This window comes from Seriola lalandi, unplaced genomic scaffold (genome assembly GCF_002814215.2).
Source record: "Seriola lalandi dorsalis isolate HSWRI2012SDOR001 ecotype SW California unplaced genomic scaffold, Sedor1 jcf7180002054972, whole genome shotgun sequence".
Taxonomy (NCBI): Eukaryota; Metazoa; Chordata; class Actinopteri; order Carangiformes; family Carangidae; genus Seriola; species Seriola lalandi.
This window is the reverse complement of record NW_019525660.1, coordinates 1,223,198-1,295,286: the sequence shown is the minus strand read 5'-3', so window position 1 is coordinate 1,295,286 and position 72,089 is coordinate 1,223,198. Positions and strand designations below refer to the sequence as shown.

At 38.1% G+C, this 72,089-nt stretch overlaps 2 protein-coding genes across 2 annotated transcripts; one reads left to right on the top strand and one right to left on the bottom strand.

The window, feature by feature from the left end:
* The first annotated feature begins 26,697 nt into the window (after positions 1-26,697).
* Positions 26,698-35,778, top strand: neil3 (nei-like DNA glycosylase 3). The gene is made up of 10 exons (XM_023398010.2): positions 26,698-26,893; positions 26,984-27,093; positions 28,599-28,733; positions 29,132-29,345; positions 30,278-30,352; positions 30,687-30,853; positions 32,521-32,684; positions 34,177-34,591; positions 34,911-35,091; positions 35,277-35,778. Exons 1-10 carry the CDS (start codon positions 26,789-26,791, stop codon positions 35,457-35,459), a joined length of 1,749 nt encoding a protein of 582 aa, XP_023253778.1. The 5' UTR covers positions 26,698-26,788; the 3' UTR covers positions 35,460-35,778.
* A 28-nt stretch (positions 35,779-35,806) lies between these two features.
* aga (aspartylglucosaminidase) lies at positions 35,807-52,003 on the bottom strand. The gene is made up of 9 exons (XM_023398179.2): positions 51,696-52,003; positions 49,201-49,354; positions 47,603-47,715; positions 45,226-45,338; positions 43,432-43,543; positions 43,014-43,089; positions 42,546-42,653; positions 40,628-40,761; positions 35,807-36,033 (listed from the first exon to the last, which is right to left on the bottom strand). The coding sequence occupies exons 1-9, from the start codon at positions 51,802-51,804 to the stop codon at positions 35,933-35,935; spliced, it is 1,020 nt and encodes a 339-aa protein (XP_023253947.1). The 5' UTR covers positions 51,805-52,003; the 3' UTR covers positions 35,807-35,932.
* Between the last annotated feature and the right edge of the window lie 20,086 nt (positions 52,004-72,089).

The window sequence follows — 72,089 nt, the reverse complement described above, 5'->3', positions numbered from 1 at the left end:
TGGGTTTGGTGATGGTTAAAAAAAGTGGAAAGCTTCACATATGCTAATTGTCAGAATGAACTGCAGGAGCCACAGCAGATATTTTAGACAGTATGTCCTAGTAGGAAAAAGAACATGTGTAATTGATAACATAATTATAGCTGTGTTTCATTTAGATCTGCCAGTTATATGCATGCCGGCTCATTTCCATGGCTCACTGGGACACTTAAAAGGCGTGGAGCCATTGTTGATGTTATTAGTTACACCTTTGATTTTACTGGTAAGTCGAAATGTCTTCTGAGGAAAAGCCCGTACAGCTAGCTGTGCTGTCAAGTTGCACGGATTAGGATAAATGTTGAAATGCAGTTTTTATCTGCCTTAATCCACAAGGCTGCGAGCGATAAGATAACTGTTCCTTATCAAACAAACGCTCTCTTGGAGACGTCAGGAATGTGACTCTGTTGTATCTGCCACAAATATATGCATATTAACTCTGAGGTGTCATTGCAGGTGACTGATATGTTGTGGTCACGTAGTTGACAGATGTGTACTCCATATGGCCCTAGGCGGTAAAGGTCACATGATCTCCCAGGGGTCCGTGGGTAATCATTCACAGTGGTAGCCGAGGGACCTGGATCCCAACACTCCGGTGACACTGACAGATAACCAGCCAGACTCCTCCTGACACATGAGGACATACATGGAGCCAATTACACACAGAGACAATTTAGTTCTATATGTTGGATATTTAACACCATATGTGTGCGTGTGATTTCTGTGTGTTACAATGAATTCTGGTGTTTAATCAAGCAAGTAGATGTTGATGAAATGATAAAGTGTGATTCATAGTTTTGTGTGAAGCACATAATTGCCCTGTGTTAGCGTTGCTAATCACCACACGCTGTGCTAGCCGCTGAAATAAGAACAAGTGATTAGGTGATTTTTTTTTCAAAACAATGCAAAGGGGACGGACGTTTTAGAGATTAATGAGAAAACCTTGAATCTTGCACAATAAAATATAAACAAGAGAGCGAATTTAACTAACCTCTGTAATCAAGCTTTAACTTTTGCATCACTCGGGCGTGTTTTTCCTCCATGAAATTATTGTGATCACTGAAAGAATGACTCATCAAACAAGATGCTTTTATCTACAATAACTCACGAAATGCTGTTGTTTTTAATTGTTTTATATTTGTGTTTATATTCCTCATGTTTGAGACTAGGGGCAGTTCTCATGGTGTAAAATTTGACACAGGTGTATTGAATAACATTGACATTTAGCTCTGCTTCACCTGTGGTTTTTCTGTAACAACAGGTTAAAAATGTCTGCTGTTTCTTCTTATAATTTGTCTGTTATTGTTAATAAATTACCGTATATTTATCTCCACTGTTGTTTACACCACAGCTGAATTCTTCCATCATGGACATGGGTCTAAACACATTTCATTTCTGCTCACTATGTGTCCAGTCATGTTCTGTAACTTGACTGTGATGTCACAACAAAGTACACACCGCTCTCAGCAATGCTCCCAAGCCCAGCCCACCTGACCCACCATCCAACCTGGCAGGATTTGGTTTCTCCAAGTGTTAACTGCAAGGAGATGTAAAACTATACAGAGATGGTATTTGGTACTTAAAACCCACCACTGTTTCTTATGGATATCAAAACTTAGAACTCAGAACATAGCTTTATCAATTGTAGTTCCCAAAAAAATGAAATCCATATTTTTGTTTTCATGATAGCTACACAAACAATTTCAACTTTTTTTTTTTTTTTTACATGAGCTAAAGGGACTGCTGCCTTTACTCAGCTAGTTAGGACATGATCCTTAGAGAGAGAGAGAGAGAGTTCACTCCATGTTAGCTTTTACATCTGAGTATTAGCAAAACACAAGGCCTCTCTGTCACACACTGGACAGAGATTGATGGTCTCTAATGCCACTTTGTGTGTCTTTCTGAGGATGAAAGAGGGACATGGTACAAATGTAAACTAGACTTTTCCAGGTTGTATTAAACAAGCTGCCTCATCGTTAAACAGAAGTGTGGAAAAAGTTTTTTAAAAATCTGCAAAATATGCACAATAGTATTATTTTAGCTTTATTTAAGTATGGGTTTCTTAAACAGCCATCTTTAAAAGTATAAAAGAGAACAGCAGAACTAATCTTTACTTTTTATCTACTAAGTTCTCGGAAGTGACAATTGCCCCAAAGGATGGTACATGGATGGCAAAGAATGTTTAATTAAGAGGAACTGTCTCTAATTCAGTATCTCCTTGTGAAATTTTGGTGTTGAGAGAAAAGTAGAGTTTCTAGATGAATATGTGATATTTACTGAAGAGCCCTGAGTTCTGTGTGATGGTTTCACAGGAAGGGCGAAATATACAGAGAGGATTGTGTGAAAGGTTGTGGTTTAAAGTTTGCTTTGCATTTCAAGAGCTGAGCATTAGATCATTGACTGAACACAGCAGGCACAGGAGTCTCTGACCATCAGTGAATTATTTTCTTTTCTAACATGTCTGGACTTGCCCCATCGCCTCACTTTTAGTCACACGCACAAATGGGCCGAGTCAAATGGTTTGGGCATCCTGTTTTCGTTTTTCGACACTGTTTGAAATGAGGGTCACAGACCACATGTGAGGCACAACACAGGTCCCAGTCAGCAGTCCTCTAAATGTCCCATTCATGTCGAGGCACTGCTGAGCCAGTTCTTAAAAATCTACTCCACTGATGTGGTCAGTGGGAAAAAAACACAACGGACGGGATCAGTTTACGCTCTAGCAGGGAAGGTGTACAAATTTAGGAAACCAGCCTTGGCTGATGACATGGGCATCTTCTTTCCTGCAGACTTTCCAGTCATTCAGCTTCTGGAAATTCTCAACACAACATCGCTGTAATTATGCGAGGCACCAGTGAACACGCAACATCAGTGCACTCAGTACTGATAGCATCAGCGTGGAACTAATCTGAAGCAAATGTTTGTCTTTACTTAAAATCAGCCGAGCACACTGCACAAACTAGGAATTAAAGGCAGCCCTTAAATATCCTGTTTTATTTAATGAGAGACACACCAATGTAGAGCCCCGAATAAGTCAGCCCTTCTCTGTTTCTGCTGCCTGTTAACAATGTCGACAAGTATTTCATATTAAGTCCTGAGTGAAGCTAAAATAAACTCTCCCATCACATAGCCTTATAAACATAGTGCAGCCGGTCTCCTTTTAAGGAAGACGGAACAATGTTTGAACATACCAACATTTCTGAAACATAATGGCGGGTAACATGCACTTTGAAGGGAAACCAAAGACAACATCAGATGCCAAATGTTTGTGTGTCCTGCCATTTTCTTAAACTAACTCAGACTCTTTTGAGTTTTTTTTTTTTTTTTTTAATTTTTAAACTCAGAACTACAACCATATTTATTTTTCTTGTTTGCTTACATTTTTCCCTGTTAAGTTTATGTTGTGCGGTAGCATTTTTATCCACAAATGCCCAGTCTGGTCCTGAGGGGTGCCCCTTGACTTTAATCACCAGCTGTGTTCCTCTAATCAGTTGAGACGAGCATACAGAAATTGCAGGAGTTGGTATGTACTGTATTTTCACTTTTACTACTTGACGGCTGTAAAGTGTGTGGTGTAAACCTATTAATCAATGTTCAGTCATTTATGAAGGTCTTTGACTAATATTTCTTCATGTGTGGATTTTATTGTTCTGTTTCATCCTTTGCTTCTGTTACCTTTCCTTGTTACAGTAGGTGTATGAAAGCTCTACTTATCTGTAGTATTTGTATAAAATGAACATCTCTGGCAGTGTGTTCATTAACAGGTCAATTAATCACCATAATGACCAGCCCGGACAGGTTCCAGAAATCGCTGTGCCATGCTGAGGACATGTCCCCAGTTAGTCATCGTGAAAGGACTTTATCCAAGTCAGTCCTTCACACACTTATGTACCTCCAATAGACTGTCATTGCTACACCCCTGCATTGTGGCAGGCAGATAGACAAAGACTGCAATCAATTATGAACCTGTTGCCTAAAGCACTTCAGTAAAGCTTAATAGGTTTTGAACTGGCAATCCTTAGTGGTGGGAAACTCCTGAGCCATCTAACTCCAACTTTAAAATTATATGAAGATCAGTGTAAAGTCATTTTGAAATCACTTCTACTCTAATAAGGAAAACGTGATTGGTTGCATTCGGATTTTAAATGGAACTGGCAAGTAAATCAAAAGTCAGAAAGACCAAAATTACATCTTTATCCAATTGTAAATCAACAGGAAGTTGCCCTTAAACAAGTCCATCCAGTAGGCCAGATTGATTTCTGTTTCAATAATTACCTTACTTAGCAAATTGGTCATTGGCCACGACAAGATGGATTCACATTAAGTACAGTTCATTATAGGCTTCAGTGTTTCCGCAATCAGTTACAACCATTCAGTCATGGCAGGCCACTGGCTGAGTTTGTACTACCATGCAATCATGCCCTGGTGTTACCTTACAAAACAGTTACTCCAATGAGGTGTGTTGTTTTTAACTGTGGGAAAGAGAGCACTGATATCGGTTCTATACTTGGTATCAGCAGATACCTTGAGCTGAGGTATCAGAGAGAGGAAGAGACTGGGAGAGAATGGTCTGGAAGTGTAAATGTACCTATTTGACTTGGACTTTCCAGCGGATTTTACAGTTTTGTAGATGAATTTAAATATTGACTGGTGATTGATAATCAGTTAGAAATACTTTGCAAATAAGAATTGATGTGGTCATGATGAGTTAAGGATGACCATCTCAAGGCTTAAGGATATCTTGAACTATGTGCCAAATTGAGGCAAAATAAGGCTGCACTGAAATGGGAAAGACCTCATCGAGCTGTTATGATGTGTTTGGTCTAGCAACGCAGACTTTGAAAGATGCAATCCCTGAGCTGGGACAGAGTTATTGTTTAAGTGCACACTTTTTCCATCAAATGCAGCTGAGCCTTCTCAGAGTGTTTGCTATTGGTATATGAAATGTCTGCAAACACCTCTCTGACAATGGATTTTGAAAATCTGCCATGTCCTGGGGCCACATTGTTCCACAGATCCTCTGGACATGCTGTGAGCATTAAGCCTGCACAATAAATAAATTACATAAAATGAATAGCTATCTTGATTACTGCAATCTCAACATCAAAAGCTGCAGTAGCTTTAACAAGGAAAGACATGACTGTCCTACAGTAAATATCAAGCTGCCTGCAGTAGAAATCCTGAATTAAATATTAACGAAGAATCTCTTCTTGCCACCTCATGTTCCTCTGAAAATATATTTTAAAAAATACTGCAACATAAATGAAATGGAAAACTGTGTGTCCACAGTTACTGCAATGCATGTGGCAATTAGTGAAACAATTGCATCATGTTTTTGTCAGTGATGTGGTGCAGCTGTGGTGGTTTTTCAGTAGAGATGATCATTTCAGTAAACTGGTGTCATCTTTTGTTGCAGGTGATCTCCCATTTCCCCTTTGGAAACATTTGTCACAACCCACTGAGAGGTTTGCAATCAGGATTTCAATATATATTATAACAGAATAACCTTTGATGTAAAAATGGCAAAACACACCCCTCAATCTGAGAGTTTTCCTTGGTTCATTTTTGTCTTTAGACTATCTGGCATTTAGTGCACTGCATGGCTTTTTTGTACTGCGTCATCTGCTGAAGTTTTTCTAATGAAAATGTCTTTGAAGTCTGTTGGAGATAAGATCAAACATTCTCAAATAAAACTGTAACCGAATTATTAAGTACAGAGCTTATAAAAACATTATCCACCTTCTCTTTGTCTGAAAAGGCATCAAAGCTTCCCGACTATCCGAGTATTGGCTTAGATAGGTTAAAGTAGCATGACAGGACTTGTGCTTCAGTGATGTACTACTGCTGTCACTTATCTCCAACCAGTAAACCTTTTACAAAACAAAAAGAGTTTCTCAGTAATGGCGGTGGGATGTTGAAATTATTCAACAAGTTTGAAGAGCTTGAGGTTAATGAAGGTCACAAAAACAGGTTACCGATCTGTTCAAGAGTAAAAAACAACTGAGGGCTTCTGATTCTGTAGCAACAGAATCTATTTTATGTGCTGAGCCATCCAGCAATCCATAGAAACATTGAATCTGAATAATGAAATGGCAAACAGATTTTTTTTTAGCCATGTATGATATAATGACATAAGCTTTTAAATAGATTCTTAACAGTGGTGAAATCACTACTTTCAACTAAGCAAATTGTGATAATTTAAGCTGTGTTTAGGCCTCCTGTAAATTATACTGACTGTTTGAAGAGTAAGTTCTGACTTCTCTTTACATTTAACTATGATTTTTTTTCCCCAGCTTGCACACTGTACATGCACAGCACTACACGAACCTGATGGGGCGTAGAGGCTGTTTTCATCTGAAAGCACAGTGTGCCAAGTAACTGCAGCTTAAATGAGGCTGTTTTTATTGGCTCTTTAGTTCTTGGCTCATGGAGAGTTTAGCTTTAGCAGGCATAGCCCACAGTGTCTTAAGTAGCTTGTGAGGTCCTGACTTTGCTTTCAACTTCACTAGTGAGTGAGGCGGTTTGTAAATATTTTAACCACGAAACAATTATTTACATTCCATCTAATTGATAAAAGCTTCACCTCCCCATGTGTTTGGGGTTTTTACAACACTTCATGATGTACGAGGTGCTGCTAACTCTTACCCATGAACCCCAGTAATAGATCTACTGAATATTACTGTGGCAAATGTGATGGGAGTTTTCATTTAAGAAGACCCCAGCTCGGCTACCTCATTTACAACTTAATGCATCTGCGGTAGGAGTCTCTGTTTAATGAGGAAACAGCTTCAGGGTAGTGTAAGTCAGATGCTGTTGCTTTATGGGTAAAAGATGTGAATGGTGCATTTACCATGCAGCACTTTCATCTCATAACACTTAAAGAAAGTCCCGTAAACCCCCTGTAGACATTTCTAATGTAAAGTTGCCCAAAGGCAAAGACTATCAAACCTTTTCACACTGTCAATATTACCTAATTATCGAGGATGAAGGCTGATGAGGCCTCTGTAGGTTCTGTTGAGGTCCCGGATGCACTTACAGAATTTTTGTGGGTTTTAAGAAAGTGCAGTTTGCCTCACAAAAGTGTCAACCAGTGTCCAGTTGACTGATTTTGTCTATAGTTTCAACCACGTAGCTGTCACCATCCCTATTGTAGAGGTGCTTGAGGGACTGTGCCTCTTGAAATCAATATGTTTATAATAAGTAACAAATTAAAAGAGAAAAGAGAAGAAAGAAGAAAATACAGGAATATAGAGATTTTGGAGAGCCACAACAACAGCACATTTCAGATCTGCAGTTCTACACAATGTCAACATGCGCATCCTATAGGCCAGGAAAGTAAGTGCAGCAACAGTTTTACTAAAGATTTGCAAATACAGGCACACAGCTTCTATTTTTACTTTTTCATTTTTAATCATCGAATCATCATGGACAGCACCATCTACAAACACTGATTTAATATGATAATAATGATAATTTACAGTTACAGTAATGTGTAGCAATGAAAAGCTTGGGAGACACCCCAGCCAATCCATATATTTTCTCATACATTTACAATTTTGTGTTAGAATATGGAAGTGCTCACAAATGTGCAAGATCTGCTAATATAATAGTCCGTCTTGAAAAACAGCCAGATCAGGGGCTCAATTCCAGAAATGTGAAATACGTTAGAGAATAGTTCACCCTGTGAAGTTTTTGTCAAAGAATTTTGATACTGTCACAACATTTTGTCAGACAAGTTGCTTCCAGTGGGTTTTGACAATTCTGAGTTGGTGATACACTACTTCCTCCAAGTGGAACAAACTGTCTGAGGGCCTGGGGCCTTTCTGTGTGGAGTTTGAATGTTCTCCCAGTGCCTGCGTGGGTTCCCTCCAGGTACTCCGGCTTCCTCCCACAATCCAAAGACATGCAGGTTCAGCTAACTGATGATTCTAAAATGCCCATAGGTGTCAACGTGAGCGTGACTGGTTGTTTGTCTGTATATATCTGCCCGGTGTACCCCGCCGTCGCTCAGTGTCAGCTGGGATTGGCTCCAGCCAATTGAGTTTATCCACTGATTGCACTCATTCATCCCTTTTACTTGATGCTATCTTAATGATATTTGAGACTGAATTCTTATGTTAACAATGTGCCCGTCTGACTGTGATAATTATTTTGTGTGACTGAATCATCTCACTTGTTTATGTAACTTGGTCCTAGTGTTTGCTGAAGAAATCTGGATTTTAATACATCTGAATAAATAACAACCTGAGGCATTAGGAAAAATAAAACTAGACCAGGATAAAATACTGATAAACATAAGCCACCGCACCAACAAAAAATAAACCAATCAATATCTAGTGCAGACAGAGAATAAAAAAAAACACTGTCCCCTTCGATTGGGCTTGATTTCAGTTTCCAACAGAGAGAGCGCAAAGGGGAAATCAAATTAGATCATGAGACCATGGTTTGCCTTCTGGGGGAAAAATAAGTCTCATACTCTACTGTAAAAACATGAACCTGAAAGGTGTTGCAGGTAATGGTTTCCTGACATAACCCAATAAAAGAAAGTGTCTGACCATCCCCATGGATACAAGGGGAGCTGCTGCTGTGAGCAGTCAAATAGAGCTCAGGAACATCAACAGAGGGCAAAGCCAGACCGACCACAGTCAGCGGCCAGAGGCTCAGTCTCTCCGAGCATCATTCAGGTCAATAGTGCACAGTAAAGGTCTGTGTGGAGTCAGAGGAACTACATTACACTTACAGTAGATGCATGTACATGCTTAGTCTGTCTATTTTGGATTTGGCAACAATACAGAGTTAGCAATTAGCAATTAGCCATTCCCAGATTAACCCTAAGAATCTGTTATACAGTATGTGTATGTACAAATGGGATTACAAATCTTTCAATTACTTATGCAGTTTGATTCTAAGATGACAGCTACACTGGCTAATTGGACTTATTTCTTTTTTATGGCCAAGATATGGGTGATGTTGCACTTTTTCTTGTAGTAAATATTCTGTCGTTTGGATGATTGTTTAGGTATTTTACAAAAGAGAATCCAGTGTGTGCTGAAACAACAGACTGATGATAGAGCAGAGCTGATATAAAAATGAACTCTGTGGGAGGAAGCATACAGGCATTGGTTGTCTGCCACTGCTGGCACCGACTCAGAGTGTTTCCACTGTAGATGCCAAATGGACGCAGGTTGTGCCAAGTGAGAGATGGATCAAGGCGACGGGCCGTGGTATTCCCATGTCTCTGATCACAGAAGGTAGACTCTGCAGGGGAACCTGGGAAAATCCGGAGGTGGGAACGGTTTCTGATTTGCTCTCTGAGCAGAGCTAGAACTCGCCCAGACTGCAAACCTCTGCGGTGCGTTTTCATTTAGATCAAAGGGCCCAACCCCAATTCCAAGCATGCAAACACAGTGAAACAGCTGCAGCAGAATCCATGATATTTCCCCTGAGGATTTTCCAAGTGGACATATTAAAACAAACTCCTCCGTGCTGTCGGCCACACCCCTGACCACTGGAGCTCTGACCACTCTATGTCCACATCTGTGCCGGTTTGAAAGGAAAATAACCAAGAACGGCCTTCTTAATCGTGAGAAAATGAGTACAAAGATTTTCAGTGTTGTATTCTTAGTTTTCTTCATCTGAAATGCGCTAGATAAAATACTGCAGCTCCGTGACATATTTACTGCAGTGACAGGATGGGAAAAAGTCTTTTCCTCCAGTGAGCACTGCAAACACTTGTTTCTCATGCATATCAAGTGGCATTTTTTTGACATACTTGAGGGATGATCTACAATGTGCTGCCATGTGTCAAAATATGAGCCAGATATTGAAACCACTGAATCCACACACACAAACATCCCTCATTCTTCTGCAGATTTCATTTCATATTTTAGGAAAAAAGATGATTTAGTCACTGAATATGAGACTGAATCATTTCAATGCACATTTGTGGTCTGTATAATCTTTTCAATACACTGTTAATACCTGCATTATCCAGTTGATACGACAGAGGAGACGCTTTTCAGTAAACACAACAGCAACACTATTAGTAGTTTTAAGAATTGAAACAAATCTGTGCAGTGAATACACTATCCTCAGACACTGCAGATGTCATGTCCTTGTGTAAGTGCATTATTAATTAATAAAGCGGCTCCTTTGTCTTTGATCAGATAGGCATAGTTGCAAATGACTGGCAGAGATGGTGCAACAGCCTGCTTGTCTGTTCAAAGCCTCACTCTAGCTTTCTTGGAAATAGCGTTGCTATGGTAATAGGCAACCTGGCTTAGTTCACAGGAGAGACTGCCTCTATAAGCAGAGTTACTATATGCAAACATCTCCCTCAGGCAGCACATAAATGAGACTGAGAAGCTGCCTGAGGGCACAGCGGTTGAAAGAGTCTTGTACTACTATCATACTTGGCAGGATTATTTGTGAATTATTGATATTCTGATGGTAAATCATGTCACTCTCTCTCACACACACACACACACAGATATTCATACCACTGACATATTCTGTGAATGAAGTGAGCAACATAAAATTGCATCCAACTATCAACAGATAAGGTGGACTAAGTTTTCTTAAAGCTGCTCAGCAGGAGCCTTTGCAGATATTTAAGGGGTATATACACATGAGAAAACACCTCATACTACAAACTGGTACTGCCAGAAAGCGGACTTTTCAGTTTGCCCTGCAGCTCTCAGAGGATTCCTTCTTGAAGCCCAGGACCTTATTCTGTCTTTCTTTGGTTATTGAAGGCTTCAGCCTCAACAGCACCGCAAAATGCTGCCACATATCATAGTTCAGTGGGTGCAGTCAGACATTTTGCATCAAATTGCTCATCAAATGTTTGCTCTTGTTTTGCTCTTCTGCAAGCATCAAATAAGCAGCACAAATCCACTTCCTGACTGCTTCTCAGTTGACAGGATACTTAAGTTTGCAAATGGGTGCAAAAATGAATAAATAGCTACTGCATTGAAAAATCTAAATTGAGGGAAACAAACAGGAAACACAAATTCGCATTTAGTGCAATTCACACATATTGCAAAAACGATTAAAAACGTCTTAATTTGTTTGTGACAAAAAAAAAAAATCAATAGTTCATTTATTTGCTTTCAGAGCTTTCAAATAGCATGTGAAAGTATTCTCCAACAAAAAGAGCTGGTTATGTTTTACCACACAGACCAAGCCCAGAGGTTAAAGGAAAAGCTTCCAATGCTTAAATGCTTTACTTTGTCATTATGCGTTATTTTTTATTTTCATTAAGGAATATAAAGCATATTTAGATGGCTCTTAAGTCAGTTTGAAGCTTATAGCTCAAGATGTATTTGTGAAAGCTTTGATATATAATTGTGTGAGGGAGGGAATTGTGCAACAAAGTTTTCTTTCATCTGAAAATTCACAGTTTGAAATGGTGACATCAGAAAGTTAACAAGACATGAAAACCATCAAAACCTATATTAAATGGTATCGTCTGCTATTTGCATTCTGCCTGGTGTCAGCTGGTTTCAGCCCTTTATCTCTTTGTTTCTCTCCTACTCTGTGTTCACATATACAGTATTTTAATACAGCCGAATTCCCAATAAAGCTGTTCTTATTCACATGTTTTTCTGTTTCTGTTGTCAGACAACGGAACAAGTTTGAAATAGTGACTGAAACGCAGTCCATTAAGATAACATGTTAACCAGCAGTCACTTCCAACACTAAGTTGGCAACACTGCTTGTTCACACCAAATCATTTTGAACTAATGTAGTACCTAGTACTAACACCAAGGTCTCCTACTGCACTCCAGCTTTAGTGATGTCCCTCACTTGTAAGTTGCTTTAGATAAAAGCATCTACCAAATGAGTCAATGTAAATGTAAATATAAATGAAAGAGCAACGACCAGTGGTCTAAACTTAGTCAGTCACTCAGTCACTCAGTCACTCAGTCAGTCAGCAACAGTATCATTTATATGGCTGGCCCCACTGTTGGTCCAGCCAAAAAAAAAAGCTGACGTAATATGAGAAATAACAAAGTGTGGTGACCCATTTAAATTCTGAATGTTGGCACGTGAAGTTTGTGTGTGAGTGTATCACTAAATATGAAGGAATTCAAATAAGGGTAAAATGCCAAAAAGCCAGAAAGAGTGAAAAGAATACGAGTGTTGCCAAAAATCATTAACTGATTTTACATTTTGAGTAAATTACAGAATATTATGTTTATGGATCTGACATGTAAAAAGCTGTATGGAAGCAAGTCAAATGAAACACTACAGGGACATTTGAATACCTTGGCAGGGAGGAAACTCCCAGTTTGGTCATTTAAAAAGAGTGGGTTCATATTTTTGAGGCTGCAGCTCTAGTCTGACACTATACAACTGGTTGCCAGGCAACAGCACTGCCAGCTCCTGGAACTGAAGTCTCTCTTCGGCGAAACCTTTTCTGCACAGCAAGCTACACAAACACAAGTCAGACGTTTAATTTAAAACACTTAGATGAACATGGTGTCAGTCTGGATTTTTAAAAGGCAATTAAAAACAGAGATACACACGTATCCATTTATATCATGCTCTTATGCTGTGTCTCGTTAAAAGGTTCAAAAAGCAGACTGAACACAAAACAATAATGATAATAAATGATTTTTGTTTTCTCTAAAAACGTAGGTCTCTAGCTTTAGATCTTGTCTTTTATTCATGTCAGTCCTGCAATGCTTGGAATTCAGCAGCACCTTGGGAACTGATTTGCTTGCTGATGCCTAGTGAAGATTAACGTTCAGTGGGTCAACGTAATGCAAAGTAATAATTCACACTTAGCACACTTTTTGTAAACCTGTGAGCTATACAGTAGCGGAATAGAAATCTGTGATTCTGATGAAATTCTGCACATTTGACTGAAGAACCTTGATGCTTTGCTGTCTGGAAATTGTGTTAAATATATTGCTGTGATATATTGGTGGGATCAGATTCCATTTAACAAGACCTTTAAGATAAGGGATGTATAGGTCATGGCTGTTTGAAAAGTTTATAGCTTAGGACTGTATCAAGTCCTAAGCTGTCAGTCAGTACATATTATATGTGATATGCATGGCAGTAATACTTATTATTAGGTCTAAAAAGAAAAAAAAAATCACATAAACAGACACTGTTTCCTCTCAGGTGTGAACTTCATTAACTGGATAGTTTCAGACATAAAGTATTTTTGCAATGATTGTTAAATGTCTGATCGAGGCCAGAGGTGCACATTTTTGATCCCAGCTCCACGTCTGAAAAGCAGGACGTCTGCTGTCTGCTTCAAAAAACTCACTGACAGCGACTGGTCACACAAAACAGTCTATTTTGAAGTTTTTACTATGACAGACGACCCCAAATTAATTTGGTCCCGGTCTCTGACTTGCAATTTTCCTTTAATTTATGAAAGTACTTTTTCTTTTGATATGAGGCAATTGCATAGAGATAATGACATCATGCTTCAAATTTAGTTTATAATATCAGGGTTATTTTTTTCCTCCTGCACTTGGCTCTGACATTATACACTATTGTGCCTCTGGGTGAGTGTTGAGACCTGGAAAATCTGCCCATTAAACTGCCTGGAGATATTTCAAGCCTCGTTAAAGACCTGCTGTCTGGTCAGAAGATGAATTCCACCCACACCTTCTTCTTCTCTTCGTAATCATGGTCTCTCAGAGGTTTCGATGTGAAAGTGGATTGATGGTTCAAAGGGGCTCGGAATGCTACATCATTTTAACTACATCAGCTCTACTTAGTGCATTCACTTTCATTTTTACTTCCAAACAAGTGGCAGAAATAATTGGGTTAAACCTGCCTTGTTGTCTGACCACTTAGCCCCTCCAACTGACTAAATATTCCCTTTCAACTAATTACACTTTCGAGCTGATGCTAAAATGCTCATTATAGCCTTCACCAGAAAATGAAATTGTTGGATGGATGAAATATTGAGTAAGAACTTTTTTTTTTTTTCTTGCCACTTGTCACAAAAAAAAAAGAAAGGTTTGTGCTGCAGGAAGATAAGGCCATAATATTGTTTATCATTTGCACCATAGCTATTTTACTTTCAGACATCTCAGACTTTGACCACATTGTTGGACTTTTTCATGTTCATAGTAGCATGTGAGCATGTTACTTTTAAGTCTCTGAAATCTCTGAACACAGATAACTTTAGGTTTTTTGGCTGCAGCCTCTGAGAAACATCTCAAGAATAAACTCCAGTTTGCACCTAGTTAGACAGCCATGATGCATTGTGGGATGCTATGAGTCTACTATATATGGTAATAATTCTCACTGTATTTTCGAACATCACTACAAAATGGCAAACTCACTATATAGTGGACTAAATAGGGAGTAGTGAGTGATTTCAGACACATCTTAGGACTCAAAGATGAACTGATTAGATTTTGGTGGTTAAAAGTCAAAGGTCAAAGGTCAAGCCGTAGTGACCTCACAAAACACAATTTTGGCCTTTTGAATGTGGTATCTCAAGACCACCTTGAGAAAATTTGTTACATTCACAAACATTCACTTGGACTCCTTGATGAACTGATTAGAGTTTGGTGGACAAAAGTCAAAGTTCAAAGTCACAGTGATCTCATGTTCTTGTGAATGCAACCGCAAGGTGGTCATTCTAGTTTTCTTTATGTTATTTGGCAGATTATGGCAAGTACACCTTTCCAACAGTAGTGAAAAATAGCTTGAAGCCACATTGATTGTGATCAGTGTCCATATATGCTCAGTTACAAAGTTACAAAAACTAGCATTAACACATAAAACATAAAAAAAAGAAAACTTGATAAAACTTATTTTTTACCGTAAGACATAAAGGTTAAAAACTTACAGTATTTATAGGTTTCCAAGAACAAACTATTAAAAAAAAAAACCATGACATGACCAAAGAATATATTAAATTGAGACCTGTAGTTTCAATATATACAGGCCCTTTACAGAAAAAATGAAAACCTTCAGACGTGAAGCATTTCACCGTAAGTGAACAAGAAGGACAGAAAAATGTGATCATGCAGTAAGAAGACAAAGGCAACATAGCATCACCAAATTATAGGGATAAAAAGAACAAAACAGCAAATGACTGTGGGAGGAAGACTAAGATGAAGTTCCTCCATCTGTGTTGGTGGCTGGAGTCATGCTGGGAAAGCACCTGTGTGAGACAGAGCCCATTACAGAGCTGTTACAAGGCCATTTCCACAGAGGGAAGACCACAAGTGGCCAATTAGATAATTAGAGCATCCTTCTCCTCCATGTCTTCCCCTCTGCTTCTTCTTCTCTATCTCTTGCTCAGGACTAGAAATTTTAAGCTCAAACATGAAAAACTTTTACCATCTCTGATGTAGGCTCAGCTGGACGCACAGGAAAAAGCATAGGGATTAAGGGTCGGAGAACGAGTGTGTCATTTTTCCTTGTCCGCACACCACAGGACTTGTTTACTCTCTTAACCCAAGTCATTACTACTGCAGACTGTGGAGAATAATCACAGGCTGGATGCATCTGGATGCTCAAAACAGACCATATGTGGAACTGAAGTACACCTTTCTCTTAATTTCAAGCAGTTTCTTTCTTACTTATTGTAGTTTTTGTTGTTATTTAGTCATAAATCTTTAACCAACGTTTTAGTATGTTTGCAGTATATTTAGATTCAGTGCCAAAGGACCTGGGTGTGGTGGTTACAGCAGTGTCTGGACAACACTTGACTTAAGTACTGGGACTTCGTGCTCCACCTTGTCATAACTAAAATGGTCGTTTCTTCTAACAATGAAGGAAGTAGTTTGCATTTATCCATAAGTCCTTTATCTATACCCACGTATCCTGTGCAGACACAAGGGGAGCTGAGGCTGATCCCAGCACTTGATGGTATACCACAGGGCTAAGATATACAGACAGACAACCATTAACACTCACACTCACGACTTGAACCACAGGTGTATAAAATATATAAAATACATGGGATTGTGAATCTGTCTATACAAGGTGAACACTAAGATCCACCAAAGGTTAAAAGATAAAAGAAATCTTGAAAATAACACAGGAGTGTTATAGTGCTCCCATCCTGGCTGTAATTATCAATGATAGAAAGCATAGTGGAATGACAGTGGATCGAGCTGAATGGCAACAGTTGTGTCAAGTTAGTGCGTCCTTCAGTCAACTTCCTTTGTTGCAAAAATAAAGTCAAAATAAACTATTGGACGCACAGTGGCCTAAACTGCCACATCACCAGTTCTAGTCTGCCAGGGAACCTTTGTTGCATGTAATTCCTTTCTCTCTCTCCCCATGTTTTTACTACAAATTACATTTACATTCCACCTCTCAAATAATACTATCAGTTAAAGACGATAACCCCATCCCCAAAAAATATATTTTGAATAATCATAATTAAGGTACCATTAATTACACTTCAACAAAGAATGGTTGTAGATTTCGAAGCTGCAAAGCAACCTTCATAACTCAAACTTAACGGTTCTTATTTTTCATTTCATGTAAAGTATGAAAACAATGTACAATGAGACAGGTTGTATACTGCCATTGCAATGAAGCCTCCTGATACAGACCAATTAAAACTCACATTGACATTGAGCACTTTCTGTTGTGTGAGGAGGTGTATCAAAGAAAACAGAAGATGAGTCTTGTTTTCCCTCGTCTTTCCTTCCCTTCTGGGCCCCGTGACACTCAGCGATAAATAATAGAACTCAAATGCAGCCTGAGGCAGCTGAGAGCACAGCAGCTCCCCAAAAATCAAGGCCTCAGATCAAAGGATTAGTTGTGGAAATCTATGCACCGGGCACATTAATGGCCGTGTGCTTCGGTTGTGTGCGTGTGGGTGTGCGATTATCTCTGAACTGAATAAGTGAGAGAGAAAAAGAGAGAGACACAAACAGTATACAGACTTAAAATGGCAAATGGTAGTGCGACAGGTGTCGCACTTATTTGCGTTGTTGTCGTGTTGTTGTCAACCTGTAATCATATTTCACTTTAATGAGATACAGGCTGACAAGATTCATGCATGATTGTCATCCACATACTAGGGGGGTGGAGTTTGTGTGTGTTTGGGTGTGTTTATTTGTGTTAGTGCATGCATTTGCATGTCAAAGTAGTGGTGCTGAATTTTTCTACTTACCCTTCCATCCTCTTTTTTTTCTTTTTTCAAGGTCTTTAGTTTTTTTTTTGCACATGTATTGCTGGATACCCCTGTCCTTTGTAAAGATCATTTTGGCCAATCAATAAAAAAATTACAAATGTTGTATTTGCTGCATTGTTTCACAAAAACATTAGCTAGAATTTACACTAGTCTCGCATGCAGAAATGCTATAAAAGAATCAACATCACAGAAACTAAGATTAAGAGTCTATTTGAGGTACTATTTACTGTATGCAGACTGTTGCTGTGAACTAAATGCTAATGTCAGCATGCTAACACATTCACAATGGCAATGCTAACATGCTGATGTTTAGCATGCATGCTAACATTTGCTAATTTGCACTAAACAAAAAGAAGCAATAGCAGAGACTGATGGGTCATATCTTGCAGGCAGCCACACTTTCATTCGCAATGGCAATGCTAACATACTGACATTTAGCAAGTAATGTTTACCATGACCATCATCTTAGGCTAGCATGTTAGCATGCTAACATTTGCTAGTTTATACTAACTAAAAAGTAGCTATGGCAGATGGGTGTCATTAATTTCACAAGTATTTAGACATAAACCAAAGCCAGATGAAAAGACAGGGGATCACCAAAGTTATTACAGTTCATCCTGTGGGGAACATGAAACTCTGTACAACATTTAATTGAAATCCATTTTCTAACTGTTGAAATATGTCACTCTGTGCCAAAGTGGTGGATCGAATAATCAATCACCATTGCCATCCCTAGAGTCATGCCGATAGTGTAGCTAAAAATGAATTTCCTCACATTGCAGAATTAACTCATGTGCATTTCATGGAGATACTGTGGAAAAGCCTCCAGCGACTCATTTCATCATGCAGCACGTCCCTGATTTTATGTGTCCCTCTTTGCTAAGTTCATGAATTAGCCTACAATTAATGTGCAGTTGAGAGTGTTTTTATGCAGATGCTTTGTGTTTGTTTAGTCAGAAAGAGAAAGAAAAGAAAGCGAAGAGTGGCATGAGGAAAATGAATTTATAGGATACTTCAAAAGCTGAATTAGGAAGTTAAAATACTGACATGTAGCCCATGTATAAGTTTTGAGTGGAGGTTAGATACTGTATTCTTTAGTTTATTTCATTTATTTTGCATCATTCTACTGACCATGTCCACATTGTCAGAATAATGCAGTTTTGGGAATCAGTATTTGAATTTCAAGTGATAGGCCTCAGTTTTTTGACCTTACAGGTTTCAAACCTTATAGGTGGGTTTGCCAAGGAACAGGCTCCATTGAGTCATCCTTGTGCCAAAAAAACAAATAAAATGACATGAAAAATGTACAAGGATATCATTGGGTGGGAGGTTGTTCAGCTGGTGACTCATGTGGCTGTGAATGAAAGTGGGCAGCCTGATATAAGCCTCTGTGATGCCAAATCTCAGATGGACCTGAACAAAAAGCCAATAAATGGTCGTTTGGCTTAAGTCTGGAAACTACTATAGAACGAACAACAGCAGTTTTTGGGTAAAGAGACACTTGTGGATTGTAGGATTGTTGATGTTAATTATAAATGATCTGAGAGCTGAGAATTGAAAATTCTTTGTCATCAGGTGCTGCTCTGTAGATGATCAGACTGGATAATAAAGTAAAACAAAATGCGAAACACAAATTCAGAATGACTGTCTCGCTGAAATTGGAGTTAGAGTTTAGGGGAAGTTGGAAATATGCACTAAAATCTTCTGGAACATTTCTTTTGTAGAATCCACTTCAAAAAGAAAATATTTCAAAGAGTACATCAGAACCACAAACTCCATGAAATGATGATTCAGAGAACTGTGCATCTCTCATAACTGTGAAAAATATCAAATATGCACATATGATCAAATCAATACCAAGTACATTGTCAGCCCCCCTTTGTAAGAACTGATGCGATTGAATGTCAAGCAGGAGCAGTTAAAATCTTCAAATGCTGTTCTACAAATTGCTCCAAAAACTGACCTGAGCTATTGCACATGCAAAACTGAGTTCTGTTTTTTTTTTTCAAACTTATTAAACATTTTAAATATTTTAAGAAGTAAATTGAGATGCTGGCTTCCGCTCTGTTTTTTCTGCATGTCAGCACTTTCATTAAGAAAGATGTAATTATGTTTGCTCAGTTATTAATAGGACAGATTTATGTGTATGTATGAGCTCTGCAAATAAAACAATTCCAATTCTGATGAGTACAGGACATTATTTTGGGATTCACCCCCAAGAAAATGAAGTGTGTTTACAGCAACTTTTGCCACTGTGATGACCTGCCTTGAAAGCTGACTAAAGCACACTAAAGATAGTAAAATTACACAATGAAGTACGGCTGTTACAGACATGAGACATACACATAGACCAGGATGCACCTGAAAGGGAATTTTATTTGACTGCTACTGTGCTGCTTTATGTATGTCAAATTATTGAATACTAACCTGCCTGGTGATGAGTGCTTTGGAGTGGACAATCAACTGTGGTATCGAAATTTCCAAAATCATCTCAACAGCCTCATGAAATGTTAAGTTAATCATTAGGTGTCATGTGGTGCACACCTGTTTCTGAAATTAGCCCCACTCTTCTCAAAAAGAATAACAATAAGATGCTGTTTTACTTTTGCTCACTGGCAGGTCAGAGGTCAACTTAATCAAGCTTAATGATACTTCATCAGGGCAGCTGTTTGGATTTGAACCCTGATCACCGGTCTGATAACATTATACTGAGACTTCCGAAGTGTGATAGCTTGATGTCCTTTACTGCAAGTGCCATCATTTACATCTAATTAAATGCGTCATTATCAAATTAGCCTAACAGTAGGCTATGCACTACATGGGGGCAATAGAGATGGCAGTAATGATGTCAACTGACAATTAAGTTTTCCTTCTGACAGCAGCAGCGTGTGGATGAGCTCAAAGAGCTGGAAGTCTCGATTCAAAACTAATGCAGTTATTTTGATGCCTGATGTTACACCACTTATCCCAGCGACAAGCGCAGCCTGGTGAAAGAGGTGAGGAGGAAATGAGTGGTTTTGTCCAATTCCTCTCAGAAGAGAGCATCACCAGTCAACGAGGGAATATTGCCACCTAGAGGGGAAATATGTTAACACTGAGCTGTAGCTTTTTTTTTTAACTCGCAGCCATTTTGTTGTGAATGAATTCATCACTAACATGACAAAAGCCAGACACTTACTTAGCTTTTGAGTCTTGCTATGGACAGAGCTCCAGGGTGTCTGCATATCTTCTGTTATTGCAGCCTTGGCAACATTTTGCCCCCTTGACTGCCTCTGGCATAGGTCTGTGAGTGTTTCTGTGATGTGTGTGTTGTTTTGCTGCAGTGACTGACTTCACACTATAGAAACAGTGTTAGTTGTTTCCTGTTTTCCCGGTCATTCCATGGTTGACTCAGTACATGACTTCACAGGCTTGGCCTGCCCTGTTCAGCTGACCTCTCCATATCCCAGTAGGCCTCCAACTCTGAAAGGTGCTGTCCGTGACTTGAGTGCTGGGATGTGGTTTGATGAACTGGGCCGTGGCAGCCTGAGGAAGCAGCTCCCTGCAAACAATGTCCATCTTTACAAGTCATTCTTATCTTATATTTAGTCTTAACAGGTATTTCTACATTATTGACATCCACATTGTTTTATTCAAGGTTGCACAGTTGCATTAGAAACCGGTCAAATCATCTTGCCTCTGGTGATTTGGTCATTTTAATACAACAAAAAGCAACAGAAAGATGTTTTATTTGAGATTTAGAAATAAAACGGATATTTTATTAAGCAAGTAGCAAGAGCTCTGTCATTTAGATGTAACAAAGCTCTTCAGGTTGTTTCCAGCCAAGAGCGTCAGACTTTCTAATGAAGGTATAGGGGGACTGTGAGTTGTGTTCAGGGTGGACGGGCCAACAGAGTGACTAGTTGTTTTTTCCTTGCCCAGCACGTGCTACTATTCACAACATTTGCTGCTGAAAACCGTGATGGAACAGTAATAAAAAATCTTCCGGGCAAAGATGATACAGTGAACACATTATATATGAGGTGCATTTAATACTCCTCTACCCCTGTAGATCATGGAGTAGGAGCTGGGGTGTGATGTGTTGTAGACCTCTACTACACAGCAGAGTTTTTGAAGGATGGAAATATTTTTACAGGTAACAGGAAGAGTCAATAATATGATGTTTAGAAACTGAATGTCATTGGTCTTTCTATCTCCATCACATTCAACGGTGCATGTTTATTTTAAATATTATCATCTTCTACTGAGAAGAACATTTGATCAACCTTATTTTGCAGATTGCCAGCATTACAGGTAGCGTTATATAAAGGACACATGAATGTGTGCAGAACCACCACAGTATGTCCCTGGAATAATGATAATGTATGATCGAGAAATTGACAGGGAGAAAATGAAGAAGTTAGATTTCTGCAATATTATTCAGAAACAGTAACAGTCCTGACACATTTCATATGCTATAGAATATTCACATTTGGAGAGTTGCAAATGAGATGCTTTAAAAATAGCATTATTAGCAGTCATCATTTCCTGCCAAGCTGGTGGAGACAGACACTGAAATGTGACCCTGGCGCTGCAAGTACTTTTGAAATCCCAGTTGCATAGCAACGCATCTCCATCTGCAGTTAAGCTTCTCTCCACCAAAGAAACAACTGTAATTTGTGCTTCACATGCAGTTTTATACAATAAAACTTTTCCGAGAGAAAAACATAAACATCACTCTGTCTGAAGAGTATAGGCCTATTGTCCCTCATTCTTCCGAAGATTGTGTCATGTCAGCACTTCTTAATACCACGGCTAATTTGGAAATACATTTGTATGTTACTTTTGCAATACAATCAATATTACAAGCAGTTGATAACCACAAGATTCTATACAGTTCATGGCAAATCTGTACTTTCAAAATAATATTTACTTGCTGTAAATAAAGGACCTGTAAGTTATAAGACCCTACAAAAAGATCCCAATGCAAAGTCATGATTTTTACAGAAAATATCTTGTTATAAGTGTGGAAATCACAGTTGACTGAACACTTCTTATTGTGTTAACCAAATTAATTATGCACTGCAAGTCAATAGCCAGGTCATTGCTATATGCTCCATTTCCCAGCGGTTAAATTGGCTCTTGATTTCATTTAATGAATGAAATCTTATTTCATTTCAGACCTCATGAAGCATTCACCAATCAAGACACAGAACTGCAGTTTAGTAACTATGTGTGTTTTAAAATCCTCAACACATACAACACATACAAACAGCCTATGAATACAAACACACACATGACTGACGTATTCATGCATGTTTGTGAGAAACTGTACACTGCATATGTGACAGACACATTCACATACAGTACATTTATATACACCATTAACAGCTTCACACCAATTGCAATCCCCAAAGTTATTTAATATTTATTTAACAATTGGGAGCCACATTAGAAAGAATTAAGAGAAGACTTTTAGGACAGTTAGAAGGTTTCTGCAGGTCTTGAATGAATTTGCTTGATCAATGAGGAGTCTCGTAATGGTTCAGTTACATTTGTGGACTGGAGTTTCTGTGCAAGCTGGTCAGACTTTAATCTGTGCATATGGAGCTTACAGCCTGAAAGTGTGTCTGTGATCAGCTGGTCATCATGGTTTGTGTCACAGTATGCGGTGACAACCTTCCTTAATTCACCTTTAAATATAAGTCCGGAGTTAGAGATACTTGTCATAAGAAAATCACCATTTCACCTATGCATCCTAAAGCAAGGCTCTTAGTTCTCCTCAGTTTTGACTATTCAGGTATTTCAAGTTGATATTTTCTGAATACAAAAATCTTTCATTTTCAAACTTTAGGAGCTCAGCGGCCGGCAGTAGCAGAGTTGTTCCTCACTGAATGGTTACCAGATGTGATTTTGTGGTATGTGAATCTCTTACAAAAGCACATGGTCAAATTGAAAGCTGATTAAGAGGAAATTGGTGCTTATGTGTAGTAAAAATAATTTATTAGTATAAAGAAAATTGCAGATGAAGTGGGTTCAAACTGGATATTGTTTTTGAGATGTAACAATAACAATTTCTTTTAGGAAATGATAACCAATAAAATGAAACCCAAATTTACACTGTTTTTGTACAGTGCGCTGGAGAATGGAAACAGTCATGAAAACGTGTGGGCAATGAGCATCCAGGGGTCCATTCAATGTCTTGTAAGATGCAAAGAAATACTTTATGTTTGCTCGTAAAGTGTTTTATGGGCAGATTTCCTTTACTTCTGTACCCATAAAATAGCTGGATATTATATAAACATATGTGATTTACACACACACACACACACACACACACACACACACACGCTCTCACACATGCACACAATTACTAAACATCTATGAATCAAAATGTGCCAGATATGATGGATTCCAGCATTTATATGACATAGCAGCAAAATTTACAGCAAATCTGAAGTATTAAAGAATATGAAGTATATGTAAGACATGTGTGAGCAATATGAGAGAGTGTGTAGAGTACTGACACCCAGCATTCATACACAGTCACACAAAAACGCACACACACATACACACGTCTGTTTGTACATGCATAAGGAAAAGTTTTCCAGATCCACATTCTGAGGCTCCATTTTTGGCCTCTCTCTGTGTGCCACACCTGAAAGCACGATGCGTTTATCTTGACACACCTTGACACTTTCCCCCCCAGTGCTCATCAGTTGCTGGCCACGCCTGGATGATCATCTAGATCCTGGAATACTGAACTCCTGTAGCTGCACTTTTTATATTTTAGCTGACAAACTAGAAGCCCTGTGCTGCTCGCTCCATTGAGCCTGTGGTTGAGTTTAGTCTCGGAGGTTTCACACTGAAAAAAATTCCCTTTAAAGTTGTTTAAGAGCCTACAGTATGCCCTGTCTTTTACTTAGTCAAAGCAGATGTCACTGTCTTGATCTTGCAGCAAAACAAGGGGTTTTCTTGGTGGGGGCTGGTGCCGGGGCATAACAACAACTAAAAGTTTCATAGTTCAAACTGGTGCACAAAGCAAAGCAGGGGAAAACAACACATGCTCAGTGCAAGGGGAGAGTGAAAGACGGACAACTGATCCTGGGGTAAAAATATCACAGTACAAATTAGCTATTGAGCACTGTTTACACTCGGAAAACATGGCAAACAGTGCGTTTATAGTTGTAGATCAGGTAAACTCAATAGACTGGAATACAGTGGATTAAATTTGCTTGTGCTTATTATTTACTCTGCATTTTTATGCAACCTTCAAATGTATCTCCCACTGTTCTATCCTTGGGTGCAAGCACTCTATAGAATTTCACAGACTGCAACTTCTATAAAAAAAAACAAACCTCAAGCATATGAAAATGAATTATATGTAAAAGGTTTGTTTTGCGTCTTTTTGGTCATTGCAGTTTTTTTTTCAGAGAATACAAGACAGTGCTTTAATACAGACACTATGAATCCCCTCTGCATTGTACAAGTAATCCACAAACATGCTGCTGATGCTTTTCTTTTCTTATTTTTTAGGTTTGTTTGCCTGTACTGAAAAAGAACCTTTCAAACTGAATCTGAATCCCCACCAGAAGAAATGGCATGGACTTGTTGCCCCTTAATCTTTAATATGTCTCATTCTGTGGGGGGGAGCGGAACTCTGCAGATACTCAGGAGGAAATGTTCACTTTTATCCCAGGATAGTGTAGATCCTGAGGCAGGAGAGAGGGCTGCAAGGGGGCACAATCTGGTTTTTTGCAACTTGGATTGAATTATATCATAATTCCTTGGGTGAGACCCAGCTTCAGGTGCCCTTCTTCCCTTGGAGCCAATGTGAGAGAGCAGCTTCAAATTTTAATACACATTATTGCTGACTGCTGCCTTTTTTGAAGGAGGGCATGGCTGTCCATTTGGCTGGAGAATATGTAGTCTATCTATTTTTATCTGGGCCAACAGAAGGGTTTCTGGATAGCAAAACTGCAGAGCAAACAAGTTGCTGCAATTACGCAAGCAAGCCATGCAGAAAATCTTTTGACAATAATGCAAATTATAATTCTTTTGAATTTTCTTCAGCCAGATGGGACCTCTTAAACGAACATGGTCGAGATATGGAAGGTCGTATGAACGTGCGATGATGGTGAAATGGATGGAGTTGAGGAGGCATATCAAGGGAATTTTCAGGAGCTTGAACACACCATGTGATGTTAAATGAAAGTCAAACTACAGTCCTGTATTCACTTATAGGTAATATTTATTCTCAGCTGTTTAGATTTTCACATAATGCACTATATAAAACAATGTGCTTGGATCTATCTATCTATCTATCTATCTATCTATCTATCTATCTATCTATCTATCTATCTAATACATTAAGGGAAGTATTACAGGTTACATCACAGATTTGTGTGGGTTGCAGGCCCAAGAATAACGCATTAGCGCCCTCAAGTGGACAATCAATAAAACTACTCTAATCCATCAGTTTACTGCATATTATTGGCACCTGTAAGAATACTTTTGAGAGAATTTGACAAAAGATACTGGATCATCATACCTCAAGACTACACTAAATGTGTCACACTTCATCCTTTGGTAAACTTTGCATGTTGATCCTTAATATTTGCAACCCAACATGATTGAATAATAATCATCATCCTTTGGAATGTGAGCCTTTTTAAAAAATAAAGGAAAATCAGTCTTTGAGAATTGTATTATAAATAAGACACCCATTAATATGCAATATTACGGCACCAATATTGGTGATTGCTAGAAACTTGATTTGGTACACAGCATTCAGCAGATGTCAGAAATCAGAAATGCAAATATTCAACACTTATCAAGAGCAACTAATCAAGAACTGTTTATCACACAGGCATACATTAAAATCAGTATGCAAACATATTCTGTAGTTATCTATGGTAATATTTCTTTGTCCAAAGCTTTCAAGTGATGGCTATTGTATCAGAATTCAGATAAATTTTAAAATAAGGTTGTAAGATTAAAAAAAAAAAAAGAGTGCTCGAACTTAAAGAAAAGATATCATAGTTTGAACTAGGTCTACTCAAAAAAGATTACAAAGACCTGACAATAGCTGCTATCATGGAATTATTTTTAAATGTTTTATTAAATTGTAGGCTGAGTTGTGTAATGAATGAAATAAAGAAGCAATTGAATTAGGGATTAGGGAGAGTCTTTCTCACCATGTGTCGGTTAGTGTCCAATTAGACCATTTATTTCAGCAGTAGGGTTTATACTGTGTTTCTCATTTCTCCATTGCTTCACAATGTCACATTTTATTGTTGATTGAAGGGAATAAAGAAATGCATAATTCTACAGTACATACGTAGGTTACCTAAATAATACAATTATTTATGATATATCTTTTCATTAAATTGTGCAAAATTGCGAGTTGCTTAATTTCCAATCATTTGTTAAACTTTTTTTGTCCGTAGTAAAGCTCTTTTGCCACCGAAGATAAAATGGTTAATACACCTTTAAGGCCCCATTTCCCCGCACCACGCATGCGCAACATTAAATTTTGTGGCGGGGAATCAAAACGACAACAAACCTCCCAGTCAGAAAGTTGGAGCGATAATTTTCAGTTTAACTCGAAATAGGTTAAAAAAAAAACTGAACTCGAAGATGGTTGAAGGTCCAGGCTGCACATTAAACGGAGAGAAAATCCGATCCAAAGTCCAGAAAGGACAGAAACTGAAAGAAATCAGAGGCAGTTTGACAACATCGTCCGTAAGTTACGTTATGTCACGATTTGTACTGCGAGTTGTCAAGCTAGCGTTAACCGGCTACATCTCACTGCGTGTTATGTCTCTTTTCTAGAAAAACAACCCCGGGGGACATGTCTTCCACAGTTTCTATGGTTGTCTGTACACCGGTGTAGAAACTCTGGGGAAGGAGCTCTTCATGTACTTCGGTCCAAGAGCGTTGAGGTAATGTAGACTGTACATAGATTACTACATTTCCAAGTAACTTTAGCCTAGTCAGTGCTAGCTGAGGTTTTGAGTGTACAGGTCTTGTGTCAAACTGTCACGCAGAATAGTGCTTTCCTGCCGTGAGAGTAATGTCTCCCGCAGCACCTTCCTCCGAGGCTGCTCGCAGGGAAACACACGTGACACAACACTGGTGTTACACTAAACTCTGTGACCCATCACATTATATGACCTGCTCCATCTTTCATTTTTGCCACCAAGATCTTTTAATTAGCCGTCCAAATACCATCTTTGCTGCCAGGTTTTGCAGTGCGGTTTAAAGTACTTCCTGGGTCACAGAAGTCAGTACACCACCTGTTATTGGTCAATTAAAAAATCATGAGAAAAATAATCAGTAGCTATTTTGATAACTGATAATTTTGTAAGCAAAAATAGTGAGTATTTTCTGACTCCAGCCTTACAAATTAGACGATTTCCTGCTTTTTATTTTATTGATTATTTTATTGTAAAGTAAATATTTTTGGGTGTTTAGACTTTTCTTAACAAAGTTACAAAGTGCTTAACAGAAAGAATTAAAAAAAAGCATTTAAAACAAACACATCATTATAGATGAACGATTAATTGAAACAATAACTAGCAAATTAATTCATAGTGAAAATAATCTTTAGTTGCACCTGTACTGCTAAAAGATTAATCTGCTCCACTTAACGTCTCATTGTTGCTTGTGCTGTTTGCTCTTAGAGGACCACAATGGAAATGTATTAATTTAATCTTTTAATGATTGTAATTAAGGGTGATTGACATGGATAAAATTCTCCACCATGGTAATTGTAAATGTATTTCACAAATTTGATATATATTGTGGTATATTACCTTTTTTCAGGAATTTTTTTTTAGAACCTGTTAATGAACAAACTTAGCAGACACTGTTGTCTGTTTTTGGCTAGTCCACTTAATCAAATACCAAATAAATCCAAATAATTCATCACATTGATATTAAAAATGAGTATTAAATTATGAGTATAACCATAATTCAGTCATGGATTTGCAACATGGGCTACATTAGTATACATACCAAGAGATATCAAAGGGTTAGCTACCACTGTGTAAATGGTATCGTATAATCTTTAACAGTTGACAAATGTTTAGTCTTACACTGTGTACAGTTCATATTGTCATATCACCCATCCCCAATTTATAGTTGAGTTATAGCGTTACTTTAATAATCAAATAAAATCAATCAATCGTCAGTATTTATAGCTGAATAGATTTGGGAAAGCAGGTACAATTTCCAGTGCCTTGCATGAGAGTACTTCAGTAGCACACATGGCTGTAGGTAGAGACACACAGCTGGATGGACCTCTTGATTTCTATTACACTGTGGAGTTTTCAACCATCAGGGCACCTTTCTGTCCTCTAGTTGTCAAGTCTTATATGGATTGAGACATGCTATCTTTAAAGTAAATGTGTCTCTTCTTTGTTTCTATCATGCTCACATCCTTTAGGGTCCACTTTGGTATGAATGGATCAATGCGTATAAACCCTGCTGAGAGGAAGGATAGGATGGGCACCATACCAGTGCTGGAAATACACCTGACTAACGACATTGTGTGCTTCTTTGACAGCACTGTGGAAATGAGGTAACGGGGACACCAGCCTAGATAGATTGAGGTGATAGAAGTTCACCTTGGGGTATGAGTCTCATACGGGGAGTATGTCCTACATTAGGCTGCGTCTGAAGACAGTGGCTATTGTTGCATGAAAAACGCTGCTGTTTGGCTCGACATTTGTCCTGTTCATTGACTGTAAGGTCCTGGTGTACTGTTCAGTAGCCAGACACACATTTATTTCTACTGTTTGAAAATGTCACCTATGCTGATCCATCTCATAACAAATAAACTCAAGCAGAGTATATGAAAGAAACAATTTTCAAATGTGTAACCTCACAAGTGCACCAGTGACCTTGTGGCACACTTGCTGTAACAGCAGCCATATATTTTCGAGATTCTTCTTGTACTATAGAATTGTGTGCTTGCAGGTTGACAGAAGACTGTGAGCAGAGGATGAGGGCTATGGAGAGTCTGGATGTGTGCTCCCCTAAGTTCAGCTTCTCCCACTCTGAGGAGGCAGTGAGGAGCCAAAGTAGCAGGATGCTCTGTGACGTTCTCCTAGACCAGGCCGTCATGCCGGGAGTCGGCAACATCATTAAAAACGAAGTCCTGTTTGACTCGGGCCTCCATCCAGCCGTGAAGGTATGGAAAAGATGATGGATTGTGTTCAGCAGAGGAATGAAAAAAGAGGGTAAAAATGCAAGACATCTCTCACAGAAAAAGTTTAAGCCCTTGTATTATTGTGTCATGCATTGCAATGAGGAGGGTGAAAATAGGGAAAAGACAAACAAGCGCATTGCGGCATACATATGCCTTTCCCTCAGTGCAGTTTGGAAATGGAAATGGAATTTTTTTTGTCTATGAATGTGTATAGTCTTTATTGGGACTCAAATATGTTTTTCCCTCTGATTTATAACATATTTGTATTTTAAAGAAACAAATAAAATATTTTCCAGTCCTGATCTGGAAATCATATCACTTGAAAAGTGAAAGGTCCAATGCTTCAGATTGCTCGTAGGGAATATTTTTTATTAAGCAAACAATAGAATAAAAGTGTGATTTTTAGAGTGACCTATCCACTGCAGGAGACACTTTGCAGCATGAATACTTCTATTACTCAACTATTACCAGGGGCTCTGCTCCCCTTAGAAAGTATTAGATGGGGTCTGGGGTACAAGAATATAGTACACTGGACCAAAACATCAATCTAGGACTTTTGGCCCCTTCTTCTTCTGGGACCACTGAATCTTTATGAGCTTCTCCTCCATTATAGAGCCCCCAGGTGTCCTGAAAGAGCTACAAGCAATGTTTTCTTTTTTTTTTTGCATTGTCTGAGTCTAAGTCGGGTCCTTGTTGCCTGTCTTGGGAACACCTTATATGTAATTTTTCTGTGTTGCATCATTTTAAATCCAGTTTTTCCTTCATGTCCGGCTCTTTTATTGGTTATGTGCTTCAGTATTATTGATTTGCTGACTGTGAGGTGCTTTTCATCTCTGTTTTGAAATGAAGGACCATACAAATAAGACTTACTCACTCTCTGTGAACTGGAACTAACTGTGCTGCTTCACTCTCAGGTTCAGCAGCTGACAGACGAACAGATCCACCACATGGTGAAAATGACACGTGATTTTACTCTTCTGTTTTATAAGGTTAGATTTTTGTTCATCATTGGAAATACTTTTGATTAATTGAATATGTTGTATATGTGTATGTGTACTGTTTATTTAGATGTATAAACATTCACCTTTAGATAGGTAGCTGACACCTCATTCAGTATGACTCACAAGAATGGATTCATTTTAAATTCTGTATTGCTGAGGAAGGAGAGCAGAAGTCAGAGCGCCACTGTCTTGAGAATAGATAAAACAAATATTCCTTTTTCTCCATGCATAATAGACAAGTAAGAAAAACTTAATGTTTTCTCTTGTTCTCTTTATCCTCATCTTTCTATTCACTCTTGTCTGCCCTTCTTGTCTCTATCAGTGTCGCAAATCTGGCTCTCCCCTCTACAAACATTACAAAGTCTACAAGCGTTCCCAGTGCGGCCAGTGCTTTCATGTCATCACAGTCTGTCGTCTTGGAGACAACGGCCGGATGACTTACTTCTGTGAGCGCTGTCAGAAGGGAGATCCCAGCAGGGTTGACATCAGGTAGAAATTCTCATAGACCATAGGCACTTTGCCTGGAAAGATATTGTCTTGCGTTCTTGTAAGAATGGTTTCATAGAGGGTTGGTGTAGGTATTGTTCAAAAAGGGTGATACCAATAATGTTTAAGGTGGGAATAAAATAACACCTATTACAGTGCATGTTTGCAGCAACATGAATGCATATTTTATAGCAATAAGGATTTGTTAGACTACTAAACTGTTTGCTGGCTGTTTTAATGAACAATAAAATATGCTGAATTGCATTTTGTGAGTAGAAATGTGATAAAAGCTAAAATCCCTGTGTAACACTACAATTTCTAGGTTTTTATTTGAATTCTTAATACATTTTGTTGCTAACAATGTAATGCCACTATAATACAAAGCAACACAGTAAAGCTAGGTGTCATTATTCAAAACCTAGTCTGTGTAGAAAGTTCTAAAGCGTGTAGATAATAACTTCAAATTTGGAGAGGCCATCTTTGCAGGCAGATGGGCTTGGCAGGGAGTGGGAAGTGTTACGGGGGGGAAATTAATGCGCATATAAGGCTGTGTTTGCCAGACAGGGCACAGGCTCAACACCTCCTGGGTTGTGTTTGAGCAAGGCTTTGCAAGGGGTTAGAGCCTAAAGCCCTTACAACACATTACTCAGCTGATAAAGCAATCCGTGAGGAAAGTTTTTCTTCCTCCCTCCTCGATGACTGTTGGCATTGCAGATTTACCGTCTTGTCAAACATAGTCGAGCTTCGTGTCAAAGCACTAACATGTGTCCTCGGAGCTATTATGTGAAACACATTGCCTTCCCACACATCTTCATCCTCTGCTTGAACTGTAAATGTTTGTCTAGTTTTCTTTTTGTCTCTATTTTCTATATTCATGTTACAATAATGGTTGTTTAATTTTATTCTATATTATTATAATTTTATCATGAAAAACAGGACACATGGGGAGAGAGGTAAGACATGCAACACAGTGGTTATGTGGTATGCGCCTTAACCATTAGGCTACAGAGGCACCCCAGTTATTCTATGACTATATGCATCACTCATTTTGCACTTGTAGTACCAAGGACTAATTGCTCATAATATAAGTAATCAAGGAAATGTATATATAGTGTATAGTGTGATGTATATTGTACATCATATATTCACAATTTCAATAATATTATTGTTATTATATATCAGATTATTAAAATATCCTACAATGCACATACACAAACACACTACCCACAACATACCCTACATAACATAATTTCGCCAGTTTATTAGGTACACCTAGACACCACTAATGCAGACTAATACAACAGTCCTGCAATAAATTCTCCCTTCATGATGGTTATGATCAGTTTTTGTTGAAACTGCTTCAAAGAGTTGTTGTATCGATTTTACAGTCATTTTCAAGGCTTTTATTGTGTTATCCTGAGAGGTGTTTTTTTTTTGTATTTAGTCTACTCAGTGATTGACAAAATATTAGAAAGTGTAAAAATTGTTCATTTTGTCTACCCTCATGGATGGGTGTGTGTGTCTGTTTACACACAAAAGGATCCAGAGTTCTGTTTTAACACAGTAGAATGATTTCTGCTTCAGTGCATGTTTCATTTATTAGTAAGCCTGTTTTAGTAACAAGGGTTTATTAGAATCACCATTGTCGCTCCTGTGTTTTCTTTATCCAGTAAGCTCCCAGTCAGAAACCGTCTGACTAACTGGGTATACAATGACAGAACCAATGATAATGTGGCTAAGAAGGAGGAAGAGGACTGGGCCTGTCAGCTCTGTACGCTCATCAACCAGCCAGCAGCAAAAGCCTGTGATGCATGCCTCACTCCAAGACCTGAGGGTGAGTAAAATGTTTGGGCGTCACTGTCACTGAATTTAATGAGGCGACAGAACGTCCTTGTTAGCAAGAGATAAAATAATGGTTGCTATAGTTTGGCTGTTTAGCTGAATGATCCCATGTACTGCTTGCCATCGATGTTTAAGTATTTCTGAGCAAGGCACCAAACACCAAGCTGTTGAAGTGACACAGCAGTCAAGCACGCTGTTTTCTCTGTAGTTGTGTCTCTATGTTGCTGAACAAGTAATGAGCATGTCTGTCAACTGGCCATTTTTCTCTGACCATCTTTAGATACGTTATGACAGCAGTGAACGACTGTTTGAAAGAAATGTCTTTTGCTGTCTGTCTGTTGCAACTGCCAAACCACAGTTGGATGGTTCACTTTGTATTTTTTTCTATTCTATAGTTTTTTAGTTTCTTTTTAAGATCATGCTCCCACTTTTCAAATTATATTTTTCAAATGGTAGCTGACTGAGCAGCTGAAAAGCTGTATGAGAATCACTTCAGACTACAGTTTGCCCGTGGTTCATTTGGTTATGCTGAGCTTCCCAACCATGGGTAAACTGCTGACTATCATATGTCAGCCTGTCATCTTGGCATTGATTCCTGCAGTTGGTTCAAATGTTCTCATTCCAGACAAACCACACTTTGGACAGGATACCAGAAACCTGCAATTCCAGGCATCTGGCTGCATTTAGAGTTCTTTTAAGAAGCATTTTATATTTTGTATTAATTAATTGATTAATTAATTAATTAATTAATTAATTGTAGTGATCTAAATGTTGATTAGTGTTTAAAAGCCACATCAAATCTCCTTTGATTCAGTTTTGTAAAACAATAAAACATGGAAACATCCAAGGGCGGTGAATACTTTTTATAGGGACTATACTTGTGTTTTTACAGAGTTGCTGTCAGCTGTTCAAAATAGGAGCAAATATGATTCAACTAGATCTCAATACATTTGTACAAGGTTCACCTGCATTTTTGAACTGACATGAGTGTGAGTGATTAATAACAATGGTTCCACTTTTAGATTAACTTTAACTTTTAAAAATGTGGAAATGAATAATGGACACTTGTTTCTCCAGGGAAAGTTTCTTTTTTCAGTAATACCCTGATTTGCATTTCTACGGTTATATATTAGTTGACCACTGTGCAGCTCCACTAAAACAGCTGGGGGTTAAGTGCCTTGCTCAAGGGCAAATTAATGTCATCCAGGGACTGTAGTTCACCATTACTAAGTTTCAAAGTTTTATTAAATGGGGATACATTTCAAAGTATTTTGCATAAGGGCATCATCAGCACAACGGATTGTGTGACTTTTTTTTTTTTTTGACTACACAGCGTAGCAGTCTTCTGCTTACTGGTAAATTTTATGGCAAGCTAACCACTTAAAGCTAACAACAATCTGCATTTTACAAGAGCAGCCAGTTCATCTAAATAAGGTGCAGCTGCTGAACATGAAATGAGTCTCACTCTGGCTTCATCTTCACAGTCCACAAAGACGACATTAGCACTGAGGCATCACCGTTCACCACTGATTTGATTAAGTACCCTTGCACTGCTTTCAAGAAACCACAAGAGGAGCTCAAAGTCAACTGGAGGTCTGCCTTCGGGACTTCCACCCTTGTTTTCTCTGACTTGAGCAAGAAGCCAAAGCCTGTAAACTCCCCGCTCTCCCCAGCCGGCAGTCATTTGAATTCCTTGGCGGCAGAACAAGGTTTATATAAATACAGCGTCTGCCAAGGGACAACAAGCCCCAATTATGCCTCTGGTGGCTGGCAGAAGCAAAGTGCCGAGCTCTCCAATGGGGAATCACTGGCCTCCTACAGTCACCCATCCAAGAAAATGAGAATTGATCACAGTCCCTTTCCCAGTAACAATGCTCAAAATGGAACCCCCAACACCGGGTGAGTGAATCTCTTGTTTAGCTATTCATGAATAAGTTTATAATAAGAGAAGTTTTTTGCAACTTCAGGGAGATAAGTGGGATAAAAAAGCATCTTGCTGTGGAATTTTTAATGCAACATTGTTAAAAAAAAAAAAAGTTGAGATTGATAAATAGCTATGGTAGGATACCTTGCAAATACGATTGTTACTCACACATATCATCACACACAGTTGAGGAGTGGTCGTTTGCTCACTAATAAGGGCTGATGTGACAGGTATTCCTGTATTTTCTTTTCAGTTTATTTCAAGCTAATAAGACTGTTTCTTCTCTTCTGTCAGTACCCACAGAATGGGAGCTACAAGCCGCGGCTCCTCTATATCTTCCAGTCCCAGTGCCCCTTGTTGTTCATCCCATAGTCGTCCAGCTGTCCTCAGAGTGGTCCATAAGGAGGGGGAGAATAAGGGACGACAGTTCTATGCCTGCTCGCTTCCCAGAGAGACCAAATGTAACTTCTTTGAGGTGAAAATGGAAAGCAACTTTTCTCTATTGCATTGTGTAGCCTGGAAAATAAATAACTTAAATAATTTCTAAGTATCTTCAGGTTTAGCTATAACACTCATACACACATTTGTTTGCATCCGATTCAAATGACTGAAATAAAATTTCACAGCTAACTCAGAGAAACCTTATTTTCTCTGTTGCAGTGGGCAGACTTGCACTTCCCTTCTTGTCACCATGGTAAACGCTGTTTAATGAGGACTGTTCTGAAACTAGGACCCAACAATGGCCGGAATTTCTACACCTGCAGCTTTCAAAAGGGTAAACAGTGTGATTTTTTTCAGTGGGCACAGAATGGACCAGGGGTATCCATCCTTCCTGGTTGTTAATGTGTTTTAGCAATACACTACTTGAAAAGCCAAAGCCTATGTGTTAATATAAATAAATTCATATAGAAAGAGACATGATAACTTCATCATTATATTTACACAGATATGTCTATCCTGAAAAATACATTTAATAGGGAATACCTATCAAACCTATGATCTTCAGATTATGCCCAATCACTTGTTTGTACAAAATTATTGTATCTGATTGTCTTTTTGCATTTAATTTGTACTATGTCCTGTCCATATCCATCTTTTAAAGATGTAAATGTCAAAGTTATCAAGAGAAAACTGTTATAAATCTAATAAAGAATCAAAACAAGCCAAAGCAGCAAAAATTGACAAATGCATTTTTTTCCTCTTCTAATTTATTTTATTTATGAATTAAAACCAAAATCATCAGCATTAAAATACAGTATGAAAGCTGTTACTTAATTTAAATATATAAAAAAAAGATGCTTGCAATTATAAACCATTTAAAAGCAGTCCACAGATTTCAGGAGTGGTGTGTTTGACTCAGAGTTTGACACCATGTAGTGAAACTGGGAGAGTCCAGGGACTTTGTTACAGGCTGCACCTGAGGAGGTGAAAGAGAAAACAGTGATTTCACAGGAGAACCAAACTTTTAGCCCCATCTCACTAAGGCCACATTTAGTGCTGGTGGTGAAATGTGATATCTTTACCCTTACATGTTAACAGCTGTTAATGCAGATGTTTTCTTTTTTATTTATTTTTTCCTTTATTTAGACTCGCATAATAACGGCAGTTTACACAGTCTTTAGTTAGATACCTTAACAGAGTGATCCATCTTTTCACCTTTTTGCATTACAATTATACACAAAACAAACTTAAACAAAAGAAGGGTGTTTTGGGGAAATATGTTTTTTCCCCTCCTCCCAAATTTCCTTTAATTTCCTGAAGCCTCATGCAGAAGATGATTCTTTCCTTTACAAAGATTTCATTAACGATATCATACCATTCCTCTATAGATGGGCTGTCTGGATTAAGCCATTTCTTTGTAATTGCTTTTCTAGCAGCTACAATATTCCAGCTTTGTTTTAATATTTGTAGATGTTAGGGCTGGAATGGTTCACAAAATCTGCGGAAAACTTCACTGGGTTACTGGCGCTAGGCCTTTTTTTTTTTTCGCGAATGCCCTGAACTGAACAATACACACGCCCCTGAACCGAGACAACCGAACGGGACGGGGATTTTTTTCATGAACTGTTCCAACCCTAGTAGATGTTGAATTTAGAAGCCCAAAAAGGAGTTTGTCCCATTTAAAAAGTAACTTTTGTCTCGAATATAGTCAATAATTCTTTATAAATCCTAAGCCAAAAAGTTTTTTTTTTTTTGGACAGGCCCCAAAACAAGTGGTAGTATTGGCTTCCTGGGAGCCACAATTCCTCCAGTAGCTGGAGGAGCCTGAGTGGTGAGACTTCTGAGCAGGTCTGATAAAATATCTACTGAGACTCTTCCAGCCAAATGCTCTCCATGAGGTTGAGCTTGACAACCTCCATTAAAATTCACAATATTTTGTACAGACTTCCTTTGGAATGTAACTGTTGGTTTCCCTTTCCATTGTTTGTTTTCAGTAGGTGGTACTTGCTATTTTAACCTCCTGAAATCCCCTATACAGTCTTGCAATTACTTCGAGCCCCTAATCTCTCCTGTTGGCACTAATAAAAACTTCCAATAGGTTGTTTTCAAACACCCTTTGACTCTCTAACTGTTTGTGTGATAGGGTATCTGAAGAAATTTTAAAAAGTTACTATTATTTAACCCTTGTAGTCTCTTCAGTATCTGAAAACTGCTCACTTTCAGCTGATTAAAAAATCCAATTTATCTGGGGTAAAGTCAAGGTCATGAGAGCACCATCTCAGAATCTTCATCTCTTCAAAGTCAGCGATAGTATTTCACCAGTGATAGTATTTTCAGAGATAAGTTGATCCACTTATTACCTGTTTCCATCAAGTTTTTAATTAGTCTTTTATCCTTTAACCGTGCCTGAATTGGAACTGCCCCGGACATATTTCTTTCCATCTCGCAATAGACTCATTACACCAACAAATCAAGATCCTCAGTTGGGCTGCTGTATAATAGTCCTTTAGGCAGGGGAGTGCAAGTCCTCCCTTGTGCTTAGCCAACTGAAGTGTTTCAAATCTTATCCTTGGATTTCTCCCTTGCCAAATGTACCGTAATATTAATTTATCCCATTCATTGAATAGTTTCAGGTATTTCAGGTTGAAGAGTCTGAAACAAATATAGTACTCTAGGCAAGATATTGATTTTAACAGACTCAATTAAGCTTCAAACTTAATATTAAAATTAAATTCCATCCCCTTATTTGCTCCTTTACTCTCTGATTTAACAGATTTAAATTTAAAGCATACAAATTTGTAATTTTTTTTCCTTCTTTTTACTCCTAAATCTCTCATGTGAGCCACATCCGAATTTAGTTGCAAGTCAGAGCTTAATGATCGGGCTAGGCCTGTAATTGAAAGTTAGTATTTGGGCCTTGGGAATATTGAATTTATAAGCTGAGACGGAACTAAAGCGATCTAAGAATGACAATAATTTCAAACTTGAACTCTCTGGGTTTGACAGGTAAATTAAAATTTCATCCGCAAATAAAGAAATTTTATGTTCTTGACCTAACATTTTCATACCTGTAATATTATTATCCTGAGTGATCCCATGACTTAAGGCTTCAAACACGGCAAACAGTAATGGAATTTTTTGGACAGCCCTGTCTGGTGCCTCATTCCAGGCTGAATGAGTTTGATATGGCTCCATTTATTTTTATTCTTGCTCTTGGGCTATTATACAGTGTTAGAATAGTTTTAATAAAGCTCTGATGAAATCCAAATTTTTTGTAATACTCTATATAAAAACTCCCAATTGACTTGATCAAAAGCTTTTCCTGCATCAAGGCTCAATAATACTGCCTGGAGTTTATTTTTTACTCTATGCTCAGTCACATTATCTTGTGTCTGCCTTTGCTGAATAAAACCTGTCTGAGCTGGACTTATTATCCGGGGGAAGATTTTTTTCAACTCTTTTTGCCAGAGTGTGGGTAACGATCTTATACTCTTGGTTCGGTACACTTATTGGCCAATAACCTCCATATTCAAGTTTATCTTTACCCTATATTGGTATCAAAGAATTCACTGTTTCTCTCCAAGAGGGAGTTATGCCAGTGTTGAGCACATGGTGACCATTATTGTAAGGATCAGCAGATCATTCATTTTGGTACATCACTTTGAGGGAAAACCATGCTGTCCTGCTGCCTTATTGTGTTTTAAATCTGATTATGTCTTTTAATGTCTTTATCTGTAATTTCAGTAATTAGAAGCTATTTAGTCCCTTGCTGATGGTAATTTATCATGTCAAAAAAGGATTCCATTTTGTTTCATCTAATTTGGGATGTGTATATAAATTTTAAAATGACTGTTATGTATCTTTTAATTGGCAGTGTTTGGAATTTGTTGTGGGATCCTTTATTTTATCAATTGTATTATTTTACTTGTTGCTTTTTTAATTTGTAGGCAAGTCATTTAGCCTACTTATCTCCCACTTCACAATTCATTTTTGTAATTTGAGTTGATTTCATTTAATTTGTTTCTATTTCCATTTTTATTCCATGATTCAGTGTCTTTCTATGGATGATCTCCGATTTTTTTTAAATTATGTTTGTAACCTATCAATTTTTTGCTGCTTCTTTAAAATTAGAAACCATAATAGCCTATAATTATCCCACTAAGAACAGCTTTGTATGCATTCCAAAGAATCGGAGGGGACACTTCCCCATTGATAATCTTATATATGCAGCCTTATTTGCTCCCTCATTTGATTGAGAATCTCAATGTTCAGCCTCCAGATGGTGCTCTTCTTTTCACAACCTAATATTAAATATATGGTAATTGGGTGTTGTCTTAAAGTCCATGGTTCCAATATCGCAATTTATCACCTGTTATATAAATCTCTTTGGAAAAAAATTAGTTAAGCCTAGAATAAACAGAATGTGGGTGAGGAAAAAGAGGTATAATCCCTCTCTATCAGATTCAGATCCCCCCATATGTCTGAGAGTCGCAGCTCCCCCAACATTAATTTTATATTTTTTGTAGTTTTCTTCTTTCCTGTGTTGTAATCTTTCGCTGTATCCAGTCGACTGAAGTCTAACGTTAAAGTCTCTCCCACAAATTAGGATACCCTGAGCCTCAAAGATTAATAATTCAAAGATTTGTTTATAGACTTTTCATTCAGATCACGGATGTGCATATACATTCAGAAAAGTAACTAAAACATCCTGCACATATCCCTGCGCTATTACAAATCTCCTTTCAATATATTTCTTTTCATATGTGCACTCAGTTTAATTTACTAGAAATTAAAATTGCCACCCTTCTCTGAGAACCTTGACTTCACAAAGACGAATACTAATTAAATCTCCATCTCTGAAGTTTTTACGTGTCTTATACTTATTTTCAGTGTCTTATTACATTCAAATCTTATTTTACATACCTGTGGTGCAAAGTGTGTGAGCAGGGGGAAAAACACTGTGGATACAAGGTAAATAGATATAATCCTGAACAAACTACACTGTTTGAAAATGAAAATGTTATCTAGTGATTTTTCTGACTGAGGTAAGAGAAACGGCCACATCAGCTGCTACAGTGACTTTAAACTATGTCTCTGTTGTCATGAGAACAAAGCAGTCACTAGGTAGAAAGGATTGTGCTGGAGTTTGCATGGATTAAGGTTCTCCGTCGCTACGATGGATTCCCATCAATTGGATTCCATAAAGGCCATGTATTTGGCCATTATTCCATGTAATAAGCATTCTTTGAATATGATCAGTAACCACTTTTATTAATTTGATTATCACTTAAAAAAGAGGCTAAAAAAGTGACCTGTTGTATTTTTCAAACAAATATTTTATCTGTACAAGCCTAATTACCACTGGGTTTGGTGAATCCTGGATTGTCTTTATCAAGAATGTAGCATGGAATTTTAATTTGCAGTTTAACCATTTAGATAACTATCATTTCAACCAAATGCAATTTACAAAAAAAAAAAAGAAGAAAAAGATATGTGTGTGTATCAGGTGTGTGTCTTAGTTCCTTTGGCAGGGAGCAGTACAGTCTATATTTGTGAACCCAAACACTCACCATAATGGCCTGTTGTGTTAGCACAGATGATGGCTCCAAAGAACTCTGAGTAATGCCTCTTGATTCTGGAAATAGCTGTCTTGCAGGCTGCCGAGGGATCTGCCCCGGCCCTCATCAGCTCCACGGCCAAGTAACTGTTGGCAGGATTACATGCAGTACACATGAGGCAAACTTAACGAGCGCTGTCAAGGCCACCAACCAGGATGATGATGGGGATGAGCTAGTGATTATGGCGGGGGATAAATCTGATGCAAACAAATATGATGTGAAGAAACACTGATTAAATGTGATTTAAAAATAGTAACATTCCCACGCTCACTCGATGTTATACAAGGAAGTCGTGACAATACTTTTCAGGTGTTCGCAACTGTATAAAAATGTGCATTAACTGAAGCAATTTGCCATCACTGCAATTCAAAGTTGTTCTGCACAGACACTACTGGTGCTATTAACTCCATTAGACAGAGGTCAAATGTATAATACAATGAGTGCGAAAGTATGGGATTTTTAAGTGGAAAATGTGTAGGAACCTTGTTCCGCTGAATAATTTTGACAGGACATGTACCATGTTGTGTTTTTTCCCCACACAAGATAGCAAGCAAATAAGTAAAATTCCCCTTTCTGGAAGAGAGAGAGTTTACATTTGAATGTATCTCAGGACGCTCTAAAGGAAAAATTCTGGATTTTAGACTTGCAGTTTTAGGTCTGCTCATGTAAGGGTACCAGGGTTCTACACACACACTTTTCCCCCCAGGGAGTACACATGTGCACATGGAAATTCAGGAGCACAGTGAAAAATGTTAAAGTAACAAAGTGTATTAACAAACTTTATTTCTAGTGATTCTAGTGAAGATACCAACAGCCCATTGCTGGTTATTGCGTATTACACTCCTTAGGCAGGCTTGCAAACACATGCTGCATTGAAACATTAGGGCACAGAGAATGAATGACAAACACTTCAGTCCACTCCTTGCAAGGTCTTCCTCAAAAACGACACCTCCGGTAATTCTAGGATTTCTAGGACTCACAAAACTATGAGTGAAACAGACAGCCCTCTGGTGTGGTTGTGTGTGACGATGAATGTAAAATTGAGTGAAAATTAAAAGAACAGTACGTGTGCTCACCAACCTGTCCTGGATGAATAAAACAAAACAAAACAAAAAAAACCCTTCCGAGACCGCCATATTCTCACAGCCTCGAAACAAACAGCAGCTTCAGTGGCATCTCGCCTCTTCTGTGCAACGTACAAATGACAGTTTTGGGGCAACATAGTCCACTCCACCCTTCATATTCTAACTGCTGCACTTGCACTCAAATGCTCACACCAGAAATTGGCTGTTTAAAAGCTACACGTGTCGAAGATGTCAATATTCTCTGAAACATAATCCTTAAGTGTAGACAAAGCCATGTAACAGTCCTGTTATTCAGAAAGTATGCTATGAAATAAACCCTGTTTAGGGAGGGAAGAAGTAGGGATGAAGGATACAGTCAACATGTCTCATGAAATTTTAAATGCAGCACTGTTAGAGAAGTTCAGATGGATCAATATTTATAATGGGAAACTATTTTAACTTGTGAAATGAGGAGCAAACCATAAAGTGGTGCATATCTGGATATACTCCATTAGATACAGGTAATCAAGGTATACCTACAAGAGGTGAAATTTTAGTCTCACTTAAAAATACACATCACATTACTCACATGCCTTCGTGAATCCTTTTTGCTGAGACAATTAAAACCTTCATATGAAGGCCCAGAGAATACTGACCTTCCCTTTGTAAAATTCCTATCTGATGGGTTTGAGACCTCAATTTTCTTCCATGGAGTGAAGCACACAATGACACAAGGTAAAAACATAGGAAAGGTATTTCTAAATCCACATTCGACTTTTGTGTTAAGAGGACAATGCATGAGGTACCTTGGTAGAAAGCGCATCATGACGTCTCCATCTCCAGTAGCGGCAGCACCACCAGCTGAGCTGTCTGCATAGGCCCCGGCTCCCACTATAGGAGAGTCCCCAACACGACTGCAGTGCAGGAAAATGAAAGGGTTTAAACACAGACCACATGAAACACTCACATATAATACACATAATAAAGTGCCAAATATAATGCACACAAATCATTTTTTAATCAGTACAATTGTTTATGTTTGTCTTTCTAGATGCAACATGAAATGCCTATATTTTCAATGAACAATGCAGATTAACAGCCAGCATCATTTCCTTTAGTGTTGCAATTCATTATGTAATCTTTTCAACCAATGAAACAGCATGCTAAAACCTGTTGAGTGGATTATTTTGTCACACTCATGTTCACCCAAGGCCTAGAATACTAATACATTTTTTTGCTCATTTTTGACACTAAAATCAACATAATCTACGTACCCTGGAACTTTGTGAGTTAGTCCATTGGTTGATGTACCAGCAGCCACGTGACCATCCTGATCGAGAGCAAGCATCCCTGGTGTAAAAACAAAAGTGCTATGGAGACATCAGCAAACACTATGGCAACATAGTAACTTATAAAAAAAAAAAAAAGTGTGACAAAGTCATTTGAAACACTCGTGTGAAGTTTTTTGGGAGCGTAGCAATAGATTGGATCTGTTTGGACAGAAACAAATTCAAAACCTTAAAATTGTAGCGTGCCCTGATAACCTCTACTTTAGTCAGCTTTTTGGCACGTTGTGCTGCTAAACGTGCTCTCATCCCTGTGTTGTTTCAATGAAGTGCTTATATACTGAGATATAAAATGCCCAAGGAAAGCTGACTCCACTACTTTCAATGTTAACTGATAAAAACCTACCTATGGTGTCATGGGAGCGCGCATTAGCATGCTGTGCCATCCTCTTCTCCTGTTTCAGTGTCGACCTGGGCTTGTAGGGTCCACAGGACATGGAAGGATCTGGAAATACATTCTTTTGACAGGAGAGAAAACTCCATTGCTGCTTGCATAATGCCACTATACTATATATGTACACACACGCACGCACAAACACTATACACACAAGCAAGACATGCTGATCTGCAGGCATTTACTTTTACTGAACAATTAGCACTATTGTCAATGCATGGTTTGGTACTTAATAATGAACAGTTGGCAGTCTTACAAAAATCATGTTCCCAGTGGTCTGGACCACTTCATGAACAAAACATTCGAGTTTAAATTCCTGCTGCTGCCAAAATGTGTCCTTCAGCTGTCCAATACCATTTTTATTGAGACACAGACAGCCTACTGTACCAGCTCATTCAATCTAAATTGACCTGGATAAAGCTCAGGATGTGATTATCTGTCAGAGTGCAGTGTAGTTTGACAAAAGGTTCTTCTGTGTCTACCTCAAGGCGTCTCCTCTGCTCTTATGAGTGACTCAATGTACCAGGTTGACCTGCAGGGAGGTGTGAAAAGTTCATTCAGTGTCTTCTGCTCCTTTGATGTCACAGGTAAGTGGGATTAGGAAAGAAAAGCCTAATTTTTAGTTTGAAGTGAGCAGTGATAAAATGCAGACTAGGAGTCATAAAAGGTAAAATAAAATATTGAAACAAAACTAAAATCCTTTCATATAGAATATGTATCTCTATCAGCATTACTTTTCTATGGAGCTTTCATTATGCCATCAGCAAACCGAAGTTGGGCTCAACTAGTCTGTTTTATGAAAGTGCCTGTGCATTATTCATAAAGCAAAGTCTGTTATGTTCCATTTCATGAAGGTGAGGGTAAAACCCTTGAAAACAGTCTCTTTAGTTATAAATAATACAGGTATAGTTGTTCTCCAGTGGCCTCAGCAACAATCTGAAATTTTCCAAAAAAGCCTGTCAACGGAGTAATTTGTTTACAAGGTAAAAGGAGAACAATGACACCTCTCTGCAGATTCAAGCTGATACAGTGGTGAATTTTTAACTGAACCACACCTAGTCATGCTTTTATTATGACTGCCACTGCAGGTATTACTATTATTCTATATTTACATGGATTATACAATTTATGTCAACACTAAATGCACACAGCAAATGTATGGAAATAAACCCTGTGAATTCTTTTCTCGCGACCCATTTTTCAGTTTTTACTGATGAAAGTTTTCTGTGCCTCTGCACCAAATACAGAATTTTCATGAAGGTATTGTACTTCTTTGGCAAGAATAGGTCAGGAAAGCTTTGGTAAAAACTTGGATGGCAGAATTGATCAGCTTTTCCTTTCCTTAACTACTGTTGAGGCACTTGCTCTTGCACTTGTTAAGCTGCTCATTGGCCATCAATAGAGGACTACGTGTGCTGGGCATCCCCAAGTGTAAATATTGTAAATTTGATCAATAGGACGCTGCATACTCTCTCTGGAAAGATAACAGCTGACTTGAAAGGAAAAATAACTCTTACTCGGGAGACTTTGGGACATTATTGTGGAGGTAAACAAGAGAGGTTGAAAGAATAGCAAAAACCCCAGCGCTGTAGGACATCACCTTTACCAGAAGAGCTGGCTTTTTATGAACTTCTTTAGTATGCCTGTCAATTTCCTAGCTTAATATCAATCTTTTAGAAGTAGCACGCCTGTAGCCAAAACAAGCGAGAGAAAAATACACACTCTAATACACACGCACACACACACCTTTCGATAATTAGGTTGGCAGTTGCCCTTCAGCCACTGTGAGAAAATATTCACAGATTTGTTGGTAGTCAGGTCTTCTGCAATGAAGCCCATGTTTTCAGCAAACACAGACGCTATAAAGAGAGAAAGAATACTTTGAGGTCAAGTTACACATTCTGGTCCACACTGACCTTGGGTTATAAGAAAAACAAAGGGTCACAAATAAAGGAGGGACTGGAGGCAATCTCATCTCATTTAGACTTTAGCTTGTGAGGAAGTTTTCCATCGCTACAGCAGTGACCTTACTATTCCATAAGAATGATGGTTCAATTCAGATGAATAAAGCCAAATGAATTGAATTTGGTGAATTGAATTTGGTATAAAATAAAAAAAAAGTTGGTCTTGTGTAATTTTGACATATGAGCCAAATTATTTGATTTAGAAGACACTTATCACATAGAAACAAAAGGCTTCAATATTGGACTTCACTTTACTTTGACTGACTTGCAGAAAGTTGACTTCCTCGTCCTTCTCCACTCTTTTATTTATTCATTTATATAAAAAAAAACTAAAATAATTCTCTTATGCAGTCCAGACTGTAAGTATTCAGACAGTTACACATTATTTGCTCTTAAGGCTCTGTGCTTCATCAACATTCAGTTTGAAATAAAAATCATGCACACTGTATTTAAGTGCCAAGTATCAGCTTTAGTTTGTGTAGGTTTATATCAATATTGAAAGAACTGTGTGGGAGATATAACCATTTTAACACATAGTGGCTAACACATGATTCAAAAGTAATTAGACAGATAGACATGAAGTCAAACAAAATCATCATACTTAATATTTTGTAGAAAATCTTTTGCAGGGAACAACTACCTTAAGTCTTTAACCCATAGACATCAGCGGACACTTTGTATCCTCCCTGGTGATGCTCTCCCATGCTTTCACTGCAGCGGGGTCTCTCTACCTTTGGGCTGGTCTTCAGTAAGTGCAGTGCAGCTCAGTAGGATCAGACCAGTCAAAGACATTCCACCTCTTCACACTGAAAAACTCTTTGGTTGCTTTGGCTGTTTGTTTAGAATCGTTGTCCTGCTGAATGGATGAAATGTCATCCAATGGGTTTTGATGCCTTTGGTTGAATCTGAGCACACATACTACATCTGTACGCCTCTGCATGCACCCTGTTGCATCCGTCAGCCATGAAATGATCAATGAATGCCGGTGTGCTAGTTCCATTGGCAGCTGTCATGCCCGCGCCACAACAGAAGCAGCACCATGTTTGACATTTGAGGTGGTGGCTTTGGGTCATGAGCTGATCTTTTTTTTTTTCCCCCCACACTTTCCGTCTTTCCATCATTTTGATTGAGGCAGATTTTGGTTTCATCAATCCATAGAACTTTTTGGCAGAACTCTACACTCTTCTTTTTGTGTTTTTGTAAACTGCAACCTGACCTTTTTCTCTTGATTCTTGACTTGTTGTGCAGTCATAGAGAGGTTTTTGTTCACCATGCAAATAATTTTCTGCTTTTCCACAAGGCATGTGCTCCTCAGTCTACCAGGTCATTTGGCATTTTCTAGTTTTCCTGTTCACACCTGCCTTTTAGAACGTACCCGACTGTTGATGTTGGCAAACCACCTGAGGTATCTCTCTACAGTTTTGCTTTTTTTAGCCTCATTATTATCTTCTTCACTTGCATGGTCACCTCTTTTCTCCATATACCAACTCTCAACTCTCAGTCAACTCTGAGCCGTGTATGAGCTCTTTTGTGCGTGACCTAAGACTGAAACGACACAGCGTCCCCCCGAGAAACATTTAGCAGCCAAGTGTCAAATTACTTTTGAACTCTTGTGATTTGGGAACTGTGTTAAAAGGGCACAAACAAAATGTGTAACTGTACCAAAAACTGTCTGGACTGTGTTTTTCCCTTTCTGGCCACATGTCTGTTATGCAATCATTCTATTTATGTTCAGAGCATTATACTGCAGATCTGACCCATGCATCCATCACCAGCTGCTTATGCTAGTGACCGAGGGATTGAAGCTTATTCGAGTGTTGCAAAAACCACGCATTACATAAATGCCTAAAAGGCTTTGCCGCTAATGTGACAGCTGCTTGATGAAGATAACTAATGTAAATTCATGGATCACAGTGTCTCCTTAAAACATATTTTATTCCCTTTTTTTCCCAAACTGCACTAGTTTGGTTCAACAGAACTGCATTTAAAAAGAAGTTGTAAGAAGAACAAGGTGTTACACTCTGTTGGTCATTGAATTTAATTTACATTCTTGTATGTTGTTTAAATAATGACTGATGTTGTTATATGTTAACATTAACCCTTCCAACATTAACCATGATTGTGTAATGATACCTTTGAAGACATAAATCTACACATACCTGACTCTCCCACTAGCAGTGTGTGATCAGTGTGCTCCATTACAACTCTCGCTACTCCAATGGCATTCTTGATTCTTCTCAGGTCTGCGACTGCTCCCACCTCCATGGTGTCCCTGCTCACAGAGAATACACACTGAGAATAAACACTCCTGCTGGGTTATCAGACACAAGTAACATCAGATTTAAGGGACAGCAAGTAATCTATCTATGAGCTTTATAAGCCAGCTTTGGTGACTAATACAAATCACAACACTTGCACATCTCTGATGCCGTCCTCCCCCCTCTAACCTCCCTGTACCCTTGATAAATGGTAGGCCAGTGATTAGCACAGACAATTTCCATAACATTGATGACTAAGCAAATTAGACCAAAGGTGTGTAAAGACAGTATACTGTTGTCAACAATTCAGCAGCAATGTAGTTTAAACACACAACATGATGCTTTTGTCAAAATAAATGTTACACATAATTCACCAAGTAAACTGTTTAGATATTATTTGTATCTCCTACATATTGTGCTTGAGATGAACTAATGAGATTCTCTATGTATTGCAATTCACTAAAAATGCTATACCTGAAGTATAATGTTCACTTGTTTGATACTGTGTCAGAGTGAAGTTAACTCATACTTGTGACTGTAGGTTGTAATGGGGGTTTCATGGATTGCTTTATATTGAGAAATGCTTCTAGTATTTATCCACCACAACAAACTAAAGCCTCAAGAAGCCAAACTGAAGCCAAAGAGTCGAGTCAACTTCCCCTGGCACAATATCAAAACTTGAACATTGTTTTCTAAAGTTTTTAGAAATGGATCTTTTTTTTGCAGCGTTGTTCTATTGGATTGGATGAAACTGTGCAGGTGTTTCAATTCTTGTTCTCCGTCACTGTGTACAATATGTCTGCTAGTGATAACTACTGTATTTCTTATGCAGCTATATTGAATAGACTATCCTCTCCCTAGAACATATTCATGCCTATACAGTCCCCAAAAAAGTCAATTTTCCTGTAAAATGGAGGAAGGAACATTCCTCAGAGTAATACCCAACAGCTTGCTGCTTGTATTTTGTCTTCCACCGTGAGCTGACATTTGCCTCCAATGATAACTTCTGAGTGTGTAAATGTTTGTGTTTGAGGACCTAATAATTGGCAAGGCCTTCAGATCCTAATGAGGCTCTTAATTAGTGCTTTACTGAGGAACGGCTGGCTGGAAGGTCAACCAGTTAAGCCTGTAAATGTTAGAGATGCATAGACAGCACCGCAACAAATTGTCAACAGTTACACAATATGTTGACAGCTGCAGGTGCCTAATTAAAGTAAGATTTTCATCATTTTCAATTAGGTCATTTCTGATTAAAAATAATCACAAACTGTTCTCTGTTCATTTAGAGCTGCTCTTGCTCATATTTTCTACAGCTTAGGAAATTGAGAAGGAGATCATTGCCAGGGATTGAAGCTTTCACCAAAAGTGGAAAAAGATCACATTTGCAAAATAGATTTGCGATCTTACCAGTCTTTACTGTTTTACTCTGCTACATCACAAATATTTTTTACCATGTAATTTTTACTCTTAATAAAAATGCAGTTAATGTCACGGTTTACCCATTCATGATCATGGCATCCAGTGTGGTCTCTCCAGACTCATCTGGACTCCCGCCATAGCCTACACTGCCATCACACTGCTCCATTTCACAGCGGGCACAGCCCGTCTCCACTGCATCCAGCACTGAGCCACCGGACTGCAGGGTATTCCACGCTGCAGTACAAAACACAAAACAGTGAGTAATTCATTGTACAATACACAACAAAACGGAGGCCAGCCAGTCAGCCTTTCTTTCTCATGATAGGAAATACAACCTTACAGTGTACAGAGAATTTGGAGCATGTTGTCAGGGCAACCAAACATTTAGGCAGCTTAACCTTATCTGTGGGGGTGGAAGAGTAGGGTTACTCTGTCCCTTAGGTCTCTATTTGACTGAAAATGGTTGAGTCTGACGTAGACAGTGCTGACAAAGAAAGTTTATGTCATGTTCTGAAGAAACTTTACTGTGTCACAATCCTGTTTTATAACATTTTTGACAGCTAATGTCAAATTAAACATACAGGGAAACATATTTTGCAATTTAGATATGGCTTGATTGAGTGCAATATCTGATATATAATATATTAGTGCTGTCTATGATTTTAAATATGTAGGGTAAATGATATAACTTAATCTATTTCCAAAAAAAAAAAAAAAGATTTGAATCTGAATTAAAAGTCCAGATGATGCATGAGATGACCACTACAGTGGATTTCTAATAAACAGGGAGCGTGAGCTGACAAGCATCAAGCATCAAGCATTTGGTCACTGATCCCCCAAGTGCCCATGGGGGATCAAAATACCAACTGGTAGCACTGTCACCAGCTTGCCACTAAATTCTCAGACCATTACTCTGTGTTCAGCAGGATACTACCACAAATTCCTCCTCTTATCAGTTATGATTTATCCATCTATAAATTCTGTTCGTCTTCCATTGTAGGTAAGTGCTCTTGTCTCAGCATATATTTCTTTTTTTTTCTCTTTTCTTCTTTTTTAATATCAAACTCAGAATTACAATCTTTTTTACTTAGTAAATGCTGCAGAATGGAAGAGGAGATTAGTCTGTTATTGTCAGCTGCTTCTATAAGCCCCCAAAGGAAAAGAGATCTGCATGGGTGGATCAATAGTAGTGGCTCACAGACTTCACTTTTAAATATCTACCTGCAGAACAGATAGCGTGGTACATTTTTCATTTTCATAGCTACCTCAGGGAAAACATGTGATGTACATCTCTCAAATGGTGAGTTTTTAAGTTCACTTTAATCACCTACAGGTTTGATCTGTTGCTTGAGATGTTTTGAACACATTTCTATCATTTTTTTTCGTGTCGAGCTTTGCACTTGGTGGAACTCCACGTGACTGATAAGTGGAAAGCAATGCTGAAATATTTTCTGTTTCAACTTAAACATATCCAATGTATCATCCTGAAGGAAATCAAATAGAGTGAGAGCAAAGCTGGCAATGGCAGTTATGAAGACCAGTTAGCTCTACCCTTTTCCGATCAGCATCTCAGACTCTGATGGTCTTACATACAGTGGATTCACAAGTATACTGCAAAAAAATAAATAAAGAAAAAGAGAATAATATAATATATATATATATATATATATATATATATTATAATATACTTTATAATAATGTGAGGGGGGAATCCTGAAAATGCTAGTCATGGAGCCTACCAGCGATTGCACTTGAATTTTTTTTTTTTTCAACCAAGAGTCCAAATCCAAAAGAGATTCAATTTGCTATCAGTTATGATGAAGACAAGCATATCTGAGAAGCTGTAACGAGAGAATGGCTATATTATGACATATTTAATGGATAAATAAATAACAATTATCAAAATAATTGCTGATTAATTTTCTGTTGATCGAGTCAGTTGATGAACTAATCATTTCAGTTCTAGGCATTTTATTAAAATGTAATCATGAATGAAATTTAAAAAAAAAAAAGCAAAAGAATCATAAATACTAAAGAGGGGGAGAGGGGATTATTCAGTTAAACCCTTCACTGTACACTAATCTCATACAACCACCATAACACTACTGTTAAATTTCATGTGTTTTTTGGTTTTCTACCACCATAAATCATGGATGTCATGTCAAGCCTTTTTAATGAGCTGCATGATGATGTGGGCAAAATGACTGTGCACAGACATGAGTACATGATGATCAATAAACAAAGCATTTGATATCCTAGCAAAATAAGTCATATCAGACTAACAACAGGAAGGCAGGTTTATCCAACCTCTGCTTCTGCAAGTGTCACCACATAAAAATAAATATTAAGATAATACCAAAAACATGACCAACATACTCTGTAACTGTGTTCAATTAATTATTCAACGCCCAGACACATACAGAAACTAATTAACAACATACACAAATGTTGTTTTGAGTGGGTATGCGGGTATTATATTTGTTTGTCTGCAGATTTTGGCCACAATATCACATGAATGAGCTCCGGACTAAAACTTTTCAAGCAATAACGTATGGTTAGATACCGTAAGGCCTACCTGCAGCCGTTGCATTCTTGAAAGGCCAAGTATTGATAACGAGAGGGAGAGATGTTTGACCAAGTGGAAACAGTAACGTTAAAGTGGAAATAAGCAGCGATATATACATTTTTCCCTGACAAAACGTTGCATGAGCATTACAACGATACACGTGGCTGCTATTTCCTATTCATTGATATTTTTCACGCCACAGAGAATTCGCATCCGAGCAGACCACCAAACACAGCAGGGTTTTACATGTATATTTCATAAAAGTCTACACTTTGATGCAATGAGACGTTACATTCAAACTTCCTTGTTTGTCACATGCTGAGTGGGCGGGTACTTTATTAAAGGGGAAGAGCAAATACTTCGGTGCAGGAGGAAATCTGGCATGCAGTTTGTGGGATGTGACGTTTTGATTCAAATGACCATTTTTTATTAAAAAAAAAAGAAAAAAAGAACTTAAGGTGAATGTAATAGCCCACATGCATTTAACCGTAGTCACAGTAGCCCCTACGCAGGTTTTACCTGAAACAGTTACAGGACTTTTTTCTTTGTCGAAATTTGGAAAATATAAATATGGGAAATATATAAATACACTGAGAATTATCCTGCTCTCATGTGGTGTCGAAATAATTGCAAAATTGAGTTTCCGACTGGGAAAATTCACGTGAACGCCCCCTCAAGTAACATCACGATTTACCGAGTTGTTGACGTCATTTACGTAGAAACATGGCGGATGAAAGTAAGTGTTGGGTTAATGATGAGAAACTTTTGATTCGCAAATTCATATACGGGACATCAATTTTTGACAACATTTAATTTGTAGTAAGGTATTAGGTTGTAACCGTTGGTTGTTGTTCACTTAGAGTGCCCTAGAAAGGTTATAGCAGTCACCCTGATTAACTAAATAACACAAATACTAGAAACAGCTATCAATGTGTTGTTTTAATGCTCTGAGCAAACACACCCAAGTTGGAAGAATGACTACCTAACTTGCGAACTGGGACCATTTGAGGAACACGTGAATGCGGCATTAATTCTGAATTATTTTGAAGGGAGTCGGTTATTTTGTGTGTATAATTATGTGAAATAATGTTTTGAAGTTGGTGCAATGTAATGAAATATAAAAGCTGCACTGTCTCAGTAGTCAAAACTAAGCTAGCTGATTGGGCAGGTTCCATGTGTTAGCAAAATATTATATGGATGGTATGTTCACATCTAATAGTTATAATAATAATAATAATAAAAAATATGTTTGTATGTATAGATTATATAAAAATATAATCCAGTAGTCTCTTATGCTTGCTTTAACATTGTATACTGTTGCATAATGGTTTCCAGCCAGCGGCACTGAGCAGTGGATGGACAAGGAATTCATACATGTACAATCTTGGATTTTACAGCAGCCCTTTTGATTTCAGATTAGGATTGGGACAGGTTTAATTAAATGAAATCAAGGATTTCAGTCCTTTCAGGTAAGCCAGTTGCAGGGCCTTCCATTTTGTATTGTACTCATTGGTGTAGCTTAATCGAACACTTAAAAGACACTTGAAGATACTGAGCCTTCGTTAACAAAATTAATTTCACCTGTGCTTTTCCTGCTACAACAAGTAAAAATGTGCTGCCAGAAAGGTTTAATGAATACCAGAGTAAGTTTTGCTTTATTTGGCTGACTGATGTTTTCTTCTCCCCATAGATTGCTGAGAAGTTCACTTCCCCTCTGGTAAGTTTGTATTTTTAACGTTTTTCCATTAAAGAACTTCATGAGCACTGTACACTTGAAATGAGTGTGTTGACTGGATATGACTTATTGCACTAGTAACTTAAAAATGAAATTATTCACACAGGTGTGCAGGATGGCCTTTGTAACCTGGCAGTTTTCACTGATTGTGCTCAAGAAGAAACCTCCCTATGTAGTTGGCAGCTTGGGACTGTGGTGACTTTTTTTCAAGGGATTCATTCACTGTGGAGATGCCTGGAAACCAAGGTATGTATTTGTTGCTTGTGCCTGTAGTAGATGTCTTGGATCAGGACAGTTTGTGCTTGCAAATTTCAGCTACCTGCCTAAGCTACCCTCATTGCTGGTTGTTTCTCAGTACAGTTCCAGCTTTTCTGCTGTGTTTTTTGCTGGCATGGGCTTGACACAGATTCAGTTTGTAGCAGACATGAATTTGTTGCAGGGTGTTTGTGGCTCTCTTGCAGATCTGCTGGCGGTTGCTGTCATAGCCACAGCGCCTGCTGCCAGCTTCTTTATCATGCTGCTGCATCTACTTCTGTGTACTGCATTGAGTAGCTTAGCTAATTTATTTGGTTTGTGTTTGGCTATGCTATCTTGCAATTGGTGTCAGAAGTGAAATATGATATGTCATATTCAATTATACGTATGGTCAAAGTTGTTCTGGGTCATTTTTATCCCTTGTGTTGTTGACATTATAGTTTCTATTGGCCCACTGCATAATAAGTAGAGGGTTGCACTTTATATTCATCTGGGGTGGCAAATAACTGTCTTGATTTATTTCTCTGTAATTTTAGCTTCATGGTAAATGCGGCTATTGTCACGTAGACATTGATTTTACTTCATGGCTTGCTTTACTATTCTTTATTTGATCTAAAGAGTGATTGCTAATTTGGTGAGTTTTCAAGGAGTACAGAGCAACTTGCTTTAATTTAAGAACAACATGCATTGCATTCGCTACATTTAGTTGTAGCGTGTTTGCCTTGTATAAGGTGACAAAAGGAAAACCAAACAGTGTGCTGCCTGAACAGCTTCAGTGCTCCTTGGTATTGATTCTTGAAATTTCTGAACTATATTGGAGGGATGAACACCATTCTTCCAAAAGATACTCCCTCATTTTTTGTTTTTTGATGATGATTATGATGGTGGAGAGTGCAGACTAACGGTCCAAAATCTACCATATGTTTTCAATTGGGTTGAGATCTGGTGATCTCGAAGGTCATAGCATATGATTCACATCGTTTTCATACTCATCAAGGGGTCACTGAATGGACCCCTTGTGCCTTATATGGATGGGGGGTATTGTCATCCAGTTTGTCCACTCATTTTTCAGGTTTTTCCTTTAATATGTCATTTGTCTGTCTTGCTGCAATCTTATTGTGCTAAATCTAAAAATCTTTGATCCTTGGATTGTGTAATGTTATAAAAGCACAGCAATTTCTTGACTTGTCTGACTGAACTGATGTTAACAAAGTACAGCAACGACCGATGAAAGCTTAGTAAGTCTAAATAGCTATGACCTAATTCTGATGCTGGATCTTTCAAAGGATATGCTCCACAAAGGTCGGTCTTTTAGAAGATCTGAAGTCTAGGCTGAGCCAGCAACTCTTTCCAAAAATTAGATGGTCCAGCCAGAGACCAAAACTAATTGTATATTCAGCTGGTCCTTGTCATATTGTAAAGTCAAACATTTTCAAGGTTAGTACCAAGCAGTAGCTCTTAAATAGATAAGAGAGTGTAGCAGTGGAATAGTCGGGAAAGGGTTGTTAATATTTAACAGAACAAATGATGACATTATCACATAATGGACAAATCGTGCAACAAGTTGATAATAAGGGGAAAAAGGAATGATGAAGTCAGTGACTTGCAAAAGCACATAAAACAATGACAGATACCTAGTTGACAACAATAACAACAAAAGTGATCTATCACTCAACTGCTCAAGTCCAAATGGTACCTTTACTGTGTGACTCCTTTACTGTCAAAGTTTTAGATTACGTCTCAAATGACATAAATCATCCTCTGACTTACCAAAATATAAAAAAATGTCAGAACTGAAAGAGGCATACAGCCAAATGTTTTGTTTCCTATAAAGTAATTCAGGAAATAGAGGATACCCCCTTTGCAGTGGAATATACCATAGCCCAAATATATCATGATTGATCATTTTATTTGTCTGTATATTATAAATAAGGAGCAGAGCAGCAGGTTCAGTTTTTTTTTTTTTTTTTTTCCTGTGCAAAAGTGCGTTCCTTTCCCTGCTGTATTCTGTTCATCAAAATAAATTGCATGACACCGTTCACTCATACCTGCTGCTCAATGGAAAGATTATTGGCCTATCAAAGTAGGAACAAATGATGAATGTAAACCTTTAGATTTCATGGTTTTGGATTTTGATTACAAGTCACACATCAAACTAAAATTCCCTTGGAGAAGAGTTTTGGCATGAAGCCATTTGTGAAGTGTCATCTTTAATCATTTAAGAATATAAATCTATCCCTATGTTCTATCAGTCCTTTCCTCATCTCCTTCAATTTACCTCTTGGTAGGAAGGAGATGATCTTGACAGAGTGAAGGAAGCTGGTTGTGGTGAAAAGTTTTGGCATATCCTCCAAGTCTTACCATATGGCACTGCCTTGACACTACATACCTCATGCTGGGTCTGGAATTTTTCTTTCAAGTCTCTGGAACAACATATCATGGCAGAGGAGGCAAAGTGTCCCTCAGAACAGAAAACTCGATAAAATTGGATCCTCTCATTTCGTACCAAACAAGAACAAAGCATGGGCAAGGCGGGGAAACTAACAATATAGTCTAACCTTGAGACGTGGACGCCAACAGCATGCCCTCTTTTACATTATTCATATGAAAAATACAATTTTCACTTATATTTTATTCATTGGTTTTTCCTTAAACAATGGGAAATCCTAGTGTGATTTTGACAGGGGTATCTAACGGGGAGAAAATGGATGAGAGAGAGAGAGTGTATTATTACTTTCAACTGTGTTATTGATCGAAATTAAAGAACAGCAGCTAAAAGAATAGCTTTTTAATAATAACTTCATCAATCACCAATGTCCTTTCAAGTTGTTTCATAATGTCCTTCATAACAGTCTGAGAGGGCATAGTCAATGTCAGTATGGGTAAAAGCAATGGCATCTTAAAAAAGCGTATGGATATCTAAACCACTGCACTGCTGAGGTACTATATATATATATATATTGACAGCTGATTGACAGCTGCTGTAGGAATATACTAGAATATATATGGTATGCAAGCCACACATATGGACCCATATGTATCAAGCCATCCAAATTATTAGTCTAGCTATAATCCATATAACGTTGAAAGCATGCATTTAGCTGTGAATGGGCAAAATTGCACAGAGGTGGGGTTCATCTGATTGAGTCAATATTTATTGATATAACAATACCCTATTACAAAAAGTACTGCAAGTTTTCCAATGGTAAGATTTAGTGCTAATGAAGGATGTAGTGGTAAATGTAATAACTAAACCTAACCAAACCCAACCGTGACTTTGAGTAGTTCTCGTTGCCTACCCTTACCTTAAGTACTCTGTATGTGTCATTTGGATATGAATTCATTTGAAAAAAAGCATTATCGTTTTGTGTTTTTGAAACACTCAAATTTTGTTCCATTGGGTCATGTTTAAGCCCAGAAGGATACAGCAGATAAGTTAATTTCCCAAAACAATTGCTATTATTGAAGTTTGGCTTATTATGAATGTAAAGGATGGGAAATAAAGCGACCTCATCCCTTTGAATTGACCCCAGTTTTATTTAAGCACTTAGCAAAAATTCTATCATTATTCACTGTGATACTGAACTTGAACTTCTTCACTGGGGCTGTTGTTGCCAATGCTCGGAAAGAACAATGAATGAATACGTTTATTTGTGGGAATACCATCTCAGTAAAACTATTTTTTTTTTTTTTGTCAAATTTTTTTTACAGAACTTATCCAACGTTTTTCAGTTCATCCTCGACCATAGAAATGAACTTAAAACAGAAAAAAAAAGTCCACTGAAATCCCAAGAGTTTTTCTAATTATCTCGAATGCCAGCTAAGTCAATTAGCTCTTTTTTTTTACGATCTTCCATAGTGTCCAAAACAGATGGTACGAAGGTTTGTCCAGAGCCCTGCCTTTGTACCACATTTGCAAATGGGGAAGTTCAGATGGTGGCATTTACAGGTCTGTTGAAAGACAAGTTGACTTTCAAAGGCAATAAATGGGGTAAAATGCCAGCGAGGTAAGCTGCAATACCAGCTGTCAGACACAAGAACAAGACGAAAATCTCTCAGTTGATGGCTGGCACAGGACAAAGTGTTCCGCCGAACAGATCTGTCTTCAGAGAAAACATAGACTAAATCTATCAGACAATATCAACTAATAAAGTACTGCCACCAAAAAAGTTTTTTTTCATGCAGTTACAAAAAAAATAAATAAATACTTGAGGTCCTATCCCATTTTTGTCCCCCTTTAAGCATAGCCAAGGAATCCCAATTACCTAGCTAATTGCTAATATATTTTACACACCTTCTCTCTCCTAACGTTTTGTGACCAACTGTGCTGTTCACTGCTCATGCATTAAACAATTGTTGGAATGAAAGTTACTTATAACCTCTGATATTTTTTGTCAGTGTGTAAGTGAAACAAAATATAATTAGCTTGTATACAGTGTTGCAGCAGTAATAAATGCCATTGTAAACACACCTTAATGAAGTGATTATGATGTTTTCATTTGAGTTTTGGGCACGCTAATCATAAAATATAAGTTGAAAACAGAAAGCGAATACTACAAAAAACTACAACAAAAGTGTTATTTATTAATTTCTTATGGCCTTTTCTTATGTTACATTTTTTTTTTTTTTTTTTTAGATATTTTATTTATTTTACACATGCACATTATTAACATCAGTCGATGTAGTTATGCAGCCCATAAATCTTTCAGTAAAGCATAACCTAATTAAAAAGTCTTTTTATTTTTTTTATTTTTTATTTTTTCATCTAAGTCATTTTTGATAGCAAACATCTTAGTTAAGTGAGAGACTGCTCAGAATTAAAGCGCCCCCTGGCTCTTACTCAGTACAGCGGGGGCAAGCTTTTCAGTATGCCCATGTTTCCAGGCAACTGTGAAATAAGTCCCACAAATGCTACATTGCATTTTACTGTATGAAATCACTTTCAATGCACCATTCTATAGGCTACTCTATAGGCTTCTATGGCCAAATGTTAGAAATGTCAATGTCACTCAAGACCAAGACCTCATTTGAGACCACCCATTGCATAAACAATTTCTTTTTTTTTTTTTCAGCTCTTGAGATCATGTTAGCAAATCTGCATAGTCAGTCAGCCATCTATAAAGGCTTCAGGAGCTTAGATACAGCTGTATTATTTGTGATTGAATGTTTGAATCTCCTGCAAACTAGGATTTGAGCCCATTCAATGTTTGCTTTTTCATTTAGCTGAAGCTTGCTGAACAGACTGTCAGACATGCCGGATTTAAGATAAATCCATGCATGCACTTCTAACCAACAGTCAGACTTCTAACTAGCAGGATGACAGTGCCCAGATGTCATGTACACCATGCTGCAGCTGCAGGGGAAAAATAGGAAAGTTCCATAACAGTGTACCATATAGTGTAGACCTTATAATGGTTTGCTGTCTGTGAGTGGATGAATGCCTGGGAGAAACTTACAACTGTTCATTCTGTCTTGAACAGTAAATATACAGGTACACTTACAGAATAAAGAGCCTGTTCTTGGGTGTACAGCAGGGTACAGTGTACTCTGTTGCACTTGCTTTCAAATTTGATTTAAGGTAATAATAGGATTCAATATTTGAAAGCTTTCCTGAACTATATTTATTTTTCAGTATTTCCTTATCTACAAACCTAGAATTCCTAACTTTTTTACATTATACAATATATCTTTTGCCAGATCTATTTTTATTACCATCATGTTCTCGATAATTAGTATTAGAAAAAAAACATGCAGCCCAGACATATTTTTCATAGACATATTTGTGTACAAAAAGAGAGGATTTATTTTCCATTATATAAGCAACACCTGTATTAAGACGATGAACCTGGTCAGTGTGTATGTGTATACCCTTATGTCCTCTCTATATGTGATAATGTATAGTGTACTCTCTTTTGTATGCTGAAACTTTATGAAAAATGGTACATTAAGTTGTAGGTTGATTGGTGAACCTATGAAAAATGGCAACAGGAAATTAAGCGTTACTCTTATTTGTTTTTCATTTAACTTAAAGGAGATTCATCTCTCAAGAATCAATTTGAATAAAGTTGAACAAAGAAGGCCCCCAAGCACATCAATGAAAAAAACTTGACTGGGGGATTAACTTAGAAAAAAACCCCCAAAACATTAAAAGTCCCTTGCAAAGTAACATCTGGGACAAGGCTCCTTAATTCTATCACATACATTTCTGTGTTGCTCTTGTCATTCATCAAAATCCGTCTTCACTGCTCTTTTTGTTGTCACAAGTGATAAATTTGAATATCTCGGTAAAGGATTTAGATGCACTCCACATACTGCGGGTGTGTTATAGTCACTCTGCTGCAAGGGTGGAATTGCTGTTTAGACAAAGGGAAGCGACAAAACCGCGCTCATCAGTGGCATTAGTGATCCAGCTAAGTCAATCACAATGTAATTGTGCCTCTGATCCAGAGGATGGGGCTGAAGCATTAACCACAGAGTGTTGTTCTACTATTCTGTTTATGACACACTGTGTCTAATGATAAGGCTGCAGTCAGGGCTTGCATGACGAGGATGATTATAAATTGAATTGCAGCTCGCATTGAGACCACCACATACTTCAAATCAGATTTCCAAGTGGCTAAGGTCTAGTTGACAGCCTACTGATGTGTATGATTTGTTGAATAATATTAAAGTCACTATGAACATGTAATTAAAAAAAAAAAAAATAAATAGTTGGATGCTAGACTATTCTCCTGAAAATACAGTGTTGCCACATGGAAAATGCTAGGATTCTTCCACTACACTGGATCCAAGTACTGAAAAAGCCTGATCCCCAATCATCTTCAAAAGATGCTTTAAGGGGGTTTCGAGATGTCTTTAGAGGAAAAAATGTCTTGGTAAATGTATCACAAAACCACAGGTATTACTCTGGAGATTTAAATTCCTCTTCATGCATTAGAGAGCAAGAAGAGGCACTTTTTCCAGCATTGGCAGGGGCACGTCTGTCTTTTCTTTTTCTCTCTTTATTCCCTGCTGCCTGAGAAGTCCTGATAAGACACATGAGTATCTGGGGAGGAGTAACCTCAGCATGCTGAGGTGGGATTCAAATTGTTTGATGGAGTAACTGATTAACTGCTCTCATTTTTTTTTATTTTTTGACTCCTTGGTATTGCTAAGGGACACTAGGCTTTGAGGTGGTGACAGTGGTCCCATTCCAGTTTTTTTTTCCTGCCAAGCCACTGTGTATGATGGTAGGGATTATATTATTTCTGTCATTGTGTTACTGGCAGACACGTAATTTGCTCTCAAGCACAGCTACTGTAGGGCCACTCTCAAGGCTCTAGTGGTAGAGCTATACTGCGAATGTATTCCTGTTGCAGTAGAGTACTTTATTGTAGCAAAATAGCTCAAAAAACATTAATTATAAATTTTGACTCAAATATCTAAATTTTTTGTCTAACAGCCCATCATAAATTAGGAGCACCCAAAACCAGTCCTAACAGTGTAAACATAACCATTGTTATTATGGTAAGACAGGAAAGACACCTCACATTATTTAATTAGATTAAATTAAATAATTTTTTGCTAACGTACTTAAACTGTCAAAAATATGACCACAAACCTATGTCACACATATATATAGTAGCTCCTGAATGATATAAAAGTTGTGTTCTTTCAGTATAGAAGATTATATGACCAGAGCATGAGATGACCATGCCATTTTCACAAATTAAAGTAAAGTTTAGGCATGTAAAGTAACTTCGAAGGGCAACATTTTTAAGTAAGAGACATTTCAATCAGCATTAAAGGAAACTGGCGATATTTTTCTTATTATCTACAAAGCCCTCCAAAAGATGGAAACCAAAAATGTGTGAGTCTGTCTCTTAATACTGTCTGACTTCTCCCCATCTGTGGCACCCAACCCCAAGACCAACTGTTCCAACTGGTTTCCACTGGTCACAAATATGTACTTTAATTTTTAAAAGGCACAGTAATTTAACATAACAGCTGGACACTGTAATTTTTTAACAGTGATTACTCAAACAGGAGTAAATAGTGCATTTTGTTGGGGATTATTTTCAGTCACACATTTGGAGCAATAGGATGTTGTATGTGGCCATGTCCATGGTAATGAAGGAAAATGTCACCTAGTGCGTCAGTGTGGTCCACTGATGTGTTTTTGATAAGCTCTGGCTACACAGATAATACTTATCTTATCACTGAAGTTGACAACATAAGAATTCCTAATGAGTTGAAGACTAAACTTTGATTCTTGCAGTTAATGTGAAATGTATATTCTCATCCACTAGCTGCATATTGGTGTTATCACATGATACTCTGACATCAAGCTGTTACCCGTTTGTAGTGCTCCATGTAATCCTTTTGTGGTAGAGAAACCTAATAAGAGCACAGTATCCATTATTTGCATTTAAAAGCTTTATGCTTGATGAGTTTGGGGTCAAGGGCCTTTGTCAGTGACTTTGTATCAGTGTTGTTCATTACTAAAGAAGTAACACTTAGAAGCCCTCAGTCACCGGCTCAAAGAGGGAATACAGCCTCCCGTTAGGGATTGAGCCAACTACCTTATTAATTAGCCTTTACAGCTTTAGGCCAACCTGCTAACCCATTTAATGAGTAAATAATTGCTTCTTAGGTCTTATGTCATCATGTCTTTTATTAATATGGGAAGTTATCTCAAAATTACTCTTGAACCCTCGGAGTGCCGAAACAAATTTGGAGCAGAGGGGAATCTGGCCCAAAGATCCTTCTTTGGGCTATAAATCTTGGAGGATTGGTTCCAAAATAAGATAAATTCCAATTTGATTCCTTAAGGATTTTTTGAATTGTCAAAAGACTTTTTGACAAGGGATTGTTATCAAATAATTGGAAAAGTACATCCACTTTAAATATCTTACTAGAACTTGTACAAACAGATAGATTAAATATTTGGCTCCATTACACTCTTACTCCTTTTACGATTAATAAGGATGACCATGCAAAGCACAGAAAGCCACATGCACAGTGATAAATGACTTCCTCAGTCCCCAGGGTCACACTATCATGAGGAGCAGAGGTAATTCTAGTAACTCATATCATTTTACATGTTGACTTAACTTTGACAATTCCCTGAGGCCCTTAGTGGCTCTGTGCTAAGTGAGTAGTGGCCGTTCTGCTTTCCATTGAAAATCAATAACTTGTCTTTTGTGGTCTATTGTGATTGATGTATTACAAATCAGTGAAGATTTCTATGAAGTTGCTATCTTCAGTACACTGCACTGATGTTATGTTCTTTATTTATTTAGTGTGTCAGGGTTGGGCTGTGTTCCTCTGCAGTTAATCATGTCATGAGATGGATGTGGACAAACATTGCATGAGATGCAATGTTTGTCTGTATTTGTTTATACCTGAGTTTGCCTCTAAGAATATTGGTGATCTGGGTCTGTTTGGCTGTCTATCATCATACTGGGAAGTTCTGATTTTTTTCTTCAGGAAAGCTATAATATGTTTCTCATATTATCCTTGATTTAGATTTTTTTTCCATGTTATTGGTACAAAATAAAGTGTTGATAATAACTGTCTTAATATTCATATTGCATTAGACAGAATAGCCTATTGTTAGTTCAGTAAGATGTTTGTGACAAAAGTGGAAAACGGTAATATATACTGCCAGCAGTTCAAGTTGTTCTTGTTGAGTAACAAAACACCAGTTAATCAACAAATGTCAAATGTGCCTAATTTTACTGATTCCACTAAGTTTCTGCAGCTGAGATTACATGACCTCTTTTCTCTAAATAGAAAACACGCAGAAGGCCTGAAAGTTGCTGGAAGTGAATCTGTTTCAATCACCTTCTCGCCTTATAAAATCTGCACTTCATTTAGCTGGTAAAGTAATGACCATCAGCGCGTTTGTAAATAACCTACTTGGAGGAAATTATGCTCGAAAATGTGCTAATTAGCAAGAACAATGCTTGCACTGCCAGTGTAAAACCATCTAATCCTTGTCCTCTCTAGCTTAATGCTTGTCTCTAGTACTTCAAGGTCCATTCACGAAAAACTGTGAGGATTAGGCAGTCATTTCTATACTGTTTGTGCCTGACTACTGATGCCAAAAATCTATATGCTTGTGTTCATGCTGCATGGCATTGCAGATGAATGTGTTCAATATTAAATAAAAAGCACAAACAAAAACATGATTGCAGTTCATCCCATGCATCACCAGAGAATAGTACAGCAAGTGCATCTGCTCACCTTTTTTTTTCCCTTCTGGATCTAATTCAGATGTTTAAATTATGAGAAAAACATGCTCCCTACCAGTCTTTTGAAATATATAAAACATTCATTTGAATTTTTTAGGTTTGAGGATTGGACAAAATATTTGGAAAACTAAGGAGAAAGATTTTTTTTTCCCCTAATATGCATACTGTATCACTACCTTTTATCATTTTTACATGGTTTTCCTTCATAGGAAATAATTTTCAGCCATTGAATGACAGGACCTACAGTCTGACAAGCCCTGGTATTATACTGAACTGTGACCAAGCATCCCAGTAGTTTAGATGAGGAAGAATAATGAAAATATTAAATGTGTATCCACCCTGACAGAAGTTGTCTGAAGGAGTTTTGTATTCTGAAACCTGTGAACATATGACAGTGTACAGTGAGTGATAATAATTTAACAGGAAGGCTCCTGGCAGGCTACAGTGTGTCTATGGACAGTTCTGAACAGTAGAAAATGCTGTTTTGCTGCTGTTCGTGCTGATGCCTAACAGCTATGACAACAGCTGCTTTTTGACTGGCTGGTTATGAAGCAGTTTGTCAAGACTCTTGACAACTTAGACTAGAAATTCTGCAATAGAGGAATGTAAGTGTCAATGTGGGCTTTGTAACACAGACATGCAGCAATGAGTCAAGATGTGCTGCTAAAGACTGAATGAATTCCTGACCCGTCCTGATGGACGGGTCCTGTGGGTGTGAAAGTGTTTTGGTGTAAGCGAGAACACATGAGTGAGATTTCTCTTCTGGGAGAGAAATTATTTGTATGTTAAATGTGCACATAATTACATCACTAATGATGTGTCCCAGCGTATCCTTGGATGTATCCTTGAATCATGTGTATGCGTTAGTGCTGGAACAATTAGTTTATTAATGAACATTTAGTTGTTTTTTTTTTTACCAAATAACTGATAAACTGAATAAGTCATTTCCAAATGTTCTGGTTTCACGTTCTCAAATGTGAGGACTGCTGCTTCACCCTGTTTTATATCACAGTTTTATACATTATTGTTTTATTTTACAAAGAAATGAATCATCAATTTAATGTTTTGGCCTTTTGAACTATTACTCAGACAACACCAGCATTTTAAAGGAAATCTTAGACATTTTGTGAAACAGGCCCATTTAGTTTCTTGCTGAGATTTAGATGAGAAGATCGTTAAGACTTTCATGTCTGTACAGTAAATATGAAGCCACGGCATGCAACTGGACCGCTTAGCTAAGCACCAACACTGGAAACAGGAAAACAGCAAGCCTGGCTCCGTTCAAATGTAGCAAAATCCACTGACTAACATGTCTAAAACTTGGGACGGGCGACGGGGCGAGACACACTCTCTTCCTGTAGTGAATTCACTCAACTCCTTCGCTTCACATTCAATCTGATTTGAACTTTTACCCACAAAATCATGAGGCTCTCCAACATCATGCTGGTTTGAGAGTGGGGGTGAGACTGACCTGTAATTCGGGAAACGTTGATTGTTTATATTCTTGTTTTTATAACCGCAAGTGAAATAATACCAGCAGCAGGGAGAGAGGGAGAAACACTATTTGACAGAGGCAATGACAATAAAATTTTTGATAAAACAGTTTATAATTTACAGCTTTGTAGACTGCTGCTGTCATCCCGCTAGCCAGGCTAGCCTCTACAGGTTATGTTTTGAACCGTACTAAACCGTACCGTACAATCTTTCCTGACCCCTCCGGCTTTTGGCCACACCATGTGTGTAAATTTTACCAGGCAGACTTTTGTCTGACTGTACTATATTTGCCAAACTATTTGTTGCTCAGCAACTATAGCATATACTCCTGAAAGTTATTGGTCTGGACCAAAGAGCAAGGCCGTGTTCAGAACATCCACTTGCCCACTATCTAGTGAGTCCTACATATTAAATAAACCATTTTGTAGTGTTGTTTGAATTTTCAACTGTAAATTTTACATTTTAGTGCACTACAAAACCAACATGAAGCATACAGAGGCTGTATGCTACATTGATCAAGCTAAACCATTGTGCATTTCGGCCTATCTTGTTAAAGTGCTGCTTCTTAATGCCAGCTGGTACTTCAAGTCACTGTCCTCTTTTCTGCTTTTAATCAAACATTAATTTACTTTTCCTAGTCTATTACTGAATTTAACTGAATTTTTTTCAAAAAGATATCACTATTAATTAAGTCTGAGGTATGAATGTATTTCTTATTTTATAAGTAGCTGTTTGTTGGATTCAGTCCAATGCCATTGACCATGACACACTCCTGAGATGAAAGAAAGGGAGAACTGTATTTTGCTGTTTCAAACACAAACCTCTTGAATGCAGATTTTCTGGGATATTTTGGGCTGTCTCATCATGCAAAGTTAACATAATAGCTAAAATGTCATGTTTCAAAGTAATTTTTCACTTCATCACGTGTTTAACAGTACAATCTGGATGGTACATTGAATAGAGCCAGCATCAATATCATCTGAGCACTAACCACTGTTACCACTGCTTCCTAGAACACAACCACTTCAATTGAAGGTAATTAGAATGAATGTAGGAGGAATTATTTGGATGATTGAGACAAACAACCAATCTGTGCACCACAATTGAATTGTTTTGTTGGCAATAGAGCTTCCAATCATGGTTGGACACCTCTCCGCTCCCTGCTGACTTCAGATACCAATAGACAATGTTTGCTCATTTGCTTAGTAAAGATTTCTTTTAGCCATGCTGATTTCCAAATTCAATTTAAGGCCAATTTCTTGCCAAGCAAAAGAGAAGGTCCTCTGGAGTGCTGAGAGTATTGTAGTCTCTGTTTTGATCATTGTTTTCTTTCAGGTTGGAGGGAGAATTATTGATTTGGATTCAAATGAAGCTGTTGTGAAGGCGAGAGGTCCATTTGTCGAAACTCGCTGGCGTGCATCACTCCAGATAATGAGGAAACATAATGAAGCATGTTAACTCTGTGCTCTGTCATCATCAAAGTCGTCAGTGGCAGCACTTTGATTGGCACCTGTCGCAGAATCAATGGAATTGACTTACATTTATGCCTCCCCATCTGTTTTATTGTCGTGCAGTATGGGTTTTTGAACGAGTGGGAAGAGGCTATGATAATTCCCTTCCTCTGTCATTTTTTCTGACAGCTACAGAAAACTAAACGAGCACATTTTTCCTATATAGAGCTGTGTCAATTCCAGTTCTCCACGCAGATGAAATAATGCATAATGTCATGTTGTGGCCGAGCGCAGCAAATCACATGGCTGTTTGAATCTCCCTGTGTGCATTATTCTCCATTAAACACAGCGGGAGTGTTCTCCCATCAACCTGCTAAATATAGAATCTCTCCCTGGTCGAATCACAGTGAACTTGTTCACACAAATGAGCTTACGTTTATGTCCATAGGTAAAAGAGGGAGGTGTCGCCTTGTTGTATGAACCAGGGTGACGTGGCATACGGATGAAACAGTCGAGTTCGTCCTCCCATGAGGGACTATCCCTTAGATCTTTAATTAGGGCAAGAGAAGACAGGAAAATGTAATCAATCGTCTCACCTCTGGGGTTTCTGTAGTAGGAATATGCAATAATGTATTTTCCCAAAGGACGGTGTTTTCATCAATATTCTATTTAATAAAGCCTTTTTGTAATCATAAACATGAGTGATAAGTTTTAGGAATTCTACACATCACCAGTTAAATCCTATTCTGTCATTGCAATTTGTGAAAGCTCTCGCTGCAGCTTGCTGAATTACACCTGATGTTAATTATGAGCAAAATAATGATGATAAACAATAGTGGTTTGTGCTATTTAATGTAGTAGCTTTAACAACTGACTCATAACCAGCAGAGTTGCTCCTGTTCCACACATTGTAATATAGAACTAAAGTTGACACATTTCTTTGGGAAAGGACACTGAAGTTGTTACAAAACCACTTGCTGTTTATGGGGATACAGCAAGGTTGTGTTATAGTCCTAATTAATGCGTGCAGAGGATTGAAGCCTCCATTTATGCCACAAGACATTTGGGATAACTTTAATTTATGGAGTACAGAGAGAACTGGTGCTCTGACACAAGCAGCAGGGGGTCTTTGAAAGCGGGCGGCATTTTGCTGTGGAAGAGCTTTGAACATCTCTCCCTAAAGCAGGACAGGAATCAAAAGCAAAGGCTAATGCGCCTTATGCACCACAGTGTGCCGTATCCAAAATTGTCTCGAGCTGTTCATTATTCATTACGAATCCTTGTTAGGTTAGGTGCATGTCTGACATAGCAACAGGCTCATACATGTTCACATTCAGATTATTACATCTTATTACACATATATATGGAGTGTCAAATTAAAGGGAATACCTGAAAAATGGGTGGGGAAACAGGATGACAATGCCCCAATCCGTAGGGCGGTAGGGCTCACTGAATGGTTTGATTAGTATGAAAATGATGTGAAACATATGCCACGGCTTTCGCAGTCACCAAATCCCAACCCAACTGAACACCTATTGTAGATTTTAGATCAATGTGTTAGACAGCACTCTCCACCACCATCATCAACACACCAAAAGAGGAAATATATTTTAGAAGAATGGTGTCCATCCCTCCAGTAGAGCTTCAGAGACTTGTAGAATCAATGCCAAGGAGCATTGAAGCTGTTCTGGCAGCACATGGTGGCCCTGTACCACCCGTCGCTATGTGACCATACAACTACAGTATAGTCCTCCAGATTTGTATGAGTTTTACCGGTAAAGTTAAATTTAGCTGTTAAGCCTGAGTGTGCTGCTGTTGTGCTGTTTCCAGCTCTGTGCTTTTTGACCCCCTGCTACCCCCCGCAGAGCACCAAAGATGTTGTTGTTCTTGTCAGATGCTCACAGCAGCTAATTAGAGAGGAGCTAAGATTGGTGTGAACCAATACCATTACCATAGGTAGTTAAATGGGAAAAAAAAAAAAAAAACTGCGTGTGCTTTCAGTAGACATGTAAAGAATATGTACTTCAAAGATTTTCTACAAATATAAACCAAAGAATTTGATGTGAGTCAAAGTGTATGTGACAGAACTCCTCTCATGAGGTAAAATAAATTGATAGAGATCAAGGATCTGAGGCTGAGACACTTCTACTGATGTCAACACTGATGAGATTCCCCACTGAAGGAACAACTTCTCAGAGGATGAAAGTTTGGTTTACACATGTAAACACTTGTCTATGACTGAACTATGAGGGACTAGATCCCCAGTAATTATATGAGAGAAAGATGTCGCGTAGAGGCACACACATGCCCTCACTGCTAGAGTGCAGCATGTTTAATTTTGACACTGCAGGGAGATCAGCAGCCTAGGAACCATTCATTCATATGGTAATTACATAAACCTGAGACCAAACTTGTGTTATACTATCTCGTGACAATAAGACACATCCACACAATGGACAAAATGACTGCTGATGGCATCAGCTACAGTTATCTCCATGGTTTGTAATGGAGAGAAACAAATTGAATAGCTGTGTAAATGAAACTGCAAGCAAAACTTATGATCTGTGAAATTCCAAATGTAGCCTTGTGGGGTGCAGCTGGTAACGGTTTTTATCTTGATAAGCCCGAGGAGTTAAATACATTTCATTAAGTCTTTTTTACTTCTACGAGAGCTGAATATGGCTGAAAGTTAGTCCCTCCACACTTTCCCCTACTATAAAAATCAGTGTCTTAGCTGAAATAAAACAGAACCCAGAATCTGTATTAAAATGTGTTTTCCCCTTGGCCCATTTCAGTTGTGTTTGGATGGCTTGAGAACATATTTGGATAAAATGGGAATAAAATAGCCCACCTCAATTTTCTTGGGTTTGGCGCTGTGCCTGGCAGCCACAGTCTTCTGTGGCATTGTCTTTTGTTAAGATTTGTATTGTTTTAGGAAAACAAAATCACATGTATTGTCTGTTTGTTAATGTATGTCACTGGGGTCTTTTGCCACTGTTCATTAAAATAAACTAATCACTAATTAAGCATTACCAATTCTGAGACTTGCGTCACATAAAGTGCTATAGATTGATTATTTATTTAGCCTTCCTGAGCAGGAAATGTTACCAATAAGTTAGTTAATGTAATTTACCAGGAGAACCAGTTAAAGGCTTAAATGAATCATTGGAGCTGGTTGACATCTCTGTTCATGAGAGAAGAAATTAAATTCCCAAGTTCATTAAGGTATCTTACAGGATAATGTCAGGGTGACTGTCCAGTCCACCTTGATGGTAGCTGGGTGATGCAGCAGAACAATAACGCTAAACATCAAAGTAAATCCACTACAGAATGACTTCAAGCAAAGAAAATCCACCTCTTGGAGTGGCCCAGTCAGAGCCCAGACCTTAATCCAGTAGAGATTTCTGTGGGTTGACCTGTAAGGAGGAATGGTCCAAAATTCGTCCTGAGCATTGTGCAGGTCTGATCAGCTGCTACTGGAGGCACTTGTTCAAGGTCATTGGTGTCAAAAGACGTTATTAAATCCAACGTTTCACTTACTTTTTCCACCAGTGCTGTTAATGGTTGAATGCTCTGTTCAATAGAGACAGGAAAGATTATAATTGGTTGTGTGTTGTTAGCGCTAAATACACTGTTTTTGTGTATACTTGTTAGTTACTTAGATAAAAATCAGATCCCATTTTATGACCAATTGATGCAGAAAAACGGGTAATTCCAACGGGTTCACACACTTTTCCTTGCCACTGTAATTATTTTTAAAACTGGTTTGATGATCTTAGCTCTTGGCATAGTGTACAAGCTACAGTACCATCACATGGTTTTACCTAGGAAGTCAGTGTAATTGCTTATTTTTCTTCTACCTAGAGTCACACAAAGAGGCTCCTGGTTAGGTATCCTGGAGGAAGGAAGGTGCCATCAGTGACATAAAGTGATTGTGTCTACCTTTGGGTTATTTCATGTTGACAAAAATAACTTCACCTCTTCTTGTCTGTGGCAGTAATGCGTATTCTTAAATCAAGCAACACAAAACTCTTTAAGCAAAAGATACTTTTCTACAGTTATCCAAGTTTCTCATCACAACATATTGTATATACTCCACAACCCCTTTGGCATCTATGAGTCGTTTGAGTATTTTTATCTGAATGCAGTTCTCGAGGGGAGTGTAGCTGCTGAACACCCACACAGCCTCGCTGACAGCCTTCAAACCAAGCAACAGCACTGAAGCCAAGATGCACCACCTCAGTTTGTGTCATTGCAACATACCTTCTTTGACGGACTTATAACAATTGGATGCCCCCTAACAAACATATACACAAACACACACAAACACACATACACAGTCCATGACATCAAGTGCTGATGGTGCGCCTGCAACCAAAAAACTGCTGAAAAGTGACCCTGGCTGTGACCTTGTCACTGACTTGGGGTAACAAGTGAATGGAAATTGGTTTTACCTGAGTCAGGTAATCATTACTAAATGAATTTGCTCCTGAGCCAAGGGTATAAGTGGGATAAATATATATCTCTGAGATGAATACAAATTTCAATTATGTAATGAAAGGCAGGCAGGTTATTGATTTTGGAGGTTACACTCTGCATGCCTTTCATCGCTGGACTGTTCTACATTAGAATGATGAGTTTTAAATTTGGCAGGTGTTTACATGAAGCTGTCAACAATTATAGCCACAATGATTTCAGTGTTTTGTTATTTTTCTCCGGTGCTCCAGGTCCTCCAGTCCAGTGCAAATATGCAAATCATTTCTGTTTCATGCATGCATAATGAGCATAAATGTGAATTTTGTCACCATGTTGATTTTTCCAACCCGTGCTTTTGTGCACCGTCACCATCATAGCAGACACCCATCACCTTCATTATCATCATCATCTCCACTGCCATCATTTGCTTCCTAATCATCATTATAATCAGAAATGTCATAATTATTACCGTTGCGACTGTATGGATGGCACAATCATCGCTATTGTCGTACGCTAATAAAGTGGCAGTGATTCATTTCTCCATGGCTCTGACTGTGTTCATTATGCCTCAATAACAGATGGACCGTGTTAACTGCACACGTCTGACGACTGCTGAAGTGTCGGCTTCAGCACACGGAGCAGCTGGGAGGACATGGCCCGTGTTTCAGAGCTGGTCCGTGCTCTTCAATAATTCAACCCTTCCAGCTGTCTCATATCAGGCCCAAAGCTCCATGGCCTCCAAGCTCACATCAGAGCT

Bases quoted from the DNA above. Each gene is read 5' to 3' on its own strand.
- neil3 (XM_023398010.2), top strand. From the start codon at position 26,789: ATGGTTGAAGGTCCAGGCTGCACATTAAACGGAGAGAAAATCCGATCC. The intron at 30,854-32,520 runs GTAGAAATTCTC...TTCTTTATCCAG, and splicing joins CCCAGCAGGGTTGACATCAG to TAAGCTCCCAGTCAGAAACC. The intron at 32,685-34,176 runs GTGAGTAAAATG...TCATCTTCACAG, and splicing joins CCTCACTCCAAGACCTGAGG to TCCACAAAGACGACATTAGC.
- aga (XM_023398179.2), bottom strand. From the start codon at position 51,804: ATGTATATATCGCTGCTTATTTCCACTTTAACGTTACTGTTTCCACTT. The intron at 45,339-47,602 runs GTATGTGTAGAT...CTCTCTTTATAG, and splicing joins ACTGCTAGTGGGAGAGTCAG to CGTCTGTGTTTGCTGAAAAC. The intron at 43,090-43,431 runs GTAGGTTTTTAT...TTTTTACACCAG, and splicing joins GCGCTCCCATGACACCATAG to GGATGCTTGCTCTCGATCAG.